This window comes from Myotis nattereri, assembly GCF_964212035.1.
Source record: "Myotis nattereri genome assembly, chromosome: 3".
NCBI lineage: Eukaryota > Metazoa > Chordata > Mammalia > Chiroptera > Vespertilionidae > Myotis > Myotis nattereri.
Window position 1 is genome coordinate 191,312,568 of NC_138077.1, and position 72,089 is coordinate 191,384,656.

A 72,089-nucleotide genomic window follows, 5' to 3' on the forward strand; every position below is an offset into this window, starting at 1 on the left:
CATCTCCGGGGAGGCTGTTTGACTTGCATGAAGTGTGACTGCAGTGAAATTCAAACCCCTGTTGGCAGGTGGGACAGCTGGCTCCCATCCTTCCCACACAGTGATGACTCAGGCAGGCCAGCCCCACGGGGGGCAGATTTTCATGGCTTGCTAACAGAATACTGTGTTTCCTGGTCTGATTTCTTTAGGGTCTAATCTAAGTTCTCCTAGGAATGCACCGGTGATTTTAATTCAGGCTTCCTCAGGGTGTCTGGGGCATGCTTTATCCCAGTGACAGGAGGCGGCTACTTCAGCAGCAGAAAGTATCACAGTGACTAGGTTGGGCCAGCACATGAGAGACATGTTCTACTTTCCAACAAAAGGAATCCCTGAAGCATCTTAATTCTTTTAGAGTTTGAATTATAAAGTTACACAAATTTATGGAAGGAAAATAAACATTAAGCTCAGTTTTTTAAATGGCTCATTTTATCAAACCATCACAAGCACAGGGGGAGTGTTGGGAGGCAACTTGTAGTGGGAACATGGACTCAAGAGTAGGGTTCTTGCAGGGACCCATTGCTGACTGCTCAGTCTCCCTGTGGCTGGACCTGGAGGGAACTGTAAGTTGAGGGCATCTGGGCAGGAGCTGGGGCAAACTGGGGGGGGGGGGGGGGGGGGGCTCAGAGGACGGAGCTCTCCATGGGCCTATTCTACCACACTGTTGTGGCCCAGTGTTGTGGGTTGAATTGTGTTCCCCAAAAGATATGTTGAAGGCCTATCGGGTGCTACTTGTGAATGTGCCCTTATTTGGAAATAGATTCGTGGCTGACATGATGAAGGTAAACTGAGGGTAAGCTGAGATCACACTGGATTTGGGTGGGTCCTAAATTCAATCCTGGGTGTACTTATAGGAAGAGTGACAGAACACGTGGAGGGAAGATGGCCAGGCGAGGATGAAGGCAGACATTGGGGTGATGTCATCAGAGCCAAGGAAGGCTAAGGACTGCCAGGACTCACCAGGAGTTAGGAGCCACGGAAGGACTCTGCCCTTGGTCTTTCCCAGGGAGGATGGCCCTGCTGACACCTAATTTCAAACGTCTAGCCTCCAGGAGTAAGTGTCTGTTGTTTTAAGCCACCAGCTTGTGGTACTTTGTTACAGGAAAGAAATACACCCAGCTCCCTGGTCATGGGCCTACGGGTAACTGACATCCTCTTTGTTTCCTGTTCAAGTTCTTGATACAAAAAGCATCTGGTCCTGGTCATCTTCTATGGCTGTCCTGCGAACCAGCAGCATTTGATGGTTCAGGGACTGCCCTAAGACAGTCAATTTCAATACAGACCCTGATGTATTGGGGTTACATGGAAAACAGCAGGAAGTCTGGAAGAGGTCCAACCTCCCAAGAATGTCCTGCATCCCCGTTACCTGGCCACAGAGCCCTACCGATCTTGGGAGGGAACTAAAAGAGGTTCCACGGAGCTGTGCCCCTAAAGGTCTTGCCCATTCTCCCCCTTTCCCTTTTATGCATCAGTCTAGTTCCTGCTTTTCACTGCTAATGGCTGGAGAAAAAAGTAGATTATTCTTATATTTTTTTTTAATAGAGGTTCTGTGGAGAGTACAGGAACGTGGGTCCTGGATTCAGATTTCTGAGCCCTAAATTTAAAGCAAGATTTGGGTACTCACCATCCACATGACCATGGCCTGGGCCAACCTTTGACCTCCCTGAGGTTCTAGAATCCCTCCTGCGAATGGAGTCAATGCCTCTGACATGCTTAGAAGGTGATCCATAGGAAAACGCATCCAAACAGTCTCTGGTCTTGTTGAAGCTCCACCCCTACCCCCACCCCCTGGAATCCTGCAGGCAAGGAGCACCCTCAGTTCAGGGTGGGCCTCTGTGCAGAAGCCATGATGTGCAGACTGAGGGGACCGGGTGCTTGCTGGTCGCCGGCTTTTCCTTTGTCTTTTTGATCATGCTAATTTGGTTCCTCTTAGTAACAGCTACTCTCCATTACTCTTACTCATTCCAGGCTCTGAATCATTCTGATGGATACAACTTGACATCAACCAATTTGCCTAATTCAGCACCTTTGCATTTTTTTTAATACTAAAGACAAAATAGAAAGGTTTCCCAACTGGCTTTGCAATTTCCCTTTCTCCTCTCTCTCCACCAGCATTGGCAGGGGCCACAGAAAAAGCCTCCAAAGGGCTGTTGGGTGGAGAAATCAGCTGTGTGATCCGATCATGTTCCAATGACCATGGCTTTGCCTTGTCCTTGACTCCATCGCCCCCAGGGCTGGTTGTTGGGTAGCCATTCTTCTACCTACTCTTAAGCCCAGCTTGTCTATCCAAAGTCTAAAAGTTGTGCAAGGTTATCCAAGGTCTAAAGGTTGGGTTTCTCATTCTGCAGATCAGGCCTGATTCTCCCCACCCCTAATTTGGGAAGGTCCTAAGTTGATGTATCCTTTCAAGTCCAGCTTCCCCGAAGGGGGCGGGGGGGGGGGGGGGGCGCGGAGGGTAGGGGCAGAAAGGGGGAGGAAATCTGCTCTAAACTCTCACATACATTCTCCTGTTCCTTCATTATTGACCCTTACTCCTCTCTTTCACATTACAAAACAAATATGCTCACAAGCCCAAACAATACTGAAATTATATAAGGAAAAAGCTAATATTGCCCCCTTCTTCCTCTCTAGTTCTGCCCTCCCCACTGCATCCCCTTGGGTAACCAATGTGTTTTTTTGTCAGCACCTTGCAATGCTGTTCTCTAATTTGTTCATTTACATATTCACATGCAGAAAGGGTTTCTTTTCTAATTTTTAAGTGGGATTATTATATATATATATAAATATATATATTATATACTTTACTTTTTTAAAAGTTATTAATATATTATGGATATTGTTGCATACCAATTCATATATAGCATATATATATATATATATATATACTATACATATGTATATACTATACATATATTTCATTTTAATCACTTCATAATGTTCCATACTTATTCAACCCTTGTTGTTTTCTGTTCTGCAAACGTTGCACACATATCTTTTCATATTGGTGCTTTTGTTTCTGCACAAACACGTGACTTCCAGGTCCAAAGGTATGACACTTAATTGTTATAGCTTCTACCAGATACAATGCAGTGATCCAGCCCACCAGTGGAGTATGGGAGTGCCTGCTTCCTTACACACTCACCAGCTTTCAGATGTGAAATATAAATATTTTACAATTTTGCCTACCTGCTGGGTGACAAATGGCATTTTATAGTTTTAACTTGTATTTTCCTAAATACTGCTGAGTTTGAGCATCTTTTTATATTTATTGGTCATTTGCATTTCTTTTTCCGTGAATTCCTTGTTCAAATCCATTGCCCACTTTTTATTGTATCCTTTAACACATGATGCCTGATATTACAGTTATTTTTGTATTTGTCCAACATTCCCCATAATAATAGCTAACATTTGTGTGGCATATACAGTACAGCACTTCTCACACACATTGGCTCATTATGTTCTCAGTTATTTGTGAGGAATGTATTATTATTTTTAATTTTGGGAAACTAAAGCTCAGAGATCAACTCAAGATAGGTAGGCTATTAGTGGCAGAGGTCAGACTCCAACAACCTTCCCCAGCATGTGGGAAGGACACATGGGCTATATTTTTCTCTCATGTGTTGCACAGGCTTTATACCAAGGAATTTTCCAGATTGGGCAGAGACACATATGACAGATGGATTAGTGGATGAAAAGATGGAGGAGCTGATGGATAGATAAAAAGATGGAGGGTTGAATCAACTTCCTAATTTAATCCCCCTCCCCCCAATATTTGCCTCCCGGATCTCTGCTAAATTATGCCCTTCTCATTGTTTATGATCATTGCCAAGTACAGTCTTCCAGAGCTGTCTGACCTGGCTGCCCATGTTCCCCAAGTTCTCTCTCACACAGTGAGGAATCTTCTGGCCCATACATGGAAAATAGCCCCTTGCCTCAGATAGACATTTAAAGAGGGCCATAGAAGAGAAAGGGATAAAGCAAGAGTTCTCATTTGGAGGTGATATTGCCACCTGAGGACAGTTGGCAATGTCTGGGGACATTTTTGGTGTCACAACTCGGGGACAAGAAGATCCTGGCATCTAGTAGGTAGAAGCCAGGGGTGTTGCTAAAACATCCTGCAATACACAGGACAGTGCCCACAACAAAGAAGTGTCCTGCCCAGAAGGTCAGTAGTACCACTTTTACAGAGCCCTGGCTTAAAGTCACAGCAAGCCCCTCAGAAGCAGCGGGATGAAAAGGAAGGCCACGGGGTTTGCAAACTCAAGGGACTTGGCTTTGAGTGTTAGGGCACCTACATACCGGCTGGATGACCTTGGACAAGTCAGTTAGCAGCTCTCAACCTTCCCTTCCTTGCAGAGCTATTGGGAAGATGGAGCAGAGTGATGTCCGCCAAGGGAGCCAGGCAGCGGGGGGATGGTCGCTGTCCTTCGGCAGCACTGGGGACAGGCTCTTACTTATCTGGATGTGTTTGAAGGGGCTGAGCTTAAACTCTCTTGGTTTCTGGACTGACTGAGTGCAGGGTCTTTGGATGTGAAAATGCAGGTGTTTGTGGCTTGGAGGCCAAAGGCGAGCTGAATGCTAATCTCCCGTGCCCTTGTTTGTGCCTCTGGAAACTTTGCGGGTGGACAGCTAATCAATGGGGGGAAATGATGACTCCTGCATTGTGTACATCCCGCCTGGCAGCCGTGGCCGGGGCCCAGCCTTGGGAACACGCTTCTACTCTGGGCAGAGAACTGGGTGGAATTCCTAATCCTGGGCCTGGCTGTCCGGGAGCAAGTTCTGATCCACGTGGGGTATCAAACAAGGCGGCAAAGGGAAGAGGGAGAAGGGAGGCATGGTGCCGAAGCAGGCCTGAAGAACTAGGAGGAAGCTAAAAGGGGGGAAGGAAAGCAGGTGTCTAGGAATTTTGGAGCCTAAGAGCAAGATGCCCAGAGAGGCATTTTGTGCTCATGGTGTTGGGATGGACAAATGAGTTTTCTAATCAGGCCCGCTGCATTGCCCTCCACTCGGGCCATATTTCCTGACCCAGACTGTGATTTCTGCTCTGTCCCGAGCCAGGCTCGGTCTTCTGTACTCTTCTTTCTGCTCCTGGACCCCTGACCTCTTCAACCTCTTTGCTCTGACTAGAATGCTGTGCTTCCCCCCTGCCCCCCGCGGCCACTCTGTCCATCACACTGAGTTTGGTAGGGAAAGAGGAAGGGAGAGGGCAGAGGAGAGCCCAGGGCCTCAGACTCCCCAGGCTGCAGGCAGCTTATTCTGCTCCAAAGACCAAAAGGGCAGTCCTTTTCGTAAAGTTCCAAGGCTAGAACCCGCCTGAGCACAAGTACACATGTCCTGTTTTCAGTCAAATAGTGGTTCATGCGCATCTTGTACAGTTTGTGGAAATCACGTCTTGGATGCAATGCATAGTCCGCCGGGCATTCTGGCCCTCAGCCGGGCTCTGCCCCTTCCCAGCAGGAGGGGCCCGAATCCACCGGCCTTCTTGTCCCTCTGGAACTCTTGAGCTCGGGTTGTCCTCAGCTCAGCAAGGAGCTTCTGCGAGGATGGAGGAGAGGAGCAGATAAAGTCAAGGGTGTCAGGAGAGCTTGTAAGGTGATTCCGACCCGAGTTCCAGGAAGGAGGGACCCAGGGAAATTCCTTTCTCAGTGTTTCTTGCTCAGCAGGAGCGGTGGGCAGGGTGGCGGGGGTAGAGACTGCCTGTCTCCCATGTGGGGACCAGCCCCTCCGGGAGGGCTCCGGCCGCCGGCAGCCTGGCGGGGCGGGGCGGGGCCTGCGGGGGCCGGCGTGGCAGCTGTGGGCTGCACCGAGGCCTGTCAGGGAGGAATGATTAATGAACAGCCGCACCAGCTGAGGCTAACCTTTGGAGAGCCGAGCAGGACATCTGCAGAACTGTCAGCGCTCTGACAAGGACAGAGCTGAACAACCAATTATGCCGCCATCACTAAGGTGGGCTGTCACTTTAATCCCACATTCACTTAGGCAAGGACAGGGACATTTCTCCTCTGCAGAGGCGTGCCGTGGCCACCTTAACCATTTCAGGACAGGGCAGGGACCTTCTCTGGGAGCTGCTCGAACAAAGCCTCCTGACAAGTCCCCTGACGCCCGGGCTTTCCCTGGTTTTCAGTTCCTCTCTCAGACCGGCCTCGAGAGCGGGCTTCCAAATCCACACACATGCACCCATTTCATTCTGCCGCCTCCCAGCGCTCCGAGGATCGAGTCTGAACTCCTTAACCTGGCGCTCAAAGCTTTTCATCTCGTTAATGCACGCATGCACGTGTCTGATGAACAATTACCTCTTGAGGATTTGGAATGTAGTAGACAGACTGCTATCTAGTGAGCAGAGTAATTACGTACGAGAGAGTCCTTACCCTTTGGAAGCTTGTAATCTCAAGAGTAGAGGCAGATAAGACCCCGAGTGGAGTCTAAGATCTCTTACAGAGGGAGTAACAGGAAGCCGTGGGGGCAAGGGGCAGGGACAATCTTGGGATCCGGCTAAAGCTCTGAGCGCACATTCGTCAGGCAGAGGGGTGGGGAAAGGGAAGAGCAAATACAATGACACTAAGGCGAAAATTGTCCTGGATCCCAGCATTGGCAAGTAATTCCATGTGTCTGGAAGGCCGGGCACATGAGAAGTGGGCCATGAGTCTGGGGAAATGGGGACCAAGTGGTGAAGGGCTTTGAATGCCAGGTAAAGTGATTTGGAGTTACCCTGCTTCTCAGAGGGAGTAGATGTGCGACATGCCTCCTACCTATAGTCTGACACCCTCTGTGACTCCATCTCCCAAACACCCTGGGTTCCAGCCACATGGGACTGTTATTCTCTGACCTTGCCCTGTTTCCACGCCTCCATGTTTTTGTTCCTGCTGCTCTCTCCATCTGGAATGTTCCTCTCACAGTCTTTGCTGTAAAGCTAGGAATTGTGCTCGGCTGAAATAACTGAGGCCCAAAGTACGAGTGGCTCAAGTAAGGCGGAGGGTCATTGCTCTGCCACGTGGCGTTTGGGGGTAAGTCATGCAGGGCCAGCAGTAGCACAGCAGTGCCGTCAGGACCCAGGCTTCTTCCATCTCCTGTTCTGTCATCCTGAGTGAGGCTCCCATCCTCAAGGTCGCCTCGTGGTCACAAGATGGATGCTAGCGTGGCAGCCGTTTATGTCCACATTCCAGGAAAGAAGGAAGAGGAAGGGAAGACAGGTAAAAGAGAAATTTTAAAAAATGTACTTTTTCACTAAGCCATTATGAAGAGTTTTTCCTAGAAACCTCACCTGAAACTTTTGCTTTTATGTCATTGGTTGCCCCAGCTGCAATAGAGAGTGGGAAATTAGCATTTTTACAATGTTCACTTTATCCCCAACAAAATCATTGTTTTGTTAATAAGAAGCAAAGAATGAGTAGCAATTAATCTTTGCCATAATTGCTAAGCAAAAAAGCACTTGAGCATGGGTCACAGAAGAGGCAGATATGAAAGAAATGAAGGATTCAAGGAGGGAGAAGTCCTGGTATAGAAGGTCTAGAGGAGAACAGTGAGACAGAACAGTGAGGATCAATCTAAAAAACTGCTAAAATTCTAGGTATCTCTCAAACTGGAAAAGAAGTTTTACATCATGTAAACAGAGAAAGCTATAATACAACATTCTCTTTCTAAATTCTCCATTTTAAAAAAATGATGCATGAAGTTGGAGAAAGAGAGTAAAAATATGCTCACTCCTGATCTTAAATAAAAATATCTCAAGATTCATCCACACGATCTGACAATTAGAAGAATGTAGACTAAGAACTGTTTTTGAAAAGTGTCAAGATTACAAATAATAAAATTAGAGCCAACATTTATCTTCTAATTCATTAAAGAAAATAAATGCAAAAAAAAAAAAAAGAATCCATGTACCAATAGACACACACATAAAAGAAACAAGATAGTTTCTAGCAACATGACAGGAACAAAACAAAACAACTAGCTACAACAATGTGTATAGATGTATTAAATTCCCCTCTTAAAATATAAAGATTCAGATTTTATAAAAAATAAAATTCAGCTCTCTTCTATTTATAAGGCAATCAACTAAAACAAAATTAGGAAAAAGAATTTCTTGAAAAGGGATGGGCAAAAGTGCATCAAGCAAACAGAAATCAGGGCCAAGATATTAATCAGGCAAATATCATTCAGAGCAATAAAGAATTAAACAAGGAAAAGAGCCTTGCTTCACAAAGAGAGAATCCTAGTTTTAGCCTCATAAAACTCAGAAATCTCTGAGCATTTCTTGTGGGGATACCAGAAATGTATGTGAATGCAGGCTGGAGGTCTCCAGGGGAAGAACTCGAGCTGTGCCCGCTGCGGGGGTTGAGGTATGGCTAGGCATGTCTTAGGAGATGATGGGCCTTCCCACACGGAAAGTCTTTTTGCCTGAGATTTGTGGAGGCTCATCATTAAAGACACCAAGTATATAAGGAAACTGAGTACAGTGAGTCTGACCTGGAAAAAAAATCTTAGTCACCAGAAGCAAAGTAACTGGGATTTGCCTTTTGGCCATTCTCTGTTATTTTTCTGGCCTGAGTCTTTGGGAAAGTATGAAAGCTATAAAGACTTATAGGATGACTTTTCTAAAAATGTGATTTGGAAAAAAAAAAAAAGGAGAGAAACCAGCAGTATGTCTTTGAGATCCCCATAATGCAAAAGGTGGAGAAAGCTATTCATTCACTTCTACTTTGCATTTGGTGCCATGCAATTGGATTCGTGTTTTAGAAATATTACTCTGGTAGCAGTGTGGAGTGAGTCTGCAGTTAGAGAGAAAAAGCATTTAAAAAGCTGTTACAGTAACCGAAGAGAGCAGTACAATTTGGCACCAAAAGGGCTCTAGCATATTGTCATTTGGGTGCAGCAAAAATAAAAGGGGGGTGCTTAACAAATAAGTGCATGGTTGTAGTCCATGGGTGCCTGGATGGATAGTGGAACTTCCACTTATGGTCATGATGGAGTAAGTGGAATCAGACTTCCCTCCCACTGTAAACAGCTATGAATCCACACAAAAGATATGAGTTAACTGTTTCAAATATTAGCCAATGGTAGTAGAGAGCTGTGATCCTTAAGAGAAAGGAAACAAGGTAAGCTCTACAGTTATTCCACACTTCTGTCTGGAGGTGTTCTCTAGATCGTGGTTCTGGGAAAGAGGACCCAAACCTTCCTGACTAGAAGAGATGGGCATTAAAGAGAGAGATGCTGAATTAGTTATAATTTGCAAGGCAGAATACTAGAAAAGAGGAGGTTACACAGAAAGAGCACTCCAGGAATTTACATGTCAGAATCCTTAGATACCCAAGGCTGGACACAGTAAGGTTGTAAACCGAAAAATTCCCAGAACTCACAGACGGCCAGGATAAATTAGAGTCCAGATCTTTCACAATGGAGGGGCCTTGCAAATAGCTCAGATACCCAGTAGAGACCCCAGAAAGGCTTGCCTTGGTAATAGGGCTAAACTTCCCTAAAGTTCACCTGAGACCTATCCTAACAAAGCATCAACCCTGAGAGGATCAAGCTAATTTGTAAGTAACTTACTTGCCGGCCAGAACAAAGCTTAACATTCTTCAAGGGGAGACAACAAAATTCGAAACTCCACAATATAACACAATTTCCAGCATTCAATAAAAAAATGACCAGACAAACCTAAGAAGCAGGATAATGTGACCCATAACAAAGAGAAAACCAACCAGTAAAAACAGAACTGGAAATGACACATAATAGAATTAGCAAACAACATTTTAAAATAGGTGTGAATTTATGAATATGCTAAAGGATTTAAAGAAAAACATGTACATAATTAGGAAATAAATGAAAAATTTTAAAAGAATCATATGGAACTTTTTGATATCAAAAATACAATATATAAAATAATATATTCACTAAATGGAATTAACAGCAGATTATACATTATAGAAGAAAATGCCAGTGAATTTGAAGACATAGCAATATAAATAAATACCAAAATTGAAGTATGAAGAGGAAGAAGACTGAAAAAAATTAAACAGGCTTAATGACCTGTGGGACAATATGAACTTTAACATTCATGTAATAAGAGTCTTAGAAATGTGGGGGCAGGGGACAGAATATAAAAAAATTTAAAGAAAAAATTGTAACCCAGTTGGTATGGTTCAGTGATTGAACACCAGGAGGTCACAGGTTCAATTTCCAGTCAGGGCACATGCCCAGGTTGTGGGCTCTAGCTATCCCCAGTGTGGGGCGTGCAGGAGGCAGCCAATCAGTGATTCTCTCATCATTGATGTTTCTATCTCTATCTCCTCTCCCTTCCTCTCTGAAATCAATAATAAAAATATATTTTTTTAAAAAAGAAAAAATTGTAAAACACTTCCGAATTTGATGAGTCAAGAAACTTAACTACCTATGTAGGATAAACACAAGAAAATCACACCAAGTTATATCATAATCAAATTGCTGAAGACCGGCAATAAAGGGAACCATAAAATAATCAACTGAATATTGAATGACAACATTCCTCCTTTTAGTTATTTCTATCCATAACTTGGTGAATCTTTTCCACCTATTCTTTGTTTCTTTTCTTTTAAATTATATCTTTGATTATTGTTTCTATTGCAGATATTCTATGTACACCTTTGAAAATATCTTTAATTTTCAATTGGATTTCTTTTTTGTTGTTCTTTTGTGTGTGTCCTTCAATATGTACCCTCCCTCCCCCCGCCAATTGCTTTATCCTTGCTTTTTTTCTTTTATTTAGGAATTTTTGAAACTCCAGTCCCAAGTCCCCTACATTAGTGATGATTTTAAAATGCTATTATTGTTGTTGTTTTAAAACTCAAATTCCCTACATTAGTGATTCTTTTAAAATATAATTACTATTATTGTTGTCATTGTTATATGTTTGTTTTGTTCTACAAGCCTTTGTAATCTACCTTCACTTATGCCAGAAACACAGGCATAATCTTTGATTTTGTTCTTATCTCTTCCCCTCCCTATTTTTAATCTTCAAAAGATATCTTGGAACCTTATCTCTATTCTCAACGCTACTCCCTTTGGCTCCCATCATTTCTCTTCAGGGTTGCTACAAAAGCTTTCTCTCCTGGATGCTGGCATTTTGGGACATAGCCTGCTTCCTTAGCGAACCTAAAAATCTCCTTATAATTTTACCCTTGTCTTCCTCTCCAGATGCATGTCGTACTCTTCCTTCTCTTGGATGCTGAAGTGATTAGCATTCCTGAACCGGCCAGGCTTTCTCACATCGTGCTGATTTCCCATGTGCTTGGCTAGACGTTACTGCCTATACCCCCTTGCCGAGCTCTAACTCACTCCTCAGGATTCAGCTCAGACATCACAGACACTGGGAAGCCTTCTCTCACACCTGTCACCCCTCCCTAGTCTGTGCCAGGTGGGGTCTCCCAGCACCCCCATTTTCCTCTATCACAGCACATGTCACAGGACTCTGTAATCCTCTATTTATCTGTCTGTCTCCCCCAACCTTCAGATTGTGAGCTCTTTGGGAACAGGAATTATCTTATTCATCTTTATTTCCCTCATATCTAGCACAAGGCCAAGCGTAAGACGTTTCCATTGAATGGAAAACCTGGAGTGTTGACCCAAATCCAAGTCCTAGATGAACAGCACTCATACCCTTTGCTTGAGTCGAGCTCCTGACCTCTATGACACAGCAACAGAAAAGCCAGCCACTGCACAGGCTGTGTCTCCAGCTCCGGGCACGGGGTTGGACACACAGTGGGCACTCAGCAAATATGCCTCGAGCTGGACTCAGTTGCAATGTATTATTCTGTCCTAAATTGGACCTGTGCAATGAGCAAGGGGCTGGAAGTCAATGATGAAAGGCTATTTAACTGCATCCAAACCAGTCTCCACAGGGATTGTATAGATTTTGTTTTACATGGGGAAGTGAGAGGACTGCAGAACAGAAGAAACCCAGTGCTACTCATAGAAGGGTTGTAATGACAAATGGCCGAAAGAATGAGCAAGAAGGCATCTTCTGTGGGCTGTTTCTGAAGTGGGCCAAATTCAATGCGATGTGCAGCAACATCCCTGCTCATTCGTGGGGGCATCCAGTGAACAGAAATCAGATTTAGGATGTGATCATGTTTACAGGACAAATAAATGACCGTGTCAGGCTCCCTCCACTCTGCTCCTCTAACCCCTGTATGCAGTGAGAGTTCCGAAAGGCAGGATGGTGGCTGGAAGTTGCCAGCCAACTGTGCCCAGAATGAAGAGGGTAGTTGTGGATAATCCCAGAGAAAGAGACTCAGAAGCATTTGCAGCAGGATGGCCACGCAGCCCCGTGCAGCAGCTGGTGCATCGAGTTGGACCAGGGAATTGGCCCCTGCTAGGCTATCGCCAAGGGCCATTTTAATAAGTGACAATAAGATCTAATCAATGCAGGAGAGGGAGGGAAATGATAACCAAGAAACCTTTCAGTTAGCTCCCCTGATTTTCCTAAGCCCTCCTTGCTAAAATCTCACATTAAAGAAGAAAGCATTGAGACAGAAGAGGGTATAGGGGGATAAATAGTTGGTGGAAGGAGGCTTGACTTGGGTGATGGCCACACAATACAATATACAGATGATATGTTATAGAGTTGTGCACCTGAAACCTATATAATTTTATTACCCAATGCCACCCCAATAAGTTTAATTTAAAAGAAGAAGAAAAAAAACATTTACTTTCCCTCACCTTTCAGTTCCATTTTTATTTGACGATTTATTTTATTTTATTATTATTATTATTATTATTATTATTATTATTATTATTATTTTACTGAGTACCCCCTCACTGCTGGAAACTGTTGTAGAGGTCAGGGATCCAAAGAAGAATGAGAAAGTCTGTGTCGCCATGGAGTTTTGAGTGCGCCCAGATGGCTGGGGAGCAGAAGGAGAGGAGCTGGGCTGGCCCAGGGTCTGATGCAAACAGAACTGCGCAAAAGGCAGGACTCAGAGCTGGGTGGGCAGTGAGCACAGGGGCCCAGCAGATCCCAAGGAGGCTGGAGCCCAGGGGAGCCAGTGGACGGGAGTGGGACAGATGGCAGCCCTGAGAACAATAACTCGGCAACCAGAAATGGGGTGAGGAAGGCTGTTGTGTGGGGACAGGTGTTGTGTGGGGACCTAAAAATAACCCCAAACTGTTTAGATCAGAAAGTGCTCAGAGCATCCAAGGAAACAGAAGGACGGGGTCACTCCGCTGCCTTTGGTCCCCTGGCCTCATGCGATGTTTCTGTACCAGGTACTGAACGCCCCTCGCAGGCTTCTGTCTCACTGTGGGGGGGACAGGCACAAGGCCCCCCGGGGTTAAAGCACGGTGTGAGCAAGAAGCTCTGGGTGCTGGTGGGGGCAGAGGAGAAGGAGACACACAGGCTTTGTGGAAGTGATGACATTTGACCGAAGCCTGCGGAAGGGTCGGCACAATCCCTGGAGAACTGGCCCTCCCGGCACCAGATGTCTGAGTGACTGGCAGTTCTGTGTGATTCCTTTCCTGAAAATTCCGTCTCCACCAACTGTTCCTGGGCTGGAACATTGAGATTCTGCGAAGCGGCCGGCCTATTGGAATGCACGGGAGGCAGCCTGCTGCCTGCCCTGCCGGCTCCTCTTCTTTCCTTGGGCTGTGTTCCCAGGGAAGGCGAGAACCTTCTTTCTCCTTGCCTCCTGAGTGGAGCATTTGAATTCCCCTGGGGAGCCCCATTAATTCAAAACCCAATGACTCAGAATGTGTGAGCATATGAATAGAGACTTGGATTAACTTGCTCCTTGAACTTGAGAGAAGGAAGGATTTTTCTAATTCCATAAATAGGGCAAGATTTCATGGGTAATGATGGATTTAAAGGCTATTTTTCAAAAGTGTTAGGAGAAATCAGAGTCACAGAAGAGATCTCTGGTCATCAGTTCAGTCACAGGTAGTGTGGTATCAAGCTTCGGTTTGCATGATTACATCCATCCTGCGACGGGAAACTCACCCCCAATGAAGCATCAGATGCCCTCCAGTGACAAGTCAACTAGAGGCTCTTTCTTATATTGAAACCTCTCTGTGTGGCACCTAATCATTGGCCTCTACTTCTGGCCTCTGCCCACCAGAAATCTGAAGAGGAGCTCTCCAGGTCTTCCCTTTTCTGGTTATGCACACGGGAATTGGCCTTGAGGCCTCACGCGCCTCAGGGAGAGATAGTGGACCTTCTGGGTGAGAAAGAGCAGCAGGCTACCCTCCTGGGGATGGAAATGGTCAGCAGCTGCAAAGTCAGCAGCTGGAAACCATGGCCAGGGAAGGATTCGGGCATGGTGCTTGAGGGGGCTCCTGGAGGAGGTGTAAAGAGCTGGAGGAGAGGGCCTGGGCTCAGGAACTGAACTCTCCTTCCTCTCTTGCAGGATGTGGACTGCAGGGAACAAGCCCCTGCAGCTGTGTTAACTGAGCACCCTTCCTCCCCTCCCTCTTTCTTCCCTGGATCCTCACTCTTTTCTTTCCTCATGCTCTTCTCTTCTCCTTCCTTCTCTCTCCAATCACAGTTTTTGGCTGGTATCCCCGTCCCTGCTCTCTCATCTCTGTCTTTCAGGCTGTCTCATTCTCTTTATTTCCTACTAGAGGCCTGGTGCATGAAATTCATGCACAGGGTGAGGGGAGGGGGTCCCTCAGCCCAGCTGCCACCCTCTCGCAATCTGAGACCTTTCAGGGGTTGTCCGATTGCTGGTTTAGGCCCGATCCCGCCTGCGGATTGGGCCTAAACTGGCAGTCAGACATCCCTCTCGCAATCTGGGACTGCTGGCTCCTAACTGCTTGCTTGCCTGACTGATTGCCCCTAACCACTCTGCCTGCCTGTCTGATAGTTCCTAACCACTCATGTGCCTGCCTGATTGCCCCTAACCACTCTACCTGTCTGCCTGATTGCCCCTAATCACTCGCTGGTGGGCAGGGCCGGCCAGGGTGAGGGGCCATGGTCGTTCTGGTCTCTGGTTGTTCTACTCGTTCCACCATTTCGGTCACTGGGCTTTTATTATATAGGATTCCTTTTATCTCGCTCTCTTTCTTTCTGTATTTGTGATTCTCTCCCTTCTCCTGCCCTTTCTGCCTCTGTCAGTTTACTCAGGTCTCTCTCCCTATCTCTGATATATTTGAAGAAAATATACCATGCATTTAATATCACACGCACATATACACAATTTCATACACACAAGCCACACTCAACCAAAGCTATTTGTGAACTGAGCTTCATTGTCTGTTATCTTGAGTGTTTTCTGTGGGGCAATGACCCTCCCTGGAGATAAAATTCTGTTCCCTGCTTCCGAGTGATGGTCTCTGCATTCGTTTTGGGATAGTGGAGAAAGGTCATTTCCGCAGCAGGAAAACAGGATACAGAGATGAAAATCCAGGTTCACAAATACAAAGATTGGCTTCACATGCAGTCTGTCTGTACCATCCCTCTTATGCATGGTGAGTTCATACCTGAGTCTTTCATTTTAAAAAAACAAACAAGACATTTGAAAGCTTGAGTCCTTGTTCCTTTGGGCAACTGGTGGAAGCAAAATCTTTTCTTGAAGGCAGCTTGACATAGTGGAAAAAAGCACCGATTTTTCATCTTTGCTCCTTAACCCTCTCCATCTAGGTTGGTTCAGCTTGAGTCTCTATTTGCTCGTCTGGAAAGCGGGGACAATAAAATGACCTGGCAGGTGTGTAGTGAGGAACAAAGGAGTTGATGTGAGTTGATGACGCTGGTACGATTCTGTGAGACTTTAGAAGCAAGTATATCTGGGGTCTTTCTTGGCATTTTCTGATCACACTTAGCAAAATCATAGAGATTGGGAGCCTAGGTTTAGGAAGGCCATGGCTCTTTGCAGTAAGTCCTACAGGAAGGGACACCTTCAATTCCTGGAATTACTAGTAGCTTACAGGGACACTTGGTTGAAGCTGACATGCAAGGAAACCGCAGTAGCACCCTGTTAATGTTGGTTTGGGTTAACAGATATAGTATATTGCAAATGATTTGTTTGAAAGATTGTGTTCCTTAGAGGCAATTGTTAGGTGTGAACTTAAACTTTGGAAATTCTAGGCTCTGTATCAGGAGGACATAGCAGAAGATGCACATTTCAATAATAAATCAGAAAGAGAAAATCTTGAATTAATTCATAGCAATAAAGAGGGAAATTGAAGAGGTGAGGAAGTGATTAACCAGAGAGAAATATGTAGGATTGGAGGGAATTGAGAAAAGAATGGGGCTTTGGTCTAGAGGCCGTGGGGGCTACAAGGTACTTACTTTATCAGAGCTTTTTTTTTGTGAGCTAAGAGAAGGAGATGCCAGAAACTGGATGGCAAGAGACACCCAGGAGCTTCAGAGGACACCCCCAGAGGGACTGCCCGCCTGCAGTGGAGAAGACAAAGAGCTTTTGACACCAAATTGACTTTGAATCCAGAGTCCATGGAGTGAGTGAAGCACTCCGATCAGTGGAAAGCATTTCACTCAGTTCTGGGACTAAATCTAGGCCAGATTGGTTTAAATAGTCATCGATACTAGATAATGATCAGAACAGAATGCACACTAACTACTCATTTCCTTCAGTCCTACAGCAAATGTGCAAAAAAAAAAATTTTTTTTAAGACATATTTCAAGTTGCTTTTCCACTCCCTCAGTTTACATTCTCTTCTCAGTTCCTGTCCATTGCATCTCTGCCCCGTCTCTCCTCCAAGACTGCTTGTTAAGGTCTCTAGTGACCTCCAGCCTGCTAAATCCAGTGGCCACTTCTGAGTCGTATCTTATTTGACCTGTCAGCAATATTCAGTACCAGTGACTGCCACCTTTTTTTAAGGGGGGGGGGAGCGGGGGGCGGGGGGAGAGCATATTTGTAACATTTTATTTTGAAAATTTTCAAATCTATAGAAAATTTGCAAGAATACCATAATGAGCACCCATATATTTTTCCACCTATTTTTTTAATATATAAGTATTTTTAATATATTTTTTATTAAGATATTACATATGTGTCCTTATCCCCATATTATCCCCTCCCCCCTCCCCCCGCTCATGCCCTCACCCTATTTTTCCACCTATTGTTTAGCGTTATACAACATTTGTGATAGCCCTTTCCATAAAATTAGACAAACTATTATTGTTATTTTTGCTGAACCATTTAAAGATAAATGGCAGCCCTGATTGGTGTGGCTCAGTTGTTTGAGTGTGGTCCTGTATAGAGAAAGGTCACAGGTGTTATTCCTGGTCAGGGCACATATGCAAGTTTCGAGTTTGATTCCCAGTCAGGGCATGTGCACGAGGCAAACAATCAATGTTTCCCTCTCTCTGTCCCCCTCTCTCTCTCTCTCTCTCTCAAATCAATAAAAATAAACCAATCAAAAGATAAGTGGACCTTCACTCCTAAATACTTATGCATGTGTCTCCTAAGAATAAGGACATATATTATTGATATAATAGTATTATCTAAAAGGTGTACTATATCCTAATTTCTCTCGTTGTCTCAATAGTTGACCTTTACAACAATAACAAAACTTACAACCCAGGATCCAATCCAGGCCCAGGCATTGCATGTAGCTGTCATGTTAATTTGGTTTCCTTTCATCTGGAGCTGTCCCTCAGCCTTCCTTTGTCTTTCACGACATTGACATTTTGACGGGTACAGAGGGGTTGCTTTATAGAATGTCTGATGCATCCTCACAGTTGGATTTAGATGACCCACCTTGGGCGGCAATGTGACATAAGTCACGCTGTGTTCTCAGTGCATCACATCAGAGGCCCTGCTGTGCTTTGTGTTGTCATTGGTGATGTTTGCTTCCATCTCTCAGGAAGGTGCAATCCACCAGGTTTCCCACTGTAAAGGGATTGTCCCCGTGTGTATTTCGTATGTGATCTGTGGGGAGGTACTCTGATCTGGATCCCCAGCGAATGATCTTTAGATCCATTAATGATTTTACCTGAACCACTTATTGCCAAATGTTGAATTGCTTGCTCTAACATCCCCTGGATAGTTTTTAGCTGACATTCTACTGTAAGGAAGACTTTTCCCTCCTCCCCCTTCGTTTATTTATTTGGTTGTTTGTTTTAACTCAGTGAGTTACAATCCATTACAGTTATGATTCATTTTATGGTACAAATTATCACCAAATTGGCCAGTGGAAGCTCTTTTTAGGTTGACTCCTGTGTCCCTTTGGATATATTGAGAGACTGAATATATAGACAATGGCCGGACTGTATGTAAAGATAAAACACTGACCCATAATCTGTAGCAACCAGCTCGGGAAGCAAATCCATTACCTACAGAAACCAGCCCAGGAAGTGGCCTGCTATCTCCACAAGTCGGACATCGGGAAGTCAGACCACTATCTCTTGCAACTGACCCTGGAAACCAATAATTAACCTCTATAATAATCAGTCCCAAATGACCAGGACTTAATTAATAACTGACAGCTTCCCTAATTTTTGTCCCTGCTCCAGTAGCAAAAAGCACATCTAGTGCACAGATCTTGGTTTCTAAATACCATTCTCCAATAAGAAGAACCAAGAGTACTTGGAGAAATGGCTGATTCTAGGGCTGTGGCGAGAAAATACAAGATGAGCCTGGGGCATCATGTAGTAACAGAAAGTAAAGAAGAGCTGGGGGTGTGGAGAGATATAGAGATAGAGACAGAGATAGATAGGGAGGGAGAGAGAGAGAGAGAGAGAGAGAGAGAGAGAGAGAGAGAGAGAGAGAGAGAGAAATAATAAAAACATCTCAAAAGGATGCAGGAGCCAATCTGAATGAGCTCTCAAAAGCCAAAGGTGGGACAATTTAAGCAACAGAATACATTGCAATAATATTGGATTATGACCCCAAAACAAAATAAATTTCTATTAGTCTATACTGTTAGAAATTAATATGAAACAAATGAATAAGTAGGGGAGGAGAGATAAATTTCCCAGGCAGAATTCCAAGTAATGTATGTAGCTCTTTCTCCCTCAAGAAGGTAGAGCATAGCTTCCCAGCCTTTAAGAATGGACTGCGCATATGACTTCCTTCCAAAGAATACAGACTGGAAAGGGAGAGGGGAGAATAAGTCTAAGTGAAGAGACTGACAAGCACAACCTCAGACAAGTGATCAAGGTCAACATCAACAGTGATAAGTCATGTTGATAGTACTGTATACACCCTTGATATGTGATGAAAATGGTTCTGTACTTCTGTGGTCTTCATCCCCAAAACCTATAACCATAGTTTAATTATGAGAAAAAACATCAGAAAAATCCCAGTGAGGGACATTCCACAAAATAACCAGTACACCTTAAAACCATCAAGATCATCAAAAACAAGGAAAGTCTGAAAAACTTTTGAAGCCAAGAAAAGTCTAAGGAGACAGGACGACTAAATGTAACGTGGTTTCTTGGATGGGATCCTGGAACAGAAAAAGGGTACAAGGTAAAAGCCAGGAAATCTGCATAAAATATGGTCTTTCATTAATAATGTCAATATTGGTTCATTAATTGTAACAAACGTACCATGCTAATACAAGATGTTAATAAGAGTGGAAACTGGATGCAGTGTATACTGGAACTCTCTGTACTATTCTTGCAATTTTTTGTAAATTTAAAACTGTTCTAAAATTTTAAAAAGGGTGGTTAAAAAAAAGCTTACTAGTATTTTAAAATGTGTGAATTTCATTGGATAAAAATAATATCTCATTAAAAAAAAATTGAAAAACTTGAGAGATTTCTCCAGCATAGCTAATAAGTAGTGAGGTTAAGATGAGAATTCAGGTTGTTTTACTCTGTATCTCATACTACCTGCTATGGACTCTTATTGTGCCACCCCTAAAATTCCTAGGTTGGAGCCCTAACCCTCAATGTGACTGTATTTGGAGATAGGGCCTTTAGGAAGTAACTAAGATTAAATGAGGTTATAAGGGTGGAGGCCTAATTCAATAAGACTGGTAGCTTTATAAGAAAAGGAAGATAGCCCTAACTGGTTTGGCTCAGTGGATAGAGCGCCGGCCTGCGGACTGAAGAGTCCCAGGTTCGATTCCGGTCAAAGGCATGTAACTTGGTTGCGGGCACATCCCCAGTAGGGGGGTGTGCAGGAGGCAACTGATCGATGTTTCTAACTCTCTATCCCTCTCCCTTCCTCTCTGTAAAAAATCAATAAAATATGTTTAAAATTAAAAAAAAAGAAAAGGAAGATATCTCTTTTCCTACCCTCCCCCTCCCCCATGCTCACACCAAGGAAGGGTCCTGTGAAGACAAAGCAGCCATCTGCAGAGGGAGAGAGCTCTCACTAGAAAGCGAACCCTGCTGGACCATGATCTTGAACTTTCCAGCCTCCAGAATGGTGATAAAATAAATTTCTGTTGTATGCCGCCCATTCTGTGGGATCTCTTTATACAGCCTGGACAGACTAATACACTACTTTCAAAAAGAACAGTACTGTAATCTGTGAGTACTAGGTCCCTGCACTGTTCTCCAGGCAAGTACACTGGGCCAATAAAGGGCTGTGTTTGTTTCCTGTCACTTGGGGATCACTGCCTTTTTTTAAAATATATTTTTTATTGATTTCAGAAAAGAAAGGAGAGGGAGAGATAGAAATATCAATGATGAGAGAAAATCATTGATCCGCTGCTTCTTGCACGCCCCACTGGGGATGAAGCTCACAATTGGGCATGTGCCCTGACTAGGAATTGAGCTGTGACCTTCTGGTTCATAGGTGGACACTCAGCCACTGACCCACACCAACCAGGCATTGAGGATCACTGTCTTTCATTGCCTGATATTCAATGTCATATATTTTGTCCAATTAAAATAATTGGTTTTCTGTAGGAGGTTAAATCTAGCCCCTGATACTCCATCTTGGACAAAAGCGGAATTCTTGTCAATTCACTTTTTAAATATTTTTGAAAAAAGAAAGAAAAGTTAAAAAAAGTATTTTTCCACCTGGTTACAATTTCCAGGGCTCTTTACTACTCCCTATAGATCTGAATTTCTATTGGTCTCGTCTCTTCAGCTTGAAGAACTTTCTTTAGCATTTCTTGTAATTGGGTCTCCTGATGACATATTATCTTGCCTTTCATTTATCTGAAATTGTCTTTATCTTCATTTTATAAGGTATTTTCACTTGATGTAGATTTATAGGTTGACAGAATCCCCCCGCCCCCTTTTCTGTTAGCATTTAAATGAGGTCTTCTGGCCTCAGTTGCTTCTGATGAGAAATCAGCTCTCTGGCAGCTTTTAAGATTTTCTGTTTATTTATGCTTTTTCAGGAATTCAACTTTTTGATGTGTCTATTTGTGATTTTCTTTGTTTTTATCTTGCTTGGTGTACTAAAGTTTCTGGATCTCTGGGTCTTGACTTCCTTCCTTCCTTCCTTCCTTCCTTCCTTCCATCAAATTTGGAAAATATTTGGCCAATATTTCTTTAAATATTTTCCTGCCCTATTGCCTCTTCTTCTGAGACTGCAGTTTATTTGTTCAGCCCTTTAATGCTGCCTCACAAATCATTAAGGCTCTGTTCATTGTTTTTCAATCTTTTTGTCCCTCTGTGCTTTAGGTGGATGATTAATATTGAACTGTCTTCCAGTTCACTGATTCTGTCTTCCTTTATATCCAATCTACTATAATATTTTCTAATAATTTTTTTAAATTTTGGATATTATATAGAATTTCCTTTTGGTTCTCTTTTATAGTATTCATATTTCTTCTCAAATTCCCCATCTCTTCACACATTAAACACACCTTTTCTTATCAATTTGTTATCATATTTATTATAGCAAATTTAATGGTCCCTTCTGCTAATTTCAATATGGGGTTTATTTGTCACTTTTGATTTTTCTCTTCACTGAGTTACATTTTGCTTTCTCTTCCCATATCTAAGAATTTTTAAAAAAAATTTAGATTATGCATAGAGAGTGACTCTGTTATCTTTCCCTAACGAGTATTAATTTTTATGCTAGTAAGCAGGTAAATTATCACCCACTCTCTTTGGTCCTGTGGGGGCTTTGTTTTAGGCCTTGTTAGAGCAAGTCTGCTCTGGTTTCCCCCTTACTGCTAGGTGGAATCCTTTAATCTTAGGATGTGGTATTTAATCCTAGAATATGGCTCTTCTGGGTTTTCAGTTGAAAGCTTGAGGTACTTACCAAGGCCCTATCATTGGGTGGGATACAAACTTTAAATTCTTCCTCAATTGTGGGCAGCTTCTGAATTCTCTGCTCAGCTTTTTGTTTGGTTTGTGTGGTGTTAATTTGTAGGTTTTATTTGTTTGTTTTTCAGCATTCCAGCTATTGTTTTTGCCATAGGCTTCTTGCAGTCTCACCCACATATTCTGGGTTTAGGTAATCACCAGGGGTTTGAGTGATATGTATACGTAGCTTTGGAGGCTCCTCTCTCCATGGCTCCTTCATTTCCTCTTCCATTTCCAGTTGCTCTGGCAGTCCCGGTGTCCATCTTCCAACTCCTCAAGCCAATCTGATTGCAGGTTTCTGCTTACGCTCTCTCTGAAGTGCCCCAGCACACCACACAGGCAGGGGATTGCCCTCAGATGAGAAGCTGGATAAATTACATTTCAATCAGTGTAATTCCCTTCTTTTAAGAATCAAATCTGCTCTAGTTCCTGCCTGACTTTTGTCATTATTTAGTACCTTTAAGCAGTTAAATTTTTTCCCCTATTTTGTCCAGAGTTTATAATTAGTATTAATAAGATAATTAGGATAATATACAGTATTTTTCCTGTGTATAAGATGCTCCCATGTATAAGACACCCCCCACAACTTTTCCAACCCAAAATTAAGAAATCAATATTTTAAACATAAAACAGAACACATTTTTATTTAGTAACTAGAGTCCTGATGCACAAAATTCATACAAGAGTAGTCCTTGCTTCCTCTGGCACCTGGGACCTGGGCTTCCCTCACCACCCTGGCTTCATCCAGAAGGTCGACTGGAAAGATGTACAGTCTAATTAGCATATTATGCTTTTATTGTAGATTACCTCAGGTAATGTTTACATACCAGTACTATGATATAATGCAGCATATCACTTTATTCAGCCTCTTTTGCGTCACTGCTCTCTTCTTCATCACTATTAGTTCCAGACATATCAATTTCTTCAACTTCTATTGTATTACTGCTGTCTTCTGAGTCACTGTCTATATGTGTGAGATCATCCTTATAAACTGGTGGCATTTTCTGTGCTAACTTTATTCATGTTCTCATGGCCAACCCTTCTCTCCTCATGAAATTGAAGCACCATTTTGCCTTTCCTGTAAAATCAACAATGTTCACTTCGCTTGCAAACATTCTTGCCTGACATTGAATAAGCTTGGTTGACACACATAAGCCACTCTGGCGCTGCTCCATAATCCAGGTCTTAAGCCTCTGCTCCAACTTTGCCCATTTTGCTGGTTTTCCTCTTAAGACCTTCTTCTCTTTTGGCATCTTAAGGAGCTGTTCTTCCTGTTTTCTCCACTGTCTGATCATATACTCAGTGGGAGAAGGTCCAAATTATCTCTCTGCAGCTCTATTTCCATGCTGTTTTGCATCTCTGGTTACATTCAGTTTGAATTTTGCAGAGTAAGACAATCGCTTACTGGTATTTAGTATCTTTTATTTTTTGACATCTTTATGGGCTCAGAAGGTTGTGGTCCTTGTTGCATCTGTGCACTCTCCACCTCCATCTCTAATTATGGCATCAGCTGACATCAGTAACAATAAGGCTTGTGATTGGAGGAAGCCTGTTTGACAAGGTATGGGCAGCTACACACCCATGCGGCTCCTTCCTCATCTGACTTTCATGTATAAGATGCCCTTCGATTTTCAGTCTAACGATTTTAGAAAAAAAAAAATAGCATCTTTTTTTTTAAAAAAAAATATATTTTATTGATTTTTCACAGAGAGGAAGAGAGAGGAATAGAGAGTTAGAAACATCGATCAGCTGCCTTCTGCACACCCCCTACTGGGGATGTGCCCGCAACCAAGGTACATGCCCTTGACCGGAATCGAACCTGGGACCTTTGAGTCCACAGGCCGACGCTCTAGCCACTGAGCTAAACCAGTCAGGGCAAAAAACATAGCATCTTATACACCAAAAAATACAGTAAGCTATTCTGCCATCACCCTATGTTGAAAGTCTCCTGGTTTCTCTTTTCTAAAACAGGGATAGCATCTACTTCATAGGGTTATTTCTTTCTCTATTTGAAAATTAAATAGGAATGTACATGTAAAATGCCTGGCATATATCGATATTCAAGAAATGATAGTTTCTTTCTCTTTATGTTAAATTGGCATCTATTTCCTTTTATCTTCCCTTCATTCATCTTTGCTTTACTGCCTGGGTCCAACCTATATAGGATGATTTCTTTCCCATGTGGCAGCCCATCAGGGGTTTGATGACAGAGATCATATTCTATGCCTCCATGTCTCCTCTGCCTTCAGGCAAAAAATCCCAATTCTTCCCGCCATTCCTCAGACCATACATCTTTTCTAGTGTCTTTGACCATCCTATTTCCTCATTAAGGAATCTTCTAAATTCCTTATAGCTCTACTGTTTATAAAGTCTATAATTTGAGCAAGTCAACTTATCTTCTGAGTTTCAATATCTCTATCTGGAAAATGGCTTGAGAATTCCTATCCAGTTTGTACCTTGCAATCTCAGACATTTTAAACTTCAGCCACTGCTCATGGGAGAGCATGAGGTGAGGTCTCTGCTGTCCAGGTTCTTGCTGATACTGATGGGCCTGGCGCTTCCTTCTTCTGATGGCCTTGGTGATGGGAAAGATGAGGATAAAAGGAGATAGTAGAACCATAATTCAGTCTCTCTCTATGAGTGAAGACTGTGGCTAATTTTCTCTTGGACTCTAGAGGCAATCACATATCCTGTTGCAAGTTTCACTTTTTTCCCCCAATCACCTAAGACATACATATTCTTCCTGTTTTATGATGTTGATCCTATTCTTTACAAATTATCATGAGTCTTACTTTACTAGAAAAGCATTTTCTTCCCTCCTCAGTGTATCTGGCTAAAATACTAGGATCAAATAATACATCCCTCAAAAGCCTCTCTGATCCCCAAATTTCTTTTGAGGGAAAGAGAATGGTAGTTTTTTGTTCTTTCTCCAAATGACCAAAAAAAATTAGCAAAGTTATACCAATTCTTTTATAAACTACTAGAGGCCCAGTGCACGAAATTTGTGCACTTGTGGGGGGGGAGGGGCCTCAGCCCAGCCTGTGCCCTCTCACAGTCCGGGAGCCCTCGGGGATCAGGCCTAAGCCATCAATCGGACATCCTTAGTGTTGCCAACAAGGCAGGAGAGGCTCCCACCACTGTCGCTTGCTCACCAGCCATGAACCCAGCTTCTAGCTGAGCAGTGCCTATGCCCCCCCGCCCCCCGTGGGAGCACACTGACCACCAGGGAGCAGCTCCTGCATTGAGCATCTGCCCTTGGTGATCAGTGTGCTTCATAGCAACCGTTCGTTCCGCCCTTCGGTCAATTTGCATATTAGCCTTTTATTATATAGGATTAAGTCCTTACACAAGTGAGTAGGGTGAACATAAAATGTTTTATCCAAGGGAGGATACTTTTTAAAGAATATATTTTTATTGATTTCAGAGAGGAATGGAGAAGGAGAGAGAGAGAGAGAGAGAGAGAGAGAGAGAGAGAGAGAGAGAAACATCAATGATGAGAGAGAATCATTGATTGGCTGCCTCCTGCATGCCCCATACTGGGGATCAAGCCCGAAACATGGGCATGTGCCCCGACCAGGAATTGAACCATGACCTCCTGGTTCATAGGTCTATGCTCAACCACTGAGCAATGCTGGCTGGGCCAAGGCAGGATACTTTTGAGAGTGAAAGGGGTCACTATTAATAATAATGCTATGACTGCCTCGGGGAAATTGGAATATACCGTGGGGCCTTGACTTACGAGTTCACTTCATCCCGTGACGGAGCTCGTAACTCAAATTACTCATATGTCAAATCAAAAAGTGAATGAGTGAGACATGTGATGCTGGGCTGATGTTGTGGCGTTCACTATGATGTTCGCTGCGCCAACTAGCGGTGGGGTACCTGAAGCTGGTTCGTAACCCGAATTTTAGCTCGCAACTCAAAGCAAAAAATCGGCCGAGAGACGGCTCGTATTTCAAAAAACTCGTTAGTCGGGACACTCGTAAGTCAAGGCTCCACTGTATATGACATTGTGCAATTATGTATCATAGAATCTGACTTCCTATAAAGCTTCCCGATTCTTGAGGGGCAAAAATATGTTAGGCAACTGAATTATTAAAAGTACAAATAAACAGCCCTATTCTTCATTCCTCTGTAAAGATTTTCTTTCTAAGGAAATTAACTGTTTGGGTACTCCACCCACTGGGGCAGGGAGCTTAGGATCACCTGTGCGAAGACACCCAGGAAAAAGACTGATGTGACCACTTTTGTGTGAAACACATTCTCAGCTCTGGAGGCAAAGGCTGGAGCTCAAGTCACCTTCTTGCAAGTCAAGGACTCACTGCCCCTCATTGAGCTGCGTCCTGCCTGGCTAATATCTGTTTACTCACACAGCTCGTGCGAAAGGTCACTGCCTTCCCCCCAGAGGTGCTGGTTTGCATGTAATGGAGCTGCAAAGTGACCCTCCTCTCCTCCAGCCCAGTTCAGCCCCAGTCCCGGCCCAAGCTTAAGTCCCAAACAGAATATTCTAGAAATACACATTACACTCATCTTGCTATTTTCTGCACAAGCCATGCTTTTTCATGTCTGGAACCTTTCCACGCTGCTATTATTGTTTGTAGACTGTCTTCCTCTTTTCTGATTCTTGCTATCTACTCAGATTTTACTGACTTTTCAAGTCAGCCTTTCCTGACACTTCTCACCTCCACTAATCTGCTTCAGGTGCCAGAATTCATTAGGATTTGCTTCTGCTAATATAATAACAATGATAATTTTTTGTAAAGCATGACAGCAGTTTAAACAAGATAGGACTTTATTTCGTTCTCACATAGTAAAAGTCAGAAGGTCAATAGTCCAAGGCTGGTGCAGTGGCTCCTTGGTGCTATGAGGGACTCATGCTCCTATCTTTCTGCTTTATAATCCTCAGAGTGTGGCCTCCTTCTCAAAGTCACCTCATAGTTCAAAGATAGTTGCTGGAGCTACAAGTGCACATCTACATGACAGCTGGAAGAAGAAATAGGAGGAGGACCAAAATGGATTTTTCTAGTTAATCAAGTCCTTTTTATATAATGCTGTCAATATATGAAAAAAAAAATCTTATGTTAAACCAACCTTGGATTCCTGGAATTAACCCAACTTGGTCAAATGTATTATTATTTATACACATTTCTATATGCTAATGCTCTGTTTAAGATTTTTGTACATGTTTTTCATGAGTAGGAATGATATATCATTTACCTTTCTCATACTGCCTTTGTCAAGTTTGGTATCATGATTGTGTTAACTTCATAAAACTGCTTCTTTTTTGACACTTTGGAACGCTTATGTAAGATTGGAATTATTTGTTCCCCTTAATGTTTGGGAGAACTTACTGATAAAACTTCTGGACGTGGAGTTTTATTTATGGGAAGACTTTTAACGATTCATTCAAATTTTCGTAATGATTTTAGGACTATTAAGGTTTTTAATTTCTTCTTGAAAAGTTATTTTTTAATATATTTTTATTAATTTCAGAGAGGACAGGAGAGGGAGAGAGAGAGAGATAGAAACATCAATGATGAGAGAGAATCATTGAATTGCTGCCTCCTGCATTCCTCACACTGGGGATCAAGCCCACACCTGGGCATGTGCCCTGATCAGGAATCAAACCACAACCTCCTGGTTCACAGGTCGATGCTCAACCACTGAGCCACACCAGCGGGGCTTGAAAAGTTATGTTTTATGGATAACATGCTCATTTCATCTAAATTTTCTTTAAATATCATATTTTTTCTGGTTCTCCTATCTACTATTTATGCATTCCAGATAATATTTTTAGTTTCTCTTCTAGGTCTTTGATTATTTTTTTTAGTTTTAGCTTTCTCTTTTTCAAATCTACTTTGTCATTTCTGATATTTTCAAACATTTACCATCTTTTATTGAGATATAGCTGTAACATAATAAATTACACATGTTTAAACTGTATGATTTGATAATTTTTGTCCTCTGTACATACCTGTGAAACCACTACCACAAACCAGAAAATTAAAATATGCATCACCCCTCAACTTTTCTCTTTTCCCCTTTATCACCTCCTTTGCTGTCCCTCCTTGCCCACTTCCCATTCCCAGGCAACCACTGATTTGCTTTCTGTCACTATAACTTAATTTTCATTTTAAATACTCTATTTATTTATGTATTTATTTATTATTTTAGTCCTCACCTAAGGATATGTTTTCCATTTATTTTTTTAGAGAAAGGAAGGGAGGGAGAGAGAGGGAAACACTGATGTGAGAGAGAAGCAGCTGTCAGTTGCCTCCTGTATGTGCCCTGACTGGGAATCAGGTCAGCCACCTTTTAGTGTATTGGCTCATTTTTAAGATTTTATAATAAAACTAGGGGCCTGGTGCATGAAGATTCGTGCACTGGGGATGGGTCCCTCAGCCCGACCTGTACCCTTTCCAATCTGGGAGCCCTCAGGGGAGTCCTCTCCAATCCGGGAGTTTCTGTCTGTCTTTGCAATCATATGAGAGAATTGTCTGAGACCCCAACCCAGTTTGGTTTGTTGCTCACAGAATAATAGAGGCATTTTTTTTTTCTTTGCTTCATTGGTGGAGATTTCCTGGAACTTTTAGGATATTTTCCCTTTAATTTTTCCCAGACACTCTGATTTTACTTATGTCTCTCACCTTTGCTTTCCCTCCATCCCCCACCCGCAATAGTAACTTGCTCCAGGCTCACTTTGCACTAGTGTCTAGGACAGCGGTTCTCAACCTGTGGGTCACGACCCCTTTGGGGGTCGAACAACCCTTTCACAGGGGTCGCCTAAGACCATCGGAAAACACATATATAATTACATATTGTTTCTGTGATTAATCACTATGCTTTAATTATGTTCAATTTGTAACAATGAAATTGGGGGTCACCACAACATGAGGAACTGTATTAAAGGGTCGCTGTATTAGGAAGGTTGAGAACCACTGGTCTAGGAGACCCGTCTGCCACCAGAACTACGATTCCTAGCATTCCTGGTGCTCCCCGCACTCTGGGCTTCCACTTACGGTCCAGGGGCTGCCACCAGAACTATGATTCCCAGAATTCCTGGTGCTCCACACACTCTTGGTTTTTTCACTGTCCCGCCCCACCCCCCAGCTGCTCCGCATGTGTGTGCTGCCAACAGGCCTGCCACAGTGATGTGGAGGGCGTTCCTGCCCCACCTCTGGCCGTTCCAGGCCTATAGGCTCAGAGTGGCCTGGGTCCCAGGGACCCAGGCTGCTTGGCGCCAGCATGTGCGCAAGTGGCCACCCCGCCCCCAGCTGCTCCATGCCTGAGTATGCAAATTAACCTGCCATATTTGTTGGGTTAATTTACATACTCACTCCTGATTGGCTGGTAAGCGTAGCAGAAGGATGGTCAATTTACATGTTTCTCTTTTATTATATAGCATAACATTATATGCACTCTTTTTTGTTGTCTGGATTCTTTCATTCAATATAATTATGAAAGATTCATTTGTATTCTTGCATGTATCAATATTTTATTTTTGTTTAATTCTCATTGTATTCAACTCTATGACTATACAACAATATGTCTATACACCTGTTGATAGACATATGGGTTGTTTCCAGTTTTGCTATGGATGCTTATGCACAAGTCTGTGCATAGACATATACTTTCATTTCTACTTAGTGCCTACATATGGGATGGCCAGGTTGCATGGTAGTTGAATGTTAACCTTGTAAGAAACTGCCAGTTTTTTTCAAAGTGGTTCTACCATTTTACATTTCTATCAGCTGCATATGAGGGTTCCAGATGTTTCACATCTTTGCCAATACTTGGTATGATTAGTCTTTTTCAATATTCCAATAGATGTGTAGTGGTATCTCATTATAGTTTAAATTTGCATTTTGCTAATAACTCATGAAGGTGCCTTCTCTCTTTTTTTTTTCTGATCAGTCAAGCTAGAGATTTATCAATTTTATGATCTTCTCAAAGAAGATCTTGGTTTCATTCACTTTCTCTATTGTTTTCTGTTTTCCATTCCATTCATTTCCACTCTGGTTTTTATTATTTCTTTTCTTCTGCTTTCTTTAGATTTCATTTACTTTTTCTTTTCTAGTTTCTTAAGGTGGTAGCTGAGGTCATTGACTTATGATCATTCTTTTTAACATAGGATTTTAATGTTATAAATTTCTCTCTACTTCTTTAGCTATATCCTTTAATTTTGATATGACACATATTCATTTATACTCATGCCAAAAATACTTTCTAAATTTTTTTTTTGTTTGAGCTATGGTTACTTAAAGTGTGTTATCTAACTTCCAAATATTTGGAGATTTTCTAAATTAACTCAGTTGTGCTCTGAGAATATACTTGGATGACTTGAATCCTTTTAAATGTATTGAGACTCATTTTGGGGTCTAGAATATGGTCTATCATAGTGAATGTTTCATGTAAACCTAAAAAGAATGTACATTCTTTTGTTATTGGGGGGAATATATATTATAAAAGGCCTGTGGCCATAATGCCATAATGCCATAATGACCAATGACCAGACTCACCAGGAGATGCATCGATGGGTCCCACTGAGGCTGTGGCAGGTGGGACTTCTGGGTCCCACAGTGGCCGTGGTGGGCGGGACTCCGGGATCCTGCAGTGGCAGCAGGAGGGAGTCTGGGGTCCCACAGCATGGGGGGTCTGGGTCTCGCATGATTTCACGTGCTGGGCCTCTAGTCCTATGTAATAAAAGGGTAATATGCAAATTGACCCTAATGGCAGAGCTACTGGGAATGACAGGTCGCTATGATGTGCACTGTCCACCAGGGGCAGACACTCAATGCAGGAGCTTCCCCCTGGTGGCCAGTGCGCTCCCGCTCCCACAGGGTGAGCTCTGCTCAGCCACAAGTCCAGCTGACAGCTGTGAGCACAGTGGCGGTGGTGGGAACCTCTCCCGCCTCCTCAGCCGCACTAAGGATGTCCAACTGATGGATATCCCCCGAGGGCTCCTGGGCTGCCAGAGGGATGTCTGACTGCCAGCTTAGGCCCGATCCCTGGGGGAGTGGGCCTAAGCCAGCAGGTGGACATCCCCAAGGAGTCCCAGATGGCGATAGGGCACAGGCCATCCTGAGGGGCCCTCCAAGTGCACAAATTTTTGTGCACCGGGCCTCTAGTATCCTATAAATGTCAAGAACTTGGTTGATAGTGCTGTTCAAGCCTTTTATATCTTTATTAATTTTCTGTCTATTGTTCTAACAATTATTAAGAAAGGAGTACTAAAATCTTTGACTATTATTGTGGATTTGTCTATTTTCCCTTGAAGTCCTATCAGTTTTTACTTCAAATATTTTGTTGCTTTGTTATTAAGTGCATATGCATTGAAGATTATATTGTCTCCTTGATAACTGTCTCTTTTATCATTATGAAATAATGCTCTTTATCTTGGAATATTTCTGCTCTGAAATGTACTTTGATATTAATATAGCCACTCCAACTTTCTTTTTTTGTAAATATGTTTTTATTGATTTCAGAAGGAGGAAGGGAGAGGAAGAGAGAGATTGAAACATCAATGATGAGAGAGAATCATTGATTGGCTGCCTCCTGCACACCCCCTGCTGGGGATGGAGCCTGCAACCCAGTCATGTGCCCTTACCAGAATTGAACCTAGGACCTTTCAGTTTGCAGGTCAATGCTCTATCCATTGAGCAAACCAGCTAGGGTGCCAACTTTCAATTACTGTTAGCATGATTATCTTTCTCTAACCTTTTAATCCATTTGTGTCTTTATATTTAAAGAGGGTTTCTTATAGGCAATATATACTTGAATCTTGCTTTTCTAAATCTAATCTAATCATCTCTGCCTTTTAATTAGAGTGTGTAGACTGTTTATAAATTTAGTGTTTTTATTTACATGATTGGATTTAAATCTACCATATATTTTGTTTTCTATTTGCTTCAGCTGTTCTTTGTTTTCTTTTTCCAACTTTTATGCTTTCTTTTGAATTAATTATGTTTTTATGATTCCCTTTATCTCCTTTGTTTTCTTATTAGCTGTAACTCTGTGTGTTATATTAATAGCTTCTTTAGAGTCCATAGCATACATCTTTAACTTTACCACATTCTACTTTCAAAAGGTATACTACTACATATTCTATATAATAAAAGGGTAATATTCAAATAGACCAAACAGCAGAACAACCGAACAACCAATCAAAGCATAATATGCTAATGATATGCTAAGGCTGCTCAACCGATCACTATGACGTGCACTAACCATCAGGGAGCAGACAGTCAACTGGTCGACCAGTCACTATTACATGCACTGACCACCAGGGGGCAGACAGTTGACCTGTAGGTTAGCTTGCTGCTGGGGTCCAGCAGATCGGGACTGAGCGAGATGGGCCGGACATGCCCTGGAGCCCTCCCATGGCCCCTCCCTGGCCTGATTGTGCACCGGTGGAGTCCTTCAGCCTGGCCTATCGGAGAGCCGGTTTCAGCCCAATCCTGCAGGCCACTCCCCTTGGTAGGGCGCCAGACACAGGGCTTATGGCTGGCAAGCACTGCTGCAGCAGCGCAAGCCTCTCCCAATTGGGCGTGAGCCTGCAGCAGCACAGTGGGGCCAGGATGAGCAGGAGTGGCAGTTAGGAGCTGCAGGTGGCGTTGGACTGCGGGTTTCAGTCCGATCCCTGCAGTCACCCAGAGAGACCCCACCAGTGCATGAATTTGTGCACTGGGCCTCTAGTATAGTATAAGAACTTTACAAATATACTTCAATTTCTCCCCTTTAAGCTTTTGTGCTACTCTTATTATACATTCAACTTCTATACCACACTTCACAAAGCATGATTATTACTTTTGCTCTAAACCAGTGGTTCTCAACCTTCCTAATGCCGCAACCCTTTAATACATTACCTCATGTTGTGGTGACCCCCAATTTTATTGTTACAAATTGAACATAATTAAAGCATAGTGATTAATCACAAAAACAATATGTAATTATATATGTGTTTTCCGATGGTCTTAGGCGACCCCTGTGAAAGGGTTGTTCGACCCCCAAAGGGGTCGCGACCCACAGGTTGAGAACCACTGCTCTAAACAGTCAATTATCTTTTAATGATATTTAAATAATAGTTAGTTATTGCCACCTCTTACTAGAGTTTCTTCTAGGTTATCACGTTTTGCTATTCTGTAGCTCTTTCTCTATGCTGCTCTGAGTTGTTTGTTATTGCATATTCATGCCTTCCCTTCCCCTAATGTGTTTGGACCAGATCTGGACACTTGTCCCAAGTCCCGCCATGGACCAATTAAAGCACCTTACTCCAGAATTTAAATAAGAGTCAGCATTTGGTGGATAGTGATGGGGATTTGAGTTGAAATGTACAGTTGAGGATAGAGTAGGTTCATATGCAATATCCTATGCACACGGAAGTTATAGGGAGCAGAAGTAAGAGTCTCATAGGAGAAGAGTAAAAAGCAAGAACCATGTCTCCCCTAAAAAGGAGGTGAAGAGAGAGAGGCTGCCTCCTTTCCTAACATCATTGACCCTAGTTGCATGCCCAGCTGTGCTCTTGCCCTGGAGGCTGTGGCATCCCTTCATGTGGCAGAGACTGTGATTTTTCCCATCCAAACTCCACTCCTCCCTTCTTGGTTTTATTCAGTGTGATAATGTGTACAACAACAAAAAATTACATCTTTCACCTCCCTTTACAGTAGGAATTGCCTTAGGCATAGACAAAGAGACTTAAGGGGAAGTTGTTAAGTGGAACTTCCTAGAAAGTTCTTTAAAAGGAAGAAGGCAGCTGGGATGAACTCTTTTGCCCTCCTTTTAACTGGGATGCAGAATTGGACTGCGGGTTTTTGGACTGGGGCTAAAGCCCCAGTTTAATGATGGATTCCTTGGTTAAGGAAGAAGGAACAGAAAGATGAAAGACAAGGTCTCAGTCCCTGATGACAATCAGGATGCCACACTAGCCAGAAACTGCCTTCCTCTCAATTCTTTTAATGAGAGAAAGACAAAGTCTTCATACCAACTTTGCACTGTTGAGAGCTAAAGGCAGTCAGCAGTACCGGGCCTTCACAGAGCCAGAAGCCACTAACATATGTTGGCAATCTTTGCGCCCTTCCTGACCGTGGCCACTATCTTCCAGGACCCCATGTCCATGGAAAAGGTGGAAGAGCAGATGCTGACCACCTAGATCAGTGATGGCGATCCTATGACACGCGTGTCAAAGGTGACATGCGAACTCACTTTTTTGGTTGATTTTTCTTTGTTAAATGGCATTTAAATATATAAAATAAATACCAAAAATATAAATCTTTGTTTTACTATGGTTGCAAATATCAAAAATTTCTATATGTGACATGGCACCAGAGTTAAGTTAGGGTTTTTCAAAATGCTGACACGCCGAGCTCAAAAGGTTCACCATCACTGCCCTAGATCAAGAACAGAGCTACTTTGTGGAGCAGTTACCCACCAGCATCAAGGTGCCATGGGGGGGCACCCCTCTTTGGGGCCTCCAGGTGGTTGGATGAGGAGTCCCTTCTTGGGGCCTCAAGCTGGCATCCATGCTTATGAGCAATGGCACCACTATTCATGAGTTTTTTAGTGCATCTGGGAACAGCCTTCTGTAATGGTAGCCAGGCCTTCCTCCACTGGTTTATAGGAGACGGATGGATGGGGTGGAATTCACAAAAGCATGGTGATCTGATGTTAAAATACCAGCAGTTCGAAGAGGCTAGTTATCAATAGAGAAGACACTAGTGAAGATGATAAGAAAAAGATCAGTGAATAAAGGAACCTCTCTGCCTCCATTTTCTTTCAAAAAACATGGTATTTCTTTAACTTGATAACTGAAGACTTGTACATCTTCAAAATTAATGCTGCTAGGTCTAATGTATCCCATGGTTCTAAACATGTTTATATGGGAGCCTCAAAGACACGACACGTTTATAATAGCAGCCATCTGGAATATAGAATGTACACTAAAATAGCGAGGGATTGGCAATCCCACCAAACAGATCAGACGATGAAGACTTTCTACCTCAGGACTTACAAGAACTGGTGAGACATAAAAGGCTAAATAAATAAGCCTGACTTTCCCTTCAGGGTTTGGCCATGTCTGAGATTTCTCACAGGGTGTAGTTACAATAATTAGTGGTTTTTTATTCATTTTGATGAAACCCTGAAGTTGCGCAGTAATACACAACAATATTGGGTATGCAATATTAAACTTTGAGATAATCTTTTTATAATAAAATACTAAAAATTATATTGAAAGTTTTGCTGGGGAGAAAAAGGTAGTATCTAGTAGGACTAAAAGGATGCAAACCTTGTAACTGCGCAGTCCCTCATCAGCATATGCCCTCAAGCAGGGCGGGCAAACTTTTAATGAAAAGGGCCAGATAGTAAATATTGACAACTTTGCAGGCCTGTGGTCTCTGTTACAGCTAATGGACTCTGCATTTGTAGCAAACAAGCAGCCAGAGACAATATCTGAACAAATAGGCATGGCCATATTCCAATAGAACTTTACAAAAACAAGTGATGGGCCATACTTAGCCCAAGGGTCATAGTGTGTCAACTTATTCCAGAGAAACTCATGCTGGTATGTACTGAAATATAGGTACATTAATATTATCTCAGTATTATTGCAAGAGCCTCAACCTGAAAACAACCCAAATCCAATGTCAACAGGAAACTCAATAAATAAATTGTGACACAAGTCAGCAAATCAAATGATCTCTGTATACATATAACAACATTCTTCTAAGATTCAGGTGTAAATCATTTTTTTTATTTTTTAATATATTTTTATTTCAGAGAGGAAGGGAGAGGTAGAGAGAGATAGAAATATTAATGATGAGAGAGAATCATTGATTGGCTGCCTCCTGCACATCCCCTACTGGGCATTGAGCCTGCAACCCAGGCATGTGCCCTTGACCAGAATCGAACCCGGGACCTTTCAGTCCGCAGGCCGATGCTCTATCCACTGAGCCAAACCAGCCAGGGCCAGATGTGAATCTTAAAAACAGTGTTGAGTGTAGGTAGCCAGACAGGAAGGAGTACATCCTGTATGATGTTTGGTTTGGTAAAACTAAACTATATGGTCTCAGAATGCTATCGAATAAAGCAAACATGCAATTACGATGAAAGTCAGAAGGCCAGGAGCAATGGTGGCTGGGAACGGGTTCATAGTGGGGCTTTGGGTGCTTGCAACATCCTATTTCTTGATGTAGGTGATGGTCACATAGATATTCACTATTGAACATTTTACAGAAATTGTACATTCAGGTTTTTATATAAATCTAAACCTACGTTTTATATGAGTACAGGTTTCATAAGAAAAATGTGAGCTTTTCAGCACTTTCCATCTTACAGTGCTACAGACATGGCAGATGTTAATAATATGATGCCTGGGTCTCTCTGGAATGAAAGGTGCCTCATAGTTTTCACTGTCTGTGGAGAGCCGGGGCCTGTCTTGCCCTATATCCTAGGACTGAGGTTGACCAGCAGTATGAACCAATCCAGAGCATGTTTGCCAGGGCTCTGTATCCACATCCTTTCACATGCATGTCATATAATTTCTTAGTAATTCATATGCCTTTTGTTTTGTAATCTGCAAAATACTAACGGGCAAACCCTTGAGAAAACTTCTGTGTGGTTCCTATAAGTGAAATCAGACATTGACTATGTGGTATTCTGGAGTAGTTGGGGTCTGCAGCTGTCTTCCCTCTTTTACTCTGAAAAATATTATGAAATTGAGAAGTGCTATCTTTGATAATGTCTCCTGGGAGCAGAGCACGTGATGAACAGACTTCCACCGTGGAAGAGATGGGTGAGGAGGTTAAGTAAATTTTCTTTGTGTAGTTCCCATTAAACTTCAATCAGAGTTACAGAAAGAAATTTCCTCCAGGCGGCTGCGAATACAGGTATTGGTTTGACTTTAATAAAAGTCATAGCTGATCTCTCTGAGGTCTCTCGTGAAATGAGCTCAGCAGAATTCAGGCAGGTCCTTGAGAGGGAAAGCGCCCACTTAAACATCGCATTATCCTAATAATCCCATTCCAGAGCTGCCGTCCCATTATTTTAAAGGTCTTCATTTGCAAATTGTGGTATTTGAAAGTTTTCTTTTTACATTATTGCAGAAGCGGGAGGGAGCTTTCTGAGGGCCCCACACCTATTTACACACTCCCTCTCCTCCAGGCCAGCGTAAGACGGCATTGTGGGTAATCCAGGCTGCCCTGCACCTTTACATCCGCGTTTTGATTAAACCACCTGTTTTAAAGTGACCCCTGCTTTGGAGATGAGACTGATTTTAATGAGATTTACTGATAAAGGAAAAAAATAAATCCTTTCATTGCTAAGAATAGCCTTGGTCAGGATGGAGGTCACAAATAACACTGCCCCAAGCTACGAAATCTGATTCAGGAGTCATTCACCAAACCTTGTCAGGGCACCTACTGTGTGTTCGACACTGTTCTGGGTGCTGGAATAAAGTGGGGATCAAGGTAGTCAAGGGATTTACAATCTAGTAAGGAAGACACAGAGTGTACAGTGAAAAATTAGTAAGATGATTTCAGATAACCAGAAAATATAAAATCATTAGATTGGACCACGGGTGATGATTTGAGATGGGGGCAGTAACGCTGACGGGGTGGCCCCCTTCCGAAGCTATCATGTGAGCTAACAAGTGACTGAGGACAAGGAGCCATCCATGCACGGGGGTCTCAGGGAGAAGGTACAGCAAGTGTCAAACACTGTGCTTAGGGAAGCCAGGAAGGCACTGAGGGGTGCGGAATGTCCTGAATGGGGAAAGAGGGAAAAGAGATGCCTTTGGAATAGGGGGCCGGGTCAGGTCCCGCAGAGCCTTGTGGGCCATGATAAGGCTTCAGATTGTATTGTATATGCAAAATCTCTTGGTTCTTTTCATATATAAATAGCATTTCTTAGGATAGTGTCTGGCTTTCTTTCTGTGATGCAGAGCCCCCCCCCGCCACACACACACACACACACACACACACACACACACACACACACCAGGTGTGAGGGAAAATGCAAAGTGGCTCTGGGGCCTGGCCTTGCCGCTTTTGCAGGACCTTGAGTAAGTTCCCCAGCCTCTCCTGCAGAACGGGGATCACTGCAGCTCTTCGGAGTCATGGATGTCGGAGTATTGAATGTCTGGGAAAATGCCCCACCGGTGTTCACACTCAACAGGCACTCGATAAATTTCAGTAGACCCTTAATCTGAATAACCCCAGGGGAAGCCTTCTTTTCAGTAAAAACTTATTGTTTAAAATGAGTTCAAGCCAGCAATTAGGCATCAAAAAAAACCTGAAGATGTGAACAGACCTGAGCAGGCAGCCTTGGTGTGGTGGTGGGGTAGGCGCCAGTCCTGGTCCGAGCTCCTCATCCACTAACCAAACGACCTCAAGAAACCAGGCCTCGGTTTCCCAATCTGGAAAACAGGAATATTCATCACTGTCATTCCGGCCCTGCCCAGCTCACAGTTATGAGGGCTCCCAACCCAGCGATGGATGTGAGACATGAGGGCTTTGTGTGGGTGAAGTCAGCCCCTGGGCCCCTGGGCCCCTGTGCTAATGCTTCATTCTCTGTCCTGGGAGATGGAGGCAAAAAGACCTGTGGATGAGCCTTGCTCAGTGCTGTGAGTTGGAGGAGGCAGCAGGGGGTCCCCTTGAGGACTTTCCTCAGTCATGTGCTCTACTGGAATGAAAGGGATTTCATTCATGAATTTCCTTAGGGTGTTCTATAAGCTACACCCTTCTATAAGTTTAGAATGACTTTCGTCTAATTCTTTGGTCCAATGTCCCCTCTCTTTGAGAGGCTAAAGGTACCCATCCTAACGCAGGAGCTTCCGGTCCGCCCTCAGCTCTCTCCACCCCACCCCATCCCTCTCCTTTCTCCTGCTGACGCAAAACCAACAGGCCAGCTTTCACCCTGCGCCCACCCAGGGGTCTCCTCAGTATTATGAAAATGACCCTGGTCAGCAGTTTACAAAGCAAGCCCAACAGTGCTGCAGGGGTGCCCATCTCTCTGATTAGCAGCCCCCCGCCCCCCCTCCCCGCGCCCAGGTTCAGGATTGCATTAGAAGCTTGAGCCTCTCTTCACTTCTGCCACTTGCCTTAGCAGAGGGATGCAGATAAGGGAGGCATGGCTGGGACCAGGTGTGAGATGAAGGGCTGCTGGGCTGGGAGTGGGCAAGGCTCAGCCTGGGACCAGAGGAGTGGAAAGGGGACTCTGGGGACAAGGCTGGAAATCAGAGAGAGTCAGAACAGCCCGACATGGCATTAAAGACAAATGTAGTTCTTCCCCTACCTGAGCTGGGGACCCAAAGGGACAAACACAGTTGGGTCAGGGGCACATGGGTACAATGCAGAAGGGGAAGAGGAATGCAAATACAGAATCAGCTGGGGTTGGGCTTTGGTTTGGGCATTACTGTTTTTCAAGTCTTGCTGCCTTGGGTGCAAGTCTGTTCGTAGAAACTGAAAATGGTGATGGGGAGTGGGGGGTGGGATTGTGAAGGGGGACAGGGGTCTCCCTGCCAGGGAAGCCTGGTAATACACATTCTCGTATTTAATAATCAAGTCAGTTCTGTAAATAGGGTAAGATTGATCATTATTCCCATTTACGGGTGAGAAAACTGAGTCCAAAGGGATGGAGAACTTGTCCCTTGAGACACAGTTTATAAAAGGCAGTGCCCTTTAAGTAGCTGACTCCTGACCTCAGCCTGTGAGTGAGCAGGGCTTTCATAAGAGGCCCTCTCACCCACCTGAATGCCAACCCCACCTCCTCCACCATCACCCTGCACCTCAGAGAGAAGTGAGAGTCCTGACCCCAGAGATGCTGCTGACGGCTCACTGACGGCAAGAAGAAGGAAGGGACCCACCGCTCTCTCCTGCTCAGAGGGACAATTTGTACAGCTTAGGAAAGGCGTTTGTCTGCAGACCTCCTTAAAAACTAGAATCAACTTCAGTGCTGAAAGGGCCTGAGCTCAGAGCTTCTAACGCATGTTAATTACTAGTCAATTCCTCTTTTGTGAGGCCCTCCGGCCAGAAGAGCACCTGGAGGGGGTATTGCCGCAGACCCCACTCTGCCCCGCCCTGCTCCTCCAGCATCTCAGGTTAGGAACCCGAAACCAAGCTGCTGGGCTCCTGGATGGATCAGCAATAGGCCCCAGTCTGGTCTGCAGCCCCCATTTTTACCATATAAAATACAGGGGTGTCTGATGGGACACGCGTAATGAAAAAATTGTGCCATTCAATTAAAATTTAACTGGGCATTCTGAATTTTAATTTGCTCAATCTGGCAGGCCTGCATGTACCCACCCCTTCCCCCTGAGCCCTGCTGCCTGGCCGCTTCAAATCATGAATGACCACTTGGGGAAGAATGCCTTTTCTCCCCTAGGCTCCCCGAGGTTTGGGTTCCCCAGAATCTGTGGGGTTGGGTGGGCACAAATATAGATGGTTGCCTACTATATATGCCAGGCTCCCTCGATACTGTACATATTCTAACTCATTTTCATTCCCACCACAACCCTCTGAAGTAGGTATTATTATTAATTTTTTTGAACTTAATAAAAGCTGCAGACGCTTCTGCCAAAAAAAAAAAAAAAAGACACACAAACACAACTTTACACAATTTCTGGGGACCCACAGCACCCACCTTCCCCACCCCCTCCCAATTTACCCCCTAACTGTGGCTATTAAGTCAAGTACCCTGGTAATCCCGGATGCCTCTGTCCCAGCTCAGATGCAAAATCTTAGTATCCAAACACTCCAAGGACGCACCTGCTTAGCGGCAGCTGCCTCCGCAGCCGTGGCAGCTGTGCAGGGGGTTGGGGTTGCGGGGCAGGATGGAGATTTGGGGAAAATATATTGGAGGATGGCTCTATGGTGCTGGATCCGACTTGACCCAGATGACCAGGCACCTAGGAAGGAAGTTCTTCTCCCCCCTGCTTCCTGACCCCAGAAACCCTGTTCTGCCCCTTTTTCTTCTGGAAGGACCTGGCAGAGGCCTGGCCGCCTCCTTCTCAGCACAGACAGCCCCATCACCAAAGGCCCAGACTGTTAATTACCCACCATCATGGCGCTGTTTAGCCTTCAATTTTCCTGACTACCACAAGGATTGACTCAATCTGCGAGGCTCCACCGGGCCATTTAAGGGAGCATCATAACTCTTTCTGTTCCCCAGAAATTGTAACCCGGACTCGGTTTTGTAATGCTAATTGCCTTATCTTCATAAATTCTACAGTCTTACATAATTTACCCGCATTGTAGCAGGATTTCCCAAGAATAAAAAAGCAGGTGCCGTCAATGGTAATTTGAATAAGAAAAGACATGTTAAGTGGTTCTTCTCTCACTAGTAATAGAAATTAATTAGCTTTGAGCAGCTTTGGAGGTTTTTGCATTTTTTTGCTGTAACCTGTTATGTTTTCTAATTGTATGGGAAGAAGGTTTGATTTGATCACATTATTTGGTGACGGAAAGGGCTCTGTTTGGAGTCAAAGGTGCAGGAAGGGTGGCAGCAGGAGTGTGGGAAGGCCCTGGAGGCGTGCGGAGAGGGTGGGCTCTGCAGTGAGATCCGCGTGAGTTCTGAGCCCGGGTGAGCCATTGGCTAGCTCCGTGACCCTGGACAAATCACGTTTCCTCTTTACACTCCAGCTTTCTCATCTACCGGCTAGGTCACCACCTCCAGCTGCGAGGGAGGAAGGGTCGAGTTGAGTTTCGCTCCAAAGCTGGACACCTCAGCTTTGCTCCAGGTCCACCACTTACCTGTCCTGTGATTTTTCCGTTAGGAAGCTTTAACTTCAAGAAACATAAAATACCGTTTAAATTGGCAACACAAACGTGTATTATCTCACAGGAGAACACCAGAGCTAGTGCAGGCTGCAGGGGTGGCGCAATCAATAGACTTATTTTTTCCAGTTTCATTGAAGTTCTAGGTCTACTCTCTTCATTCTGTTTTATCCCAATGCTGGTCCTCCCCTCCCCGGGCAATATGAGTTTCCTGGTCCACATCTAGCAGAAGAGGGACTGAGCCTCTTCCCCTAACTTAGGATGTACATTCTCCCCTTCAGCCTAAGCCAGTCAGTTTACCTGTTCATCCCTGGGATCGTAATCGACGCCTGGAGAAGGCTACAGTGGATTGTTCGGCTAATCAGGATTGACTTCTGTAGGGACAGGATGAGGTCTGCTTCCCTTAAATCATGTGTGCACTGCCAGTGCAGACACATTGTAGTTATTACTATAGCGACCCCAAGTTACTTCTCCCCTCTAACCTCAGTTTCCTTGCCTGTAAAACAGGACCATAAGCACCTCCTAAGGTTATTATGAGGATTTCTCACTACAGACCTAGTGCATGGTGGGCTTCTCCGTGCATTCTGCTTTCTTCCTCCCTGTTTGCTTTTCCCTGTCCTTGAAATCCTTTCTTTGATTCCTTGAAAGAAATCCTCCAGCAAGTTATTCCAAGCAACTCTCTGGGCTTTGGGAGGACTAAAAGCAAAGGAGAAGAGAGAGAGGAGAAACGGTTTCCTTGATCTCTAAGTAGCATCTTTTCAGCCACAAGACAGCTGTAATTAAGGACCTGTGTTGTGAAAGAGATAGCTAAGGGAATATGACCAGATTGAAGAGGAGCATTATGAAAGGAGGACATCATGTGAGAAGGTAGCCAAAGATGGATCTGGTGTGGTCTTTACACATTTGCACCCATCAACACAAAACCTGTCCCAACTCACTCCCTTTGGGTAGTTCCTCCTTGAATCCTGGCTCCAAATCTTGGCAAGCAGATGACAACCAGGTCCCGTAACTGAGGAAGAGACTTGGGGTCTTTTCCCCCCTCGATCAGAAACATAGAGATGGGAGCTCAAAGGCAACTCTCCAACCAGCTGGTTGAAGCCCCTCGTTGTACAGCTTTAATACCCGCAGTCCAGTGATTATCAGCCTGGATAAAAATGTGAGGGCCAACTACTGTCTGTCTGGAAAAAAAAAAAAGCATTTTAAATGTAAAGACACAGATAGATAGAAAGGGAAAGGACAGGAAAAGATATACCATGCTCTCCCTTATGCAAACAGTGAGCCTATGAAAGCTGCTGTGGCTATATTAATATCAGACAAATTAGGCTTCCAGATAAGGAATACTATCAGAGATAAAGAGGGATATTTCATAATGATAAAAGGATTCATTCATTAGAAAGACACGAGTACCCTAAATGTGTATGCATTTATTAATGGATCCTCAAAAGAAACGAAGCAAACATTAGCTAGCATAGTTACTCTCTCAGTAATGAATAGAACAACTAGACAGAAAAACACACACAGTAAGGATGTAGAAAATTTGAATATCACTATCAACCAACTTTATAAACTTCCTATTTATAGAATACTATACCTAACTGTTGCAGAATATACATTCTCTTTAAGTATATATGAACATTCACCAAGATAGGTCATATACTGGACAATAAAAGATGTTTTGATAAATTTCAAAAAGTTGAAAACTTACACAGTATGTTCTTTGACAACAGTGGACTTAAATTAAAAACCAATAACACTAAAATATTTGGAAAAGCTTCAAATAATTGGATATTAAACAATGCACTTCTAAATAACCAGTGCATCAAAAAAGAAATCACAACAGACATTGTAAAATATTTTCAACTGAATGATAATAAAAATACACATATCAAAACCTGAGGGATGTAGTCAAAGCAGCACTCATAGGTGTGTGTGTGTGTGTATGTGTGTGTGTGTGTATGTGTGAGTGTGTGTTTAAATGCTTATATTAGAAAAGAAGATTTTAAAATAAATGATCTAAGTTTCTACCTTAAGAAATTAGAAAATTAAATAAAAGGAAGGAAAAAAGGAAATAATAAAGATAAGAATGAAAACAAATAGAAAAAATGAAAAAGAGAAAAATTAACAAAGTCAGATTTCATTCTTTGGAAAGATTAATAAAAATGAAAAACCCCCAGTAAGACTGATCAGAAAGAGATATTGAAAGAAAGAGGGAAAGGATGACACACCATCAGGAATAAAATAATGATCACTACAGATGCTACCAGTATTAAAAGAAAAATAAAGCAATAGTTTGCAAATAAGTTTGACAACTTAGATAAAATGGACAAATTCCTTAAATACTAGTATACGTACAAACACAGCTTACAAAATTGACACAAGAAGAAATATAACTGGAATAGTTCTTTGTTTATTAAATAACTTGAATTTATAATTAAAAAGACCTTCTCATAAAGAAAACTCTAGATCCAGATGATTCCCTGGTGAATTCTATTAAACATTTAAGGAATAAATAACATTGATCTTACACACATTTTTTCAGAAAATAGAGGCTGCAACAAGCCTGTCTCATATAAAGCAAGCATAACCTTGATACTTAAACCAGACAATGATATCATAAGAAAAGGAAACCACATACTAATATTTTTTATAAACATGGGTGTAAAAAACCTGAATAAAAATTAATACATTGAATCTAGACATATATAAAAAGGGTGCTACAGAGGGCCCAGGAACACAGGGTTGATTTAACATTTGAAAATCAATGTAATTCACCACATTACAAAAATAAAGGAGAAGAGTAATCTTAACGGGTGCAGAAAAATTATTTGAGGAATTCAGCATCCATTTATCTCACAGAAAACTTCCTCAGTCTGATAAAGGGAATCACAAACCACAGCAATAGTAACGACAACAACAACAACAAAAACCCTCAATGACCATCACACTTCATGGATAAAATCTTGATCAATTTCCACCTCATACTGGGAGGAGGCAAGAATATCTTCCCTCACCACTTCTATGCAACATTGTATTGGAGGTTCTAGCCAACACAATTAGGAAGAAAGAGAAAGAAATATTGGACAAGAAGAAGTAAAACTGTCTTTAGTCACCAATGATATGATGATTTACATAGAAATTCTACGAAATAACTTTTTTTAATTTACTCAAACTACTGCAATAATTTAGCAAGATCCCCAGTCCACAAGATACACAAATCAATTGTATTTCTACATATTAAGAGCAAACAATTAGAAATGCTCATTTATAATAGCATAAAAATATAAAATACTTAGGAATAAATTTATCAATGGATGTGTAAGATCTTTACATTGAAAACACAAAATATGAAATTAGAGAAATTAAAGAAGACCCGAATAAATGAAGAAATTTACGATGTTTATGGATTGGAATTCTCATTGTTGTTAAGATATCGATTATCCCCCAAATACCTATAGATACGAAATTAATCTCTGGTGGTGGGAATCAGTGGTGGCCTAGATTTACTAGACAAGAAAAATGTGGAAACTTTTGGATATGTCCTATATCTTGATTGGGGTGATGGTCACAAGGGTACATGCATTTGTCAAAACTCATCAAATTATATCATTAGAATCTGTGCAGTTCACTTTAGGTAAATTTTACCCTTTAAAAAAGAAGGATGATCTAGTTATGGAGAATGGATTTGATAAAGTATGGAGTGAATCCGGGAAGAACGATCAGGAAGCTATTTAGTAGACAGGTGAGAGATGATGGCATTTGGACTGCAGCGGTGGCAGTGGAGTTGAAGAGAAGTGAACAATGTGAGAGATACTGAGGACATAATGCAGATGGGGTTTGGTGACTGGAGGAGGGAGACGTGCCTTGGATTACTTTCATACTTTTGGCCTCAGTCACTGAGATGGAGAAAACCCAAAGGAGCACCCAGTTTGTAAGATAAGATCGCAATGCACAAGAATCAACTTTTTAGAATGAAACACTGACCATGTCCCTTCTCTGCTACTCTCCTTTAATAGGTCCTTCTGCCCACAAAATACAGTCCAAGCCTCTTAAACCATGAGGTCCTATAGGATCTCTTAAACCATGATAGGATCTAAACCCTGCTGACTTTCCAACTTCAGGTTGCCTAACTCTCCTTTCCCCGCTTCCTCCCTTAAATCCTGTGCTCAATCATTTCTGTACACAGTGTTTGTTTGTTTGTTTCATGCCCCTGTACATCCGCATTAGCCCTCTGCTTAGAAAATCCCTCAACTGTAGTGCTGTATCAATCCCTTCTTAGGGAATCCCAGACTACTCAGTGTGTGCCTTCGTATAAGAATCTTTTGCTGCATTTTTGCTTCACACATTTTTCTTTCTCAGTAGATTGTGAATGCCTTGAGGGTAAGGCTATTTGTTCTTTAACTCTGGTACTCCTTATGCCTACTGTCAATAATGTTCAAAGAATGGATAGGATGGTGAAGGGTCAAGATTTCTGTCTTTGCACTTACCATTTATTCTGCAAGATCTTACTAAGGTCCAAGTAAGTTCTCTGCGGAATAAGAGAAATGCTAAATCCTTTAGGTGGTTGGAGAGGACATGATAAGGAGTGTTTGACCAAAAAGATCCCAAGGGAGTGATTTCACTGCAGTCATTCTCTGAGGCCCTGTAAAATGAAAACAGCCTCAGCTGCCCCCAAGAACATGAAACTATGATGCGATGTGTGTGGGGGCGGAAAGGATACCCCAAAACACAGAACCTCTTTATAGCAATTCTATATAATAAAAACCTAATATGCTAAGTGTCCGACTGTTTGTTCGACAGTTTGACCAGTAGATATGACACGCACTGACCACCAGGGAACAGACGCTCCAACCGGTAGGTTAACTTGCTGCTGGGGTCCAGTTGATCAAGATTGGGTGAGATGGGCCAGACACACCCTAGAGCACTCCCATAGTCCCTCCCCAGCCCCAATCGTGCACCGGGGAGGTCCTTCAGCCTGGCCTGCACCTTCTCGCAATCCAGGACCCCTCGGGGGATGTCAGAGAGCAGGCCAGGGACCCCACCAGTGCACGAATCCATGCACAGGGCTTCTAGTATCTTTCATAAAGCTATGCTAAAACCAAGTTAATGAAATCACTTAGAGTATTGGACATGAAGAAAGTGTGAACTAAAATATTTCCTTTCCTGAAGATCTCTAAGAGTAGAAGAGATAGGATCTTACTGGACATTCTGCTTTCTGCCTCCAAAACACAAATTATCTTCCTGTCTAGCTTCACTGCTTCTGCCGTGGTTCAAGCTCTTGTCATCTCTTACCTGAACTGCTGCAGTGGCCTGCCAGGTCTCCCTGCCTCCAATCTATCCTAAGCTCTGGCCACCGGGTGACCTTTCTCTAACACAGATCTGACCATGTCATCCTGGCCTAAAACTCCACCCCACTATGTCCAGTAGGGGAAAGCCCACAATTCTTAACATGAGCTAAAGCTCCCTCCTGCTGATGGCCCTGTCTCCCTCTGCAGCCTAATTTGCTGTACTGCTATCGGTGCCACTGTTTCTGATCGGAGATGTGTCATATGGGCAAAATGATTGAAAACCATCCTGCCACTCTGTTTCTCCTGCCATTCTTTTCAGATGTTGCATTCATTTTTTATTGGTGATTAGCAAATTACCACTAATCTAGCAGCTTAAAACAACACGCATGTATTATCTTCCAGTGTCTATGCATCAGGAGTCCAGGTATGGTTTAGCTAAGGTTTCTGCTTCAAGATCTCACCAGGTTGCACCAAGGTGTTGGCTGGGCCCAGTCTCATCTTGAAGTTTGACCGGGGAAGGGTCCATTTTGAGGCTTACTAATAAAGTTGCTGGCAGACTTCAGTTCCTTGAAGCTGCAGGATGGAGGCCCTCTGCTCCGACAAGCCACCTGCAGCTCTTTGCTATGCGGGTCCCTCCACAGCCAGTTCACAACATGGGTGCTTGCTTCTTCAAAGCCAGAGGAAGATTGAGTGCGCAAGACCGCTAGCAAGATGGAGCCTTATAAATGTAATGTAATAATGGGCCTATCACCTTTGCCTTTAATCTGTTGTTTAGAAAGAAGTCACAGGCCTCAACCACACTCAGGGTCTGCACATCAGAAGACAGGAATCATAGGGATTATCTTAGGGTCTAGTCACCAGATGCCGGGGACTTCTAAGCATCTGAGCCTTTGCTCATGCTGTTGCCTTTCTCTGATATGGCCTTTCCCTGGTCACCTGCCACTGGTATAGAGCAACATTCATTTCACCTGAGTTACTCTTTGCTGGTTCCAGACCCACCTCTGCAGGATCTAAACTGGGTAGACAACCTCTGAAAAGACAGGTGGAAAAGCTTCTGTTCAAGTCTGCCTCTGTCACTTAACCCGTATGACTTTTGAAGAGATACTGATCCTCTCCCGGCCTTAGTTGCTTCATCAGTGAATGGAGAAATGATGTGACCCATCTCATAGGGTGACTGTGAGGATTAGGTGAGGGAATGCATGTAAAAATGCCTGGTGGTATGCCTGGCATGCAGGAAGCCCTCAGGAAGAGTTTTGTCCTATTGAAGATGATCCCTGGGTTCTGCTGCTCTGAGGCATGCCAGTGTGAGACCACGATGCCATGGGAGCTAAGGACATTGTCTCTGGGCAGAAGCCCTCCCCCCCCCCTTCTCTCTGCAGATCCTACCCCTGTGTGGCTTACAGAAATGTCTTATCTGAGTCAGCATCCTCCTCCTGCAGCCCCTCTCCAGGCAAGCCAACCATTGCCCAGCCTCAGCAGCGGTCAGCACCGCGGACAGGGGCCAGGGCCTCACTGGACTTCACCAGCCCTCACTGGGGCAGATTTCCTCTTAGGGTAGAGGGAACAGTCGGTGCAGCTCCAGGGCTAGTATAGCTTCCTCCACAGCTCTCAAAGCCAGGCTCCCTGGGGGCAGGAGGGGGGCACCATCCACCTTTTCTGTGGCTGCCTCTGAGTACTTTGAATTTCATTAGAGCAATTATTTCAAATGGAATTAAAAGGGTTTAAAATTAGACCCTAAACTCTTAACAATTAGTGACGCAGCGACCTGCCATCCACAGAGCCACAATAGACCTATGTCGATTGGTACGTGAGCACAATGCCAGTCTCCAGAATAGCAAGCCCTGTTACAATAAAAGGCTTTTAATAAAATGAATATTCTTAATTACCACCGCATTAATAAGCTGCAAATTAGTCATCATTAAAGGTCCCACAGTCCCTCTCCACCTCTCTGAGAGTCACTGGTGGGCTTTACCAGCTCAGCTGTTTCTACAAACTCTCGAGTTTTCCTGCAGCTTCTTAGGAGATGGCCAGTTAGAGGATGCATCCCACATCGGCCTCAGGGCAGAGGTTTGGAGGCTGGGGCAGGTCCCCGGGATCCTTCTGGCTGCCCTAGCTCAATGCTTCCAGTGCTCTCTAGGCCTAGGAAGTACTATGCCAGCTTAGGGCCCTCAGACACACTGACCACATCATTTACTCTCCCAATTATGCATTCATTTATTTGAAGTTGGGGATATTCACTGGAAAGTATCCAGCATCTGCTCCAACCTCTCCGGGAGCCGGGGCAGCCCCTGCTGAAAGGTTTTTCTTGTAGGAGGCTGAGGTCTTCCTGAACTTGACTCTGAGGCTCTGGGCTCCACCGGCCCATATGTCTGAGGAGGTTCTGAGGAACCCTGGGAGAGGGTCATCCTGAGCATGAGCATGTGACTTGCAGGTCTCCATCTGTCCCCAAGTCCCTGTGGGAAGTAGGGCAAGTCACCTTTCCTCCCTGGCCTCAGTTTCCCCATCTGTATGGTAGGGACATTGGTTTAGGCCAACAGCCGCATACTTTTTCTGTAAAAAGCCAGAGAGTACATATTTTAGGTTTTGAGGGCCAAGTGGTCTCGTCACATCTACTAGTACACAGCTCTGAGTAACTGGCAGGGTCTGACTATAGTAACTGTAGTTAGCTGACGCCTGGTCTGAGTGGATGACAACGGCTGGTGAACAGCAGCTCTTGTGTTCCGTGACTCTGTAAAAGAGCTGTTCTTCTGGGACATTTGGGAAACTTTAAGCAAGCTTTCATGAAGGTGGTTTAGACCAAATTACAGGATGCTTTGCATGGAAGGTGATCTGTATAAATGTGACAGAGGGTGTATTTTTTCTGGTCTCTCTCTCTCTCTCTCTCTCTCTCTCTCTCTCTCTCTCTCTCTCACACACACACACACACACACACACACACACACACACGCGCACACACACGCACACACACACACACTGCAGAGGCTACATGACTAAGTTAAGGACGTTGAGATGAGGCAGTTATGCTCGGTTAACCGATGGGCCCTAAACACCACCACAAGAGTCCTCACAAGAGAGAAGTGGGGAAAAGTAGACAGAAGAGGAGAAGGCATGTGAAGATGGAGGCAGAGACTGGAGTGATGCAATCACAAGCACAAGGAGCCCCAGCAGCCACCAGAAGGTGGAAGAGGTGAGGAATAGACTTCCCCTAGCGCCTCTGGAGGAAGTGTGGCCCTGCCCACACCTTGATCTCAGCCCAGTGAGACTGATGCCAGACTTCTGGCCTCCAGAACTGTAGCAGAATAAATTTTTGTTTTGCTTTAAGTCACCAAGTTGTGGTCATTTGTTATAGCAGCCATGAAACACTCATACACACACCTTTTCTCCTATGGTGGCCACTGACATTCCTTATGCCTCTGTAGCTGCATTTTGGCAAAAAGGAGAGATAATAGTAATGATTATCCTTTACATGGGTTCCTGCACTCCACCAAGCACATACTGTGGTTTGTATTGATAAAGGATGGCCATATGCATATGGTAGCCCTATGAGGAAGATGGCAGAGACTATTTTCCTTAGGGGAAGAACTAGACTCCAAAATGTGAAGTGCTTTGCCCGAGTTCATTCTTTAAGTAGGTGTCAGGGCCAGAACTTGAACCCACATCTAATTCCAAGTCTAAATTGCAGTCCAAGCTAGAGGCTGTGCTGAACTTACCTGCTCATGGAAATGAGGACTATGGGAGGATTGGAGTCAAATTGCAGTTCAGGGAAACTGTCCTTTGGACTAGAATAATACTGTTCGTGTTCCCAGATAATGTCTGGCTCAGCCACAGGCTCCGGTGAGAATTTGCTGTGTATTCAGTGTCCAAGTTGGCAGACCCCATCTGAGGGCATCTCCTGGCTACGGACCAGCAAGTCTATTGGGGTGTTGGACTCACCCAGGAATCCTGAAGACAAATCATTGATTTATGTCTTTTCAAACCCTCTGTGAAGATCAGCACTTTGGTAAGTGCCAGAGAGGGTCGCTCTGCAGCTAGCTAGTCCGGCATTCTTGCCACCACACCACAGCTGGAAAACCAGACAACAGATGTGTGAATGTCTTTGTAAGTGCAGTGTGAAAGGGAGCAAACCCAAGCTGAAATCTGCCTTGTTAGAAAGCAACATCCTGGAAAGGAAGCTGGTTATCTAGTTTTCGAACAGAATCATGACTGCTACAGCAGGGGAGTGCACCAGTTCAGATCTTTATTTATTGCAAAATCCAAATGGGTACTTTAACTCAGCAGTCTCAGAAGACCACAAGCATATTGACTAAGAGTGATTGAACAACCCACAATAGGAAGGGATAATGTATACAATTTATTATACATTTAATTCAAGCACATTTATTTCCAACAATCACAAATGATATATAGTGTGGTGTTCTAAAGTTAGGGGACTCTACTAACTGATTTCAAGACTTATTACAAAGCTATAGCAATCAAGACAACTTGGTATTCACGTAAGGATAGACAGATAAGTCAGTGGAGCAGATTCGAGTAAAAAAAATAGACCTGTACATGTGTGTTTGGTTGAGTTTTGACAGCGATCCAAAGGTGATTCAAGGCAGAAAAGAACAATCTTTCAACAAATGGTGATGGAACAACTGAGTACCCTCTGGGGGAAAAATAACTTTGACTCGTACCTCGCACTGTACAAAAAAATTAACTTCACTAGTTCATAAGCCTAAATATAAAACCTGAAACTATGAAACAGAGCACAAAAAGTACTTTGTCTTTTGTTTTATAGATGGTATTAGGGTTTCCAGAGAAAGAGAACCAAAAGGAGATATATATGTATCGAGAGAGAGAGAGAGAGAGAGAGAGAGAGAGAGAGAGAGAGAGAGAGAGGAGATTTATTACAGTAATTGGCTAACACGGTTTTAAGGTTGAGAAGTTCCACAATCTGCCATCTGCAAACTGGAGAACCAGGAAAGCTGGTGGTGGGTATAATTTAGTCCAAATACAAAGGTCTGAGAACCAGGGGGCTGCTGGTGTAAGTTCTGGGGTCCAAAGACCCAAGAACCAAGTGCTTTGATGTCCAGTGTCGAGGAAGATGGATGTTCCAGCTCAAGAAAAGAGAGAATTTGCCCTCCCTTCACCTTTTTGTTCCATGAAAGCCCCTAAGGGATGGAATGATGTCCACCTACATTAATGAGGGCAGATCTTTTTCCTTAGTCTACTGACTCACATACTTATCTCTTCCAGAAACACCCTTACAGACACACCCAGAAATAATGTGTTACCAGCTATCTATGCATCACTTAGGCCGGTCAAGTTGACACATAAAATTAACACATATATTTATTTATATTTATATAATATATTTAAATATAATGTAAAAAGACTATATAAGATAAATAAATATATATTCTAAATGGACAAAATATTTGATCAGACGTTTGCAAAAGAAGATATATATATATATATATATATGTGTGTGTGTGTGTATATATATATATATATATATATATATATATATATGTAGAGTAGATGCCCGGTGCACAAAAATTTGTGCACTCGGGGGGAAAAGGGGGGGTCCCTCAGCTCGGCCTGTGCCCTCTCGCAGTCTGGGACCCCTCGGGAGATAACGACCTGCTGGCTTAGGCCTGCTCCTGGGTGGCAGAGGGCAGGCCCAATCCCTAGGTACAGCCCCTGGTCGGGCTCAGAGCAGGGCCGATTGGGGAGTTGTGGCGCTGCCCCCTGTCATGCACAGAGCAGGGCGGATTGGGAGGTTGCGATGCCACCCTCAGTCACGCTCAGGGTAGGGCCGATTGGGGGGTTGGGGCACCGCCCCCTGTCACACTCAAGGCAGGGTCGATAGGGAGGTTGTGGCGCCACCCCTGTCACGCACAGAGCAGGGCCCATCAGGGGGTTGGGGTGCTGCCCCCTGTCAGGCACAGAGCAGGGCCCATCAGGGGGTTGGGGAGCTCCCCCCAGTCACGCACAGAGCAGGGTCGATCAGGGGGTTGGGGAGCTCCCCCCTGTCATGCAGGGCCCATCAGGGGGGTTGGGGCGCCGCCACTGTCACACTCAGGGCAGGGCCGATGGGGAGGTTATGGCTCTACCCCGTCACACACAGAGCAGGGCCCGTGGGGGGGGGGGATTGGGGTGCCACACGCTGTCACACACAGAGCCGCAAGGCGATGAGGGTGTTGGGGAGCTCCCCCGTATCAGGCACAGAGCAGGGCTGATCAGGAGGTTGGGGCGCCTTCCCCTGTCACGAACAGAGCAGGGCCGATAGGGAGGTTGTGGCCCCACCCCCTGTCACACACAGAGCCACAGGGCAATTAGGGGGTTTGGGCACTGACCCCTGTCACGCTGATCCTGGTGCCGGGAGGCCTCGCGGCTCTGCTGATCCCGGTGCTGGGAGGCATATTACCCTTTTACTATATAGGATAGAGGCCTGGTGCACGGGAGGGGGCCGGCTGGTTTGCCCTGAAGGGTGTCCTGGATCAGGGTGGGGGTCCCCACTGGGATGCCTGACCAGCCTGGGTGAGGGGATGATGGCTGTTTGCAGCTGGTCACACACCCTTCAGGGTGGGGGTCCCCACTGGGGTGCCTGGCCAATCTGGGTGAGGGGCTGAGGGCTGTTTTCAGGCTGGCGGGTGACGGAAGCTCCCAACCGCTCCTGTTTTTCTTTTTTTTCTTTTTAATTCTGGGCCAGCTTTAGCTCTGAGGCTCCAGCTCTTAGGCCTCCACTCCTGAAAGCAGGTATCTGGTTTGTTTCGGTTCTATAATCAAAACTCTGTATCAACTCCAGCTCTGAGATCCCAGCTCGCTGAAAGCTGGTTTCTTGGGTTTTGTTTAGCTTCTATATTTGTTACAATGTTTCTTAAACTGCAAGCTCAAAGGCCAGCAAGGCAGGCGGGGAACGTTGGAGTCCTCCATCACTGAAGCAAGCAAGCCTCATGTTAGTTTCAAGCTGCCTGGCTGTCGGCCGCCATCTTGGCTGGCAGTTAATATGCATATCTCGCTGATTCGCCAATGGGAAGGGTAGCGGTCGTACGCCAATTACCATGTTTCTCTTTTATTAGATAGGATGGCCAATAAACACATAAAAAGGTGCTCAACATCATTAGTCACCAAGGAAATGCAAATTAAAACTTCAATGAAGAACTGCTTTATACTCACAACAATGGCTAACCTAGCAAGACTAACAATACCAAGTGTCAGTGAGTGTGTCGGGCAATCATAACTCTTATTTCTGGTGGAGGGTGTAAAATTCTACACCCCCTTTAGAAAGGAGTTCTGCCGTTTCCTTTAAGTTTAAGTATACGCTCATTACATGACACAGCAATGCCTAGGTATTTGCCCAAGGAAAATACATGGCCACAGTAAGACCTGACCGCAAATATTCATAGCAGCTTTATTCAAAAAAGCCTAAAACAGAAAACAACCCACATGTCCAGCAACAGGTGAATGGATAAAAACTGTGGTGCAGCCATCCAATGGCATACAATTCAGCAATGAAAAATGAGAATTACTAATACGTGCTACAATATGGATGAATCAGGCACAAAAGAAAACATACTGTTTGAATCCAGTATGAATTGACAAAATTACTCTCTGAGGGTGGAAATGTCATCAGTGGTTGACTAGGAGGGAACTCTGGGGAGAAGGATTGATTTGGAATCACAAGGGCACGTTTTGGAAATGCTCTCTATAGTGACTGGTGTGGTGTTACAGGGCTATAAGCTTGGACCAGGCATGTACATTTGTCAAAACTCAAATCGGTTCATTTAGTGCATGTAATTTATCTCAAAATTTATTTTAAAAAAATATATAGCAGGGTTCTGGTAATTAATTTACATATCTTCCCCAAAAGAAACTGGTAAATGCTCACACTCAGAGATGGACAGGAAGACAGATGGAGCCCAGATCATTCTTTTTCTCGTGTTGTTCACATTCTAGGGTCCTCCCCAGTCCCTGTCCCCACTGACACACCACACCCTTGTATGAAGGCCTTTATCTAATTCTGAAAATCCCCAGCCTCAGCTTAGGACAGAGCTTGGATTGGGGGAGTGCTCTGTGTATAGAACCAGCTGCAAATAAGATACTAGAATCAGAGAGTCAGAGGTTTGCAAAGGCTGAGAAAGGTTTGGGTCAGTGGTCAGCTGAGGCTCCTGATATTTCTCCCTCCATCCAATCACTGATCTATTTTAGGCAAACTCAGCCTCTTCCACAAGGCAGACCTGTCCCTTAAGTTGACCACATGGAGGAAGAGAGAATGTCCTGGTCCTAAGCACAACTGCTCAAAAAAAAAAAGAAAAAGAAAGAAAAAGAGAAAGAAGAAAGAAAAAGAAAGAAAGAAAGAAAGAAAGAAAGAAAGAAAGAAAGAAAGAAAGAAAGAAAAGAAGGAAGGAAGGAAGGAAGGAAGGAAGGAAGGAAGGAAGGAAGGAAGAAAGAAAGAAAGAAAGAAAGAAAGAAAGAAAGAAAGAAAGAAAGAAAGAAAAAAGAAATCTGGAAGGGGCTGAGCGGCAGTCACTCAGGCCTCATTTCAAATTACCCAGATGCAGTTACTAGTAAGTCCTGAGTGGGTGGGGGGAGGAGGAATGGGGAGAGGCCAAGAGTGGAAGTTCCCACCATCTATAAAATAGAAGGAGTCCTGGTGGGGGAGTGGGAAGATAAGCTAGCAGCAGTGCCTATCATCACAGTCACCCGACAGTCTATTTTCTCCAGGACAATCTCGCTGTAAGCCTGCTGTCACGTAGTAACTACAGGTGGCACCCTGTCACCCTCACAAGTGTCATTTGGATGACCAATATGGCCAATCACATGGAAAGGGGATTGCTTCTTCCAGTGCTGACTTCAAGGGCCTCTGCTCCTCCCTGTTACTATCTATTTTGGAGGCCCAGCAGCTCTTTCTCCCTGGGCACTCTATCTACTGCCTCCAGGTCCTGCTCACATTGCAGGATCAGGAAAGGTTTATACGTCTTATTTTAACCAGTCACATACGGTCCTTTTGGCAAATTGGATCCAAGGGGAAAATTAGCGGCTCATTAGGCAAATTTGCAACAGCTCTGATCTTTCTTGAGCATCACCATGAAATGCTGCCCCACTCAGGGTTTTGCTGTTTCACCTTTTCCCGCTGCGGTGAATGGGGCTGCACGGAGTGCTGGAAGAGTCACAGACAGGTACGTGACAGATTCTGTCCTTGCAGAGCCTCTAGCCCGGACCAGTGTGACAACTGGGTGGAACTCATACCCAGTAGGCCACTCCACAGAGAGCCCTGGAGCTCAGAGAAGGAGGGAGATGTTCACAGTGGACGGGGAGCGACAGCTTGAGGACACGGTGCCTGGGCAGGGTCTGAGAGGTGCGCAGGCTTCCTGGACGCAGAGGCCTCTGGGCTCATGCATACAATATGATGGCAGCCCATCGGGTCTTCCCTGCTCCCCATTCTTGCCTACACTTCAGCCCCTCTCATGCGATGTACTCCAACAGTCCTAAAAAGTGCACCCTTTCATCCATTCGCCATACTGCTGCCACAGCTGTCTCTCTAAAGCACAATGCTGGCCATTCTGCTTACTCAGCTTGTTTGTTTTTGTGGGGCGGGGGGTCCCCTGATAAGATGCAAGTGAGAGAAGGAAAGAAAGTCTGGTTCAAACTTATCACTCAAGGAAGCCCAGCACAAACGCTCGCTCTGGCATTCTCTAGGTAACCCTTATTTCCTGTCCCAAGAGACTCTAACAATAATCTCATTGTTGCAAAGCCAGTCCAAATCCTGCCAAGTCAAAAGAAGTCCCTCCCTGACTTGTTGGGTGTAGGTGGTACCTCAAGTCCTCCCACACCAGGAGACCAGCTCTGGCCAGGCCCAGCGCCATGCTGCCGCTGAGATGCACGGCGGGAGGAGAGGGCCCTTTCTCCTGCTTCCCGCTCTCCCAAGGTCCCTTGCGCTGGCCTCCTCCTCCGTCCCTGACTGTGACTCAGCCCACACTTTCCTTCCTCCTTGAGAAGAAAGCTCCCGGTGCTTCAAGGCCTTGCATGGGAGGGGAAGAAGGAAAGCATGCTTCCCATTATAATGAAATGTCTGCAAAACCACGAAACCACTTCCACTGTATTGTGCCAGCGCGTCTCTGTGGCTTCTCTCTCTTTTCCCCCCAAAAGGCCCCATTTTATTATACTTTTTTGGTACGACCTGGATTCCTTGTCTACTTCCCCGGCTTAAGAACTTGCCATGGCTCCCCTTGCCTACAAAATGGCAAAATGCTGCACCGTCCTGCTTTCAGGTGATTGCGTCTCCAATGAAAGAAGTCCTCGATCTCAGGGACCAACTCAGGTCCTCCCTTCTCTCTGCAGCCTTATCTGCCGAGGCTGCAGGAGCCTCCCCCTTTCCTTTTCTCTTGTTGCATTTCCTTCGTGCTCAGGTTGGTAAGTCTCATCAGTCTGCTGTGTCTTGTGCCCCCTGGGGTCATGTGCCCCCGCACCAGGCTGCAAGGCCCAACAGGGCAGGAACTATGTCCATCGTCTCTTCACCCTCAGGGGCCATTCCAAGGCAGGGAAGTTCTGCTGGGTTGTGTGAAAGGTTCCAATGGGACAGATGCCCACGTCATTGACCAGCGCACCGGCCTGCCCTGTCCAGACCCAGGGCTCCAGGCGGTGCCCTCAATGACCAGCCAGGACTTTCTTCAGAGGAGTTTGCAGGAGACCCACCTGGCCCTCCAATCATTATTGTGTCCTTTGGCTGGGACTACAGGCCAAAAAAAAAAGTATGTTAGTTTACTGCTTGATCTTTGCTCCCCTTAAGCAGAGTCAAATCTAAAGTGAATATTGATGACTTTACAAAGACCAGTGTTTGGTATTCACTGAAAACCATTGTGTATTCCCTAAATAGTTCGTTTTGTTTTCTAAAGTTCTAAAAAACTCGCTGTATTGAAATGCATGTTGTTGCATCGATTTTTCTAAAATACACCTTGTTATCTTTTCTTTGGTAATTGGTGACGGGTAATGACTTTGGCAATTTAACATGTTCTTGCAGACACTTTTCCCATTCCCCTTGATAACTAAGTCAGGAGCGAGGGCCTGTCTGTCAATCTCTGACGCCTGTCAGCCTGCATGATTGACGGCTTTTGGTCCCACAATAGAGACCATTTTCGCAGCCCCCGTTCTGTTATTTTCCCCTCCTTTAATACTTGTGGGGGATGGTGTTTGCTTTATAATCTGCGTTTAAAATCCAACTTGGCATGAGGCCAGCGCCAGAGAAATTATCACAATGTCTTGTTAGCTTTGCATAAGGAAAATTCTCCAGTGGGTTCCTTAAGCTATGATTCCACCTCCTGAAATTACCTCTGCTCAAAAATCTAAGCTTTCGCCTTCCTCCTGATCCTTTCAAATTCCAGGGGAAAGGCCGGGGGGTCTGCCCAGCCGTGCTCTAATAGAGGGCATGACCAGGGGGACCGTGTGCATCTGGAGTGGAGCCGGGCCATCCCTCTCTCCCGGGGCCTCGGTGGATAAGCCCCCACATAATGAGTGGCGGAGCTCAGCAGAAAAAGAGAAAGCCCTGGGTCTGCCGGGCAATTATATTCTTCACAAAACCACAGCAGACAGGAGCTTCCCGGGCGAGGAGGCATTAGGTTCAGCTTGGCACCACTGGGTCAGGGGATTGTCTAGAGCTTCTGGAAAAACATGAAACAGGCAAAATCAATGAGGGTCAAGGATTTAACTGATGACATGCCTCTCTGCGGTTATGAAGAGTTTGGGGTCCTCAGATCCACTTTAGCGCCTGGTAAAAACTGTCGCCTGGAAAAATGCACATCTCTTCATTCAGGCTCCAATTCCGCCTCGTTTCAGGGGAAGTTGCTCCTCCTCCGGGACCCATGGCTCTCTTGGGTTCAGATCTGCTGTAGGCGAAGGTAGCTGGTGATCTTGAGCAGAGAATCCACCCCCCAGTTCATGACTGTAATGTTGGACTCTGATCTGGGGTGGAGGGGTGGGGGGAGGGGGAGCAACATCTGTAGGAAGCCAACCTTTGCAACCAGTGCCCTGGGTCAGGGCTGTCTGAGGGCTGGGGAAGCCAGACCTGTCCATGTCCATTGCCAGATTACCAGTCTGTGGAGATTCTGGGCACAGAGGAGAGCACTTGGCAGCAAAGACTCTCTATGATTCTATGCAGCAAAGAAGGAAGTTTCTGTGCCTGGTGTAGAGACCATGTCTGCAGCAAATGAGCTCAGTGCTGTTGATGAACAAGATCACATATTCATTCAGGCAGGCCGGGATGCAGGTCCCAGTTCTCTCCATTGCTAGTTCCGTCAGCTTGGGCAAGGTACTGACTCAATCTCCTCATCTTTAAAATGGGAAGTAATAGTACCTATTCTTGTGGGGGGGGGGGGGGGAGTGTTGAGAGGTTAAACAATAATAAAATGAAAACATGAGTCCACAAATCTCTGTGCATTATGTATGTGAGTGCTAAAATGTTGCAGGCTTGCTTTTTCCTGCTTTACAGCATGCCAGAGCCTGGTAGTTATACCCTGGGTAGGATGACAGGGATACAAGTAGAAAGTGTTTCCAGCGTAGTGGTGGGGAAAGGAAATACTGTATATCAGCTGCCATCACACGTGTTTAAATGCTGAGAGGGTAGAGGCAGAAAGGCAGGTAGGTTCTACTGAGAGATGGAGTCTCTCTCAACCCCTGATGGCTTCCCAGGCCCCAGTTTCAATTTCCATGAGGTTTGGCCAAGTTTGGTGTCTATGAGACCTCCATGTCCTTATAGTAGGTACTGCCCCCCTTTACTTTAGCTGGTTGAGTGGGTTTCTGCTCCCTTGTAATCAGTGATCCCTGAGGAATACAAAAAATGTTAGGTCATCAGCATGTTTGGAGAGCTCCAAGGAAGATGAAATGGATTTTCTGTTGCTGCTGGGAGAGGTAAAGGGTCAGGAGCTTAAAGCTTAGGTAGGAATTGGACCTTGTTTGAGTGTGAGACGCCTGTGGAGTCAAGAGGATGGCCACAAGGATGGAAGCTGGGAAATACAGGGCATGTTCCAAAGCTGGGAATTTGGTGTGTGTGAAAGAGAGTGGGGACCCCCCGCCCCACCTGGGGTGGAGAGGTGGGCAGGAGCCAGGTCCTGCCAACTCTGGATGGTAGATTGAAGAGATAGGATTTTATTCACAGAAAATAGGGAGTCACCACCAATGGCTTTCAAGCACAGGAGTGACACAGTCAAGGCCAAAGAGCTGCAGTTGAGGATGGATGAGAGATGCCGAGCCCTGAAGGCAAGACAACAGAGTGAAGTCTGTGGCAGTGGCCTGAGCAGAGACGATGAACCTGCAGCTGGGGCAGGAGCAGCAGACACAACAGTGGAAGCTGATGGGATTACCACCAAGGCCCGCAGGAAGGGGGGCTCTGATTGGCCAGCTTGGTCATGTGATTGCTCCCCATAGTGCCAGAGAGTGGGGAACCTGGCAGCCCCCCAGGATCACAGGGAGTGAGGGAGTGGTTTCCCAAAGGAACCAGAAGGAAGACAATGGAAACATGTGCGGGACAAAAAAACAACAGAAACTGGAGCTTTAGCAGACATTTTGCCAGAACAGCAAAACTTGGGGCGTGTGGAAGGCAAAGAAAAGGCATAAAAATCCAAAGTCATAGAAATGTTCATTGCAGCTTTGCTTTTAGCAGTAAAAATGGGAGGCACTGGCATGTCCAGTAGCAAGATGCTGCTTAAAGCAATCATGGGCCATGCCTTCCATGGACCCTAACCTAGACTTTAAAAGGAAATGACAGATTTGGATGCACAGGCATGGAACAGTACCCATGATAGCAGGGTGTGAAAACAAAAGGGGTTAACAGAATAGTGTGTATAACATGGTCCTATTTATGCCAACAGAGAGATGTAGCAACTTTTTTTCTTAAGAGTTCCAGGAGGGCTGACTCTTATAAGAACAGCAGGCACAGAAGAGCCACACTTTCTGGGAGCTATCCTTGGGGGTGAGGGCTCCCCGTCTCTAGAGTTCAGGAGGGCACAGCCGGAAGACAGAAGGGATGAGTGGGAGGAAGAGAAGGAGAGAGAGAGAGAGAGAGAGAGAGAGAGAGAGAGAGAGAGAGAGAGAGGCTTTTAGCAGCTGCTGTGAGTGAGCTGCTTGGGGAGAAGGAAAGATGCCTGAAGCTGACCCTCTCAAAGCTGTGAACAGCCCCCTGCACTGCCTCCAGGAAGCCAGCACTAAAGCCTCCCCCTGTTCTTCAGGCTCTTGTAGTCTGGGGTTATTTTGGACACGCGGTTGGCCAGAGACTCGCCTTAAAGGCTTCTTAGGTATATTTGGGTCACATCTATGTATTTTTAAAAAGCCTGAAAGGATATACACCAAACTGTCAACAGTAGTTATCTCTAGAAGGAAGAAATATCAAGGGACTTTATTTTCTATGTATTGTGTGTGTTTTTAATTTTTTTAAACCGGATCATGCATTACTAGAATAAACAATACAGATAGAAAAAAAGGAAAAGGGGAAAATCTACTAAAATCAAAATGCACAGTAAATAAATACATGTTCGCTACAAGCAGGCTCAGTAAACAGTAATTAAGTGACAAATTAGATAAAGCTCGTAACAGACTAAAATGATGAAAACCCAAGACAAAGGGAAAGCGCCTTCCTCCGCCCCACCTGAGCGGTGCCAGGAGGGTCCTTTTGCTGGGGGGCTGAAGCCGGGGTCCACTTCCAGGAGCCTGGGGTCGAAAGCCTTTAGCCCACAGGCTACTGCCTGTTCCAGAAAGGGCTGCTGGGAGAGGAGCCCCAGGGCGGAACCTGATGCACTGGATGGTTATGCTTCTGCAAAGGCTGCATTCTCTCTCCTCTTCCCTCCTCTGTGCTACCCTCCCTTCCCTGCCCCTTCTCTCTCTCCCTTTCCCTCTCCTCCCCCGTCACCCCACCCCTGCCTCCTCCCTCTCCATGAATCTCAGTTCAGTTCAGCAAACACTATGAGAGTCAACTCTGCATGCGACCCCACTGTGCTCTCAGGGTGAGTTGCAGTGGTGGGTGGGGGATCCCCAGAAAACCAGGAGGATTTGTCTTTACGAAACTCCCAGTCCAGAGAGAGAGGCCCCACAAAAGCCCAGGGAGCCAGGTTTATAGCAGAAGGAAAGTGCCCTAGAGTGGTCTGGGAGCAAAGGTAGGTCCATGTCTCTTCCTGAAAGGTCAAGGTGCCACTTAAGCAAAGGGGTAGAATTCAGGCAAGTACACGGCAGACAGAGAGCATGGCTGGGACCAAAGTTCAGGGGACCGTTGGCCTCACATTCAAGATCAATGAGTGATCTGGGGGGACAGGAATGTAGGATGTATGGCAAGGAAGAACAGGGTCTAAGTCCTGAGGGAAAGAGCAATGAATGGATGCTCATTCTCTCAGCCTGGGACAGTCGGCATCAGATTTAAATGGAGGAGTGACGATTAGGTGTGTACTGTATTTTGGAGCCTTGTCTGGAGATGATGTGGAGGAATGAGTGGAAGCAGGCAGAGAGTAACAGGGCTGCAGACCACACCAGAGTTGATATGATGAGGTCCCAAGTGAAAGCAACAGCAGTGGGATGAGAGACACCAAGAGAACCAGGCACACCCTGGGGCTGGGACAGCTGTGGCTGGGCAGAGACCAACGTACTCCCAGTCATTTGGTTCACAGAGAGAACAACTCCTTATTGTGTCCTTTTCATTCATCCTACTGCGTATCATTCATTCATTTTGAAAGACATGACTGATGCCTTCTCATTGCCCAGCTCAGGCCAGGCACTAAGACAGACCCTGTTACCGAGGAGCTCAGGGTCTAGTAGGAAAGGCACACGTGATAGATTGATTGTAAAAATAGCCCCAGTTATTCCTCGCCCTGTGCATACAGTATGTGCCTTTGGAAAGTGACTTTGGAGTTCCTCTCATAGTGGTGAAATCTATTTCCCATGCCTTAAATCTGGTCTGTCTTGTGATTTGCCTTGGCCAAGAGAAGGTGGCAGTTCCAAGCCTAGGCCTTAGGAGGCCTGGGACTCTGCTGCCCAGTCTCCTAGAGCCTTGCCATGCCATGAAAGACCACATGCAGCAGAGCCCAGTCTCCTCCATGCCCCAGCTGGGGTTAAGGAGATGTAATAAAGTACAGCCAAGATCAGCCTAGCCCAGGCCAAATCAGCAGGACCTTCCAGATTCATGAGCAATAATAAGCAATTTTCATTTTAAGCTCCAAGTTTTGGGTGGTTTGTTATATAGCAATAGCTGATATAGCATATAATAGACTAATTCTTTTCAAAAGCATTGTATGAAACTTCATAACCCAGATGTCACTAGGGGTCATAAACACCACTGGTCTCACCCCACACTCACCTTGAAGCAGGGATCGGCACTTCTCTTACTCTAGGAAGACAATTCTCTGTGGGTCTCTTGCATTTTTGCACATTTTATAAGCCAGGGTACTGATTGCCTATTAAAGGGACTTTAAAGTATGTTGTATAGCAAACAGTGCTGGAAGCTAGAGGTTATCTCTCTCCAGAACAAAAGGAAAGTTTGTTTATTGTCCAACATAAAGCTATGTCTCTCTCCAGGAAAAGTTTCAATTAGGCTTCCTGCTTTTTATAAAAGACTTGGGTTTCCTAAGCTTGTAGTAAAACCTACTGCTTGTAGCTGCAGGTGTTAGTTGACTCTCTGTATCACCCTGTGGGAAATGGGGAACCAGCACAAATGCTCACACCCTGGCTACTGCTACTGCCATGAGTCATAAGGTCCCCTGTGTCTTACCCAAGAGTCTCCTGTGTTCTGCCAGCATCCATAGCACTTGTTAGCTTGCATGTAGGGTGAATCTCAGACCCTTCACAGTTTTTGATACTTACCATTCCAAAGCAATTTAATCTAATTCTACATAGTCTTAGTGAATAGCAGATTTTACTGAAGATGTCACTGGGAGACAAAAGAGAGATTTACATAGCACACCACACAGGAAACTTACCAGAAGTTCCCATGAAACATTAATTTCCTCCACATAGGCTCCCCAAGTTCTTCAGCCATCAGCCACTTCTTCTCCCCATAGGCGCTTCCCCATCCCTCCACCCATCCAGCCTCCCAGACATACACCCCACCCCAGGTCTTTCCACAGCTCTTCCCTTGCTCAAGTAGAGAAATTTGGCACAGGCTTGCCCCAGTTGTGCCAGTCCAGCCTCCCCACACCCAACAGCCAACACAACAAACAAAGGACCCACCCTTCTTGGAAGGTAGCTGCAGAGGATAAACAATAAACAACTTTATTCCTTTTCTCAGATTTTTTTTTCTAACAAAGATGTAAGCAACATGTTTGAAGGTTCAGAGGAGGGGATAAAATATTTCTGACGGGGAGATCAGGTAAGGTTTTGCACAAGATGACACTGATCCCCAAAGGATGAATAGGTTTTCCAAAGACAAGAAGAGCAAGAGTCTGCCAGTGTGTGTGTGTGTGTGTGTGTGTGTGAGTGTGTGTGTGTGTGTGTGTGTCGGGGGCGGGGGGGGGGGGGAGAGAAAGAGGTGAGAGGAGAGAGGAACCCTCTGAGGCTAGAGGCTGGGGTCAGAGGTTGAAAGACTGGCTCAGGTGCAATCCCAGGCTTGGGCTACCCTGGAGTCCACAGAACAGAACGACCCATTGAAACCACCATGAAATGTAGCCTGTCTCTGGGTGCCGGGCATATGTGTGAGGTTCTTTAAATTCACACATGAAATATCAAAGAACAAGGACTTGTAACCAAAGGAAACACTCACTAATCATAGTTTTCGCCAGGAACACCCTAACTGACATTTTAATTAACAAGCTGTTCTCCCCCCAACTCCGTTTTTAATATAAGGACTTCTTGTTGCTTTAAATCTAAAATTAATTAAGTGAGCCTTCTCCTCTGGAGTGGAGTATGCAGCTCATGCTAAATGGACGGGAGTGATAAGGTAAGATATATGGCTGGAGGTGGGGGTTACTTCTGCAGCTGCGGCGAACCAAGCCAGCCACAGCCCACCTACTCGCTGAGGACCTGGGGACCCTGGACTTTTTCCAAGAAATATTCCACTTGATATTGCAGCTCAGCTAAGATGCAGGATTACAGAAGCTTCAAACACTGTTACAAAGCCCTACATGATCTTGTCCCTGCTTGTCTCTCTAACCTTAATGTCACCGTGCCCCACCTCATTCATGGCTTCACCACACTGGCTTGCTCTTCCCCAAACAGGGCAAGCCCATGCCCACCTTAAGGCATCTGCCCCTGCTCTTTCCTACACTTGAGACACTCTCCTGGCACATTTGAATGACAGGTCTCAGGTGAGAGGTCACCTCTCTCTTGATATATTTCTAGTCATTTTATCTAAAATACTAGTCAATCCTCTCCCCACTGTTACTTTGACTTGTGGTCATAGCATGATCACCAGCTGAAACCGTGTGTCATTTATGTGTTCACTCTCCAGCTCCCTCCAGCGAATGGCAACCTCAAGAAAGCAGGATTTGTGGCTGTTCACCTAGGACACAGCTTATGCTCAGTAACTGTTGAATCGATGGAGGGATGCTATTCCTTCTGCTTATGGTGCTCCACCCTCTCTCTTCCTTCCCTCCTTTCCTCTCTCCCTTCATTTGCCTGGTTGCTTCATGCTCATTCTTATTCTTTCAGCTTAAAAGACATTGCTTGACCCTTCTAGATTGGGCCTGCCCCCTCTTTGATATTCTCCTTTATAGCATTCATCATAACTCAAATTCAAAATGGTTAGAATTGATTATTTAATGCCCATCTAGAAGCTGCATGAGGGTGAGAAGTTGATGAAACACTCTGTAATGAGTAGCTGCTAATTGCATTTTATTATTGTCATAATTTCATCATGATGATGTAGGATCCTTCTGACCAAGGCTAACAGAAGGAAGATCTTCTTCCAAGGTAGCCTCAGACACAGCCAGGGTCTCACTGGGACTTGTGCACGTGGGGATGAGAGGGGGAGAGACCTGTGTGATCAAGTCTATGGTACAAGGAATCTGAGCACAGGCGTCCTTAAGCAAGTGCACCACTGGGGCCCCTTCCTGCTATTGGAATCTGTTCCTCTAGGCAATGAGTCAGCTGTAGAACATCTCCTCATTCTGAAGAGAACATATTTTATTTATCTATTCTTCTCTTGATGGACATTTTGGGCTGTTCATAATGTGTTGCTGTGACAAATAATTCTGTAATTATTCCTTCACTCTCCCGCACCATCAGATCTTTCCCTCTCTACTGGACTGTTCCCACCAGCCAACTAACACATTGTAATTTCTCTCATCTTAAAAAATACAGTAATTTGTCCCTACATTTTGTTCCAGTTACCACTCCATTTCTTCGCAAAACTTCTGAAAAAGTTGCTTTTATTTAACGCCTCCATATTTTTTCCTTCTTATTCTCTTTTGAGCCCCCATCCATCAGGTTCTTGCCCACGGTTCCACCAGAACATCTGGCAAGATTGCCCGTGACTCCATGTGGCCGAGTCTAGTGGTAAGTTCTCATGCTCCCTCTCCTTAATCATCAGTGTTATTTGGCATGTGGGGTCCTTACCTCTTCCTTGAAAACTCTGTTTACTTCCCTTTTTCTTGGTCATCTTCCTAAAAAGGGCCATTTCTTCTCAGTCGCGTTTTCTGATTTGTCGTTGTTTCCTTGTGCTCCAGACAATGGCAGGTACCAGGACTCCCTCTGTAGATGTGTCTTTAGCATCTGGGCTGATTCTCTGGGCAGTGCACCTGCCCCCACAGCTTTAAGTACTATTCTACACGCTGCCGATGCCCAAGTTTCTACCATCCACCTGACCTCTCCCCTCAACTCCAGTCCTATAAGTCCAGCTGCCTTCTTGAAATGTTTGCTTAAATGTCTAATTAGCTTATTAAGTGTAACATGCACACACACATGCACCAAATTCTGTTACTTCCAGACTCTCCCCTGACCTTCATAAAGGGCAGTTCCATTCTCCCAGGTGCTCAGGCAAAAGCCATGGAGTAAACCTGGACTCTCATTTTTTCCCTCACTCTCCATAGTCAATCCTTCAGCCAACAGCATTGATTCCGGATACGTCGCCACCAGCACCACTTTGTCCAAGCCACATCATCGCTCGCCTCAATCATTCACCCGTCCCCTCACCTTGCCCTCATCCCAGCGTCTTTTCAACACAGCTACCACAGCTGAAGCAATCTTCAGAAAACGATGTGTGATCATGTCAGTTCTCTGCTCAGAACTCTCCAGTGGCTTCCCATCTCACTGAGAATGAAAGTCACAATCTCAACAGTGGCTGACAGGGCTCTGAATGAGTGGGCCCTGGCTATTCCTCTGATTCCATCTCTTATCTCCCTGACCTACTTGTTTCTCAGACTCCTCATGCCCACTCCTCACCCTCAGGGCCTTTGCCCGGGTTAATTCCTCTGCCCCCAATACACCCCCCCCACACACACACACACACAGCCATATCCACATGCTTTACTCTGCCCCAATGTCTCCTCACCAAAGGGACCTTCCCTACTGCCCTCCATAGAACAGCGGCCCCTGCCCAAGCTCTCCCTTATCCCCTTACCTGGTCTCACTTTCCTACACAGCGCTCATCACCCTCCGACTGACTCTAACCTTATTTCTCCACTTATTGATTATTGCCTGCCTCTCCCCAAGTAAAAGGTAAGCTGTGTGAAGGAAGGGGCTTCCATGCCTTTCATTACCAATCTCTCCCTAGTGTGAAGCACATTCAGCAGGTGCACAGCAAGCACGTGTTGAGCGAATGAGCGTCTGCATTGCATCTTTGTGCACACCTGGGTTCCTCGTGGTCAGGTGCAGGAGCAGAACTGCTCATTGACGGAGGGCATGCACTTTCAGTTTCCCTACATACCACCGAGTCGCTGTCCAGAAGGCTGGCACTGAACTTCCCGTTTTCCTAGAATCCTCTCCACCTTCACTGATGGGTGGAAAGTGGTACCATGTTGTTTGAATGTGTACATCCCTGGTCATCGTGAGGCTGTGTGTCTTTTTGTGTTTCCCTGGGACTTGCCTGTCAGCGTCTTTGCTCATTTTCCATTGGGTTGGCCTCTCTGGGCCTCAGGGCTCTTCTAACAATGGAGAGGGTCTGCTCTCGAGCTCGTGCCTCCGAGCAGCCAGGGCCACTCAGAAGTCATTCCCCTGCAAGGGCGGTGGCATACAGCAGTATGATGGTCAGCAGGACCATCAGAGGGGTGCTGGCCTGTCCTCACGCAGGCTGTGGGCCGGAGGACAGAGGTGCTAGGAAAGCACAGCCTTACCCCACAGGGACAGCCGCTGCTCAGCCCAGTGACATGGACTAGGCCGGACATCAAGCCCAGTGCGGCCAAATCGTCCAATGTCCCAGAAGAAGCTGGAAAGCCAAAATTTTATGTAAATCTCCCTGTTTTTATGTTGATTACAAATTAAAAAATTGAAAAGCCTGCCGGTTGGGACAGAGGGATCAGACATAGCTCGCCAGTGACCAGTTTATAACCTCTCCTAATGTTTTCTCCCTTGGAGATCAGGAAATCCTTCCTTCCATCTGACAAGGTAGAGGGGGACATTTTAGCAGAGGGCTGGGAAATCATCACCTGGATACAGAAGTTTCTTGACTAAAGGGAAGCAGCTGAGCTTCCACTGCTCCCTAAAGTGCAGAAGTCCAAGAGCAGAGGCTGAGCTGAGTCCAGGGAAAGGGAAGGGGTGGCACTTGGAGCAGCCTTATGGCTGGAGAAAGCCAAGCGCACAAAGAAAAGTAAATGCCCAGGGAGTTTCCTTCACCTGTGGGGGGCCCTGCCTGTCCCAGGAGCCTTGTGCTTCCTCTGGAGAGAAGTGGGCAGATCAGACAGGAGGGAGCAATGGCCTAAGAGACCTGGACTCTGCCACCAACACACCACATGGCCTGGGGCCCTCCCTGGCCTCCATTTTCCCCTTTGCACCATGACAGGGTGGGGCTAGGTGAGCCCTAAGAGCATGCCCAACCGTGCCCTCTTCTGCTGCTGGCAACCCCCACCCCAACAGCTGTAGGATGGGCAGTCTTTCTGGAGATAGCCTATGGCATCTGAGACACCCCCACACATACACCACCCCCACCCCCAGGCACTGAGCAATCGTTTCTGGAATAACTTCAGATTCAAGCAGCTTTTGTAAACTGCCCCCATTTAAATTAAAACAAATCAATATGCTTTCTAAAATTTAGTCTCAGCTAAACAGCTGTGACAGTTCATAGCAACCTGAACTTGAAATGAACCCACCCTACGTATAAATAAAGCCTTTGATGTCTTCATTAGTTTCTCACATGCCATTTTTTCACAGTCTATCAGGCTAAGTGCTTTGCAACTTATATATATTTTTGCAGGAGGAGTATTTAACCTTCTGATTAGTCACCGCAAGCAGCACAATGACAGAAACCCTGATTTTGCACACAATGAATTTATTGATAGATTTAGCCCATTAGCTGTATTTACCTGTCAGTTCTATGGACACTAATGAGTTGTTTTTCAAGGACTAATGAGAACTGTAATGGCTAATGGATGTTTACAGCTTCACCGCGCCGCACCATGTGATGCCGTGAGCGCCCGCTCCCGTCCCTCTGAGTCTTTAATTGGCACCATCAGAGGACTCTTTAATTACATTTGAGCAGACAATAAAGATCCTGGCCAAATCAATGGGAGGAAGGCGCGGGATTCCACAGAAGGCTGGTCACTCCGATGGACACCAGCCCAACGCTCCCTCCAGCATTGTGACTTCCTCGTGACACACTTGGTTGAGCGCAAGTGTTGAGGGGTGTCTGTGTAGGATGTGTCTCTACAGATCGGCCCCCAGCTGGTCCCCTGGGCTGGAGGTTGTTGCCCTGCCAGGGGAATACCAGCCATAAAGTGTGACCCGCTCCAGGCACTGCAAAACAGTGCCTCCTTGGACTTAGTTAACCTTTTTATTCATCAAGGACATGTCTTCCTACATGTTACATCCAAAGAGTAGCCCTGGCTAAGGTTAATAGTAACCAGATAATCTTAGCATTAGCAATGGATAATTGGCTAATAATGAACTTATAAAGAAAAACCTAATATTTGATACTTATTCACTCATTCATGTATTTATCTCTTTATTCAGCATTTATCAAGTACCCACTGAAGATGAAATGCGTAACAATGCAATAATATCTCATCAACAAAGTGAGTAAAGGGAAAGAGCCCCTAAATTTACAGAATGCGTTTAAAGAAGTGTAACTATATTACTTTCAAATACATAAAAACTCATTGCAAAGATAACCTTTCTTTACCAAGGCCCCATACTTGCTGGACCTTCTGTTACAAGTTTCTGGTCAGAGTCAACATGCCAGTTGGTTTAAGAAAACCTTGATCTTTTTAGCAGATGACACTGCATTGACCAGTTCTTCACAGAAAGGGCAGAGATCTGCTTGCCTGATCAATCAAATCTTCATCAGAGGAGGCTGATAAGAATGGGGAGGAGCCTACTGTTTCATAACAGGAGCGGGTTATGTTGATGTTAAGGAACTGGTGATGTCAAGCCTGGAGAAAAGTGAATTCGTAGAATGGGTGGGTTGGGGGTGCCACTGAGAGATGATTTTTGTTTGTTTGACCCAATGGGGTCATGCCAAGATCACTGGGCATAAGGCATAGAATAGGGCAGCTAATTGAAGACCAACTTCAATTGAATCTACCATGGGATATACTCTCCCACTAGCCTTGTCTTTTCCCAGGACCCTACACAATCCTGGTGGGGAAGCCTCGCCTTTCTTGGTGCTTCCTTTGGGCCATGAACACATTCAATTTGGTGATGAGGATGCTGCTCGAGAAATCAGAAGAGCAGTTTCCATAGAGAAGTGGGGGCGGAAACCAGATTGCACAAGGATGAAGGAAGGAGTGGGTGGTGAGGAAGTGGCAGCAGTGACAAGTTGAATGATGGAGAGAGACAGAGCAGTCGCTCAAAGGGTCAGGAGGACCTGAGCACATTTGTAAGTTTCTGGGAAGATGTCAACTGAAAGGAAAAGACTGGAAATGCAAGAAAGGGGAGGTGACTGGAGTAATGTCTCAGAGGTATCAGGAGCTGGGCGAGAACAGAATAACAAAAAGAAGAGGAGGGACTGGCCTCAGAACATGAGAAGGATCCTACTTCCAATAGCAAAAGGGGCACATTGAAGATGCTTAGAATTTTTGAAGTGGAAAAGAGAGAAATGAAGGACACTTCATCCTTTCCTCGTTTTGTTTTCTGAGAAGAATCAGGAGATCTTATTCGTCTCAGCCCCATGCCTGAAGGGTAGTGAAGAAAATTTGGAGTGGCCACACTAGGGCCCTCAACTAGGGGTCACTCAAAATAAAAGGACTGAAGAGGATCCCATGCAGGACCTTAGGAGACTCAATCTGCAAGGCTGCCTGGCTCTGCCCAGGAAGGAAAAGAACCAGCAAAATGGTTTTGCCAAAGTTCAGAATTAGCAGGAAGCCATGGCGACTCAAGAACATAAAGGAGATTTCAAGATTGTGAAACCACTGATGGAAAAGTCAAGGTTGGGCATCTACAGGAGAATAAATGAAGAGAAATAAGAGAAGTATGGTGGTGGAGATCCTATTAAGGATGAAGAGAAGATTTGGAGGAATTGAACAGGATATGGAAAAGGCAAAGGAATTGGGAGGTCAGTGGAATTTCAGGACTGACTGTAGGCTCACTGGGTAACTAACAATAGGATTCTTCTCCAGATTGGGTTCCTCTCACTCTTTGAGACTATCCTAATCAGGAAAGTAAAGCCATAAGCAGTCTTTTCCTTCCCCATGGGAGACAGAGGTCAGGCATGGGGTGTTCCTGGGGTGAATTATGGGCTCCGTTGTGCTCCCACACAGAGGGTTCCCGCCTCAGTTTCATGACCAACATGCCGATTCCTTGTTAGAACAGAAGCAT